Source organism: Eleutherodactylus coqui, chromosome 1 (assembly GCF_035609145.1).
Source record: "Eleutherodactylus coqui strain aEleCoq1 chromosome 1, aEleCoq1.hap1, whole genome shotgun sequence".
NCBI classification, from domain to species: domain Eukaryota; kingdom Metazoa; phylum Chordata; class Amphibia; order Anura; family Eleutherodactylidae; genus Eleutherodactylus; species Eleutherodactylus coqui.
The window spans coordinates 195,148,876-195,220,964 of record NC_089837.1 but is presented as its reverse complement, the minus strand read 5'-3'; positions in this window follow the sequence as shown (position 1 = coordinate 195,220,964).

The window sequence follows — 72,089 nt, the reverse complement described above, 5'->3', positions numbered from 1 at the left end:
GCATGCTGGTATAACCTGGGTATCTCCTGTATATAATTATACTAGTAATAATTTTTGAAGACAAATTCTAAAATAAAAGCCAAGAACAAATGTATTTAATAGGAAGCAGTGCTGAATATGACCTCGTGCCTATATACCATATTTTATATACTCTGTTAAACATTTCTATTGCAGCAATATCATTTGAGACTAATGGTGGGTAGGTTACTATAGTAACTAAGCATGCGGCAGATGATGTCACAATGCAGAATGGTGGCTACACACTAAAGCATATGTACACAACAGCATATGAATCACCTCACCAAAACAGTTAGGGCTCCTTCACGCCAGCGTATGTGCAGAAGCGCTTGCTGCAGCGCAACATATTTGCGCACGAATGAGGTTCTTGGGTTTGATTTGCGCAAATGTCTGCACATATTAATGTAATTTTTGCACACGAAGGGCCAATGCACACGCACATATAACACCCCCTTTCCTTGGATTAAAAGACCAGATGTGTTTTCTTGCCTGCATTTTGCGCAGTGTTTCACACATCTATACTTGCGCACCTCCCATAGACTTCTATGAGGCTTTTGCTGCGCAAAAAGCAGACAAATATAGCAGCTCCCTTTTTTTCTGCGCATTTCACGAAAATGGTTTGTATTTTCTGTGCTTTGCGTGCACGAATACCTACGCAAAACATTTGTGTGAAGAAGCCCTTAAAAAAGCCCTTAAGAAGCCCTCATTTCCTTTTTTCACACTCTATGTTGCGCGCATTTGCGTATCCAAGGGCCCCATAGAAGTCTATGGGGGGGTGCGCAAATGTGCAAACAATATGCAAGGGATGCGAAAAACGGCGCAAAACTGCGGGGAAAAGTACGTGTCCCACGGCCTAGTGAAGATGCTCTGCGTGCGCAAAAGAAATACGCCGAGGCATGCGCATTTGTGCATACGACTGTGCGAAAGAGCACTAAGGCTTGTTTTACACGGACGTTCGTGCATTTAAACATTGGGGGCTGCGTTTTTGCCTATGCATGTTTCACTGGCCTTTTTGCACATGCAAGTCATGCGCATGCACAAAAAATACACAAGCCTTCTCCTATTCATTGCAATGGGTAATCAAGTTAATTTGTTCAATATGTGCTTTTTTCATGTCCAAATAAACAGGGAAATAGAGCTTGCTGTGTATTGTGCAAAGGAAATGCGCATGCAAAATTGCTATGAATTAATTAAATCGTATGAAAATCCATGTTGTAGTGTATATGGCGTAGATTTCTCTGCATGCAGTTTTTTAAATCTCCTTTAAAAAAAGAATTAATGTGAACTCTAGGCAAAAAAAGTGCAGAAACTACAAACTTAATTCAGGATAAATCAATGCGTGGTTTCACATTAAAGTCTGCAGTAGAACTGAGTCTCAGTCCCAGAGACTGGACAATCAAAGATGGCCGCACCAGCTTCTCTGACCACCTGGTGCACACTGTACATTAGTAACCATCATTAGCCTAAGACACTACACCAGCTTTGATTAACCAGTGCTGCCCATGTGAGCATACTGACCCGTCAGAGCAGCATGTAGTGCCTTAGGGCTTAAACACATGGGTGCATGCGCTAATACTCTCGCCGCTATGGAATGTATTAGCGCATAAACTGAGTTTTTTTTTATACTATTCAAACTCCACCCTTTTGTGCGTGAGTTTAAAAAGAAAAAAGCTGGAAGATAGGTTCTGCCCTAACTCTCTTGCATGTAGAAAAGCTACATGCGAGAAAGATTGGGCAAGTCACTCGTACTATTAACACATGAGAATCCTGATAGGGAAAATGAAACTATTCATATAAATGGTTTTGCTTCATTTCGATATGCAGCCGTGAAAATCACGGCCACAAAATGCGACTAAAACACGAAACCTTCCAGGTCTGAACTACCACTATGTACTAATGCACAATGTGCATCAGGTAGTCAGAGAAGCTGTTAGGCCATTTTTTGGTTGTTCAGACCTGAAAGGTTGCTTTAGGCTGACTGTTCAATGGGTGAGGCAGAATATCGCTAGCGATATTCCGCCGCAAGGGATGAGGTAGGTAGGCTCACCGCGGAGAATCGCGGGAAATCGCAGCATGCTCGTGGACGTCGGGCTGCACTTTTCATAGTTAAGTCTATGGAAAGCGTTCACTGCATTACCCACAGTTGGATTATTGCCGCAGATAACACGGTGACATATCACCCGTGGACAGGAGGGCTTGAACTGTCAAATTCACATTAGAAAAATCCTACATGGATCTGACAATTTAAAAGCCTGTGTGAACGAGGCCTTACTGTTAATGAAGCGATATTTCAAAATGAGGAACGTAAAACAGAAATACTTGTATTAGAAGTTCATCTTTTGGCTAGAAAATACCACAAGGTCTAATAAAATGAGAAGTCCAGTAGAAAAGGAACTTTCAAAAAATGAAATTCACTTTCCAGTCTGCTTCTTATTTTAGGCTAATTTGTCTCAATAAATATGTGGTAATTGTATTGCAATCATTTGTTCAACATGTTGCGATTTTTTTTTTAACATAGACCATTAGTCCGTGAAAAAAAAGAAGACACAGAGAAAAAAATTACAAATATGAATGACTGCATTCAATTTAATGGGCCTGAGTTCTGTAACTTGCAAATTCAGATGGGATTCACCTGTGTTAATAGATCCTAAATGTAGGCACAGTAGTTTAAAGGGTATTCTTATTCTAACTGATGTCCTATCCCCAGCTGACTTTAAGGTCCGCTGCACTCTACGGCAGCTTCACTCCCATTGAAATCAATGACCTGAGCAGGACATTATAGGGGCAGCATGGTGCTCCCATTGATTTCAATGGGTGTGAAGCTGGCGCTCCCCTTGCTTCATCTGACCATTGAAGACGAGTGCAGCAGGCCAGGAGAACAGCTAATGGATGGGGGTAATAGATTTCTGACCATCAACTACTGTTGACCTATGCATGGGAAAGGTCATCATTTAAAATGGACCTGAATACTCCTTTAACCCCTTTAGTGGCACACCCGGAAAAGCTTTGGGGTTTGCTGCACTGACTATGCAGTTAAACCCCTGAAGATTTCCGTGGACAGCTCTAGTGCTGAAATGTGCAGAGCACTGAGCTGTCATCTGAAATCTTCCGGGGTTTAAAATTGCATTGTTCACTCACTTAAAAACCTGCCCTATGAGGCATGACGTGATAATAATAAACCAGCCACTGAAGGGATTAAGCTGTATTCACAGATCACAGCTCTCTTGTAATGGAGCCGAAAGATAAAATAGTCAAAGGCTAGCTGCATGGCCATATTATCAGGCCATGTGCTGTCTGTGTAATTCCACAACCAGCATGCACTGCCATTACAGCCCGTGAGGCTATACACATTTTCATGTATTTTCACGTGGACTCATGGTCCAAGTGGAAAACCTCATAGCATGTCCTATACCTGTCCATTTCACAAATGAGATTATTCGACATGCAATGCATTGTGCAAGTATATTGGACAGCAGAAGGACGGGTGTCCATCTGCCACCCTATCAGAGTTCTACCTGAGTCCCTCAAACACAACTCACAGTTATGTGCCCTCAGCCAAAGAGCAAGCAGTGGTGAAAATACACAGTAGGTAAGCATAACCTATAAGTCCTTACTTACATACCATTTTTAAGCTCACAATTGGACTATCACTTTAAATTACAAGTTTGCTATATTATTCAATGCTACACCCCATTAATTAAGCGCATGACTCAGATACAGAAGAAAAAAAAAGTTTAGCACCAAGTTAGCCCTAAAGTTATTACTCTCAAACAGACAAACTAATAGTCTTGCCTGGAAGTAAAACGTCTTTTCCGATACAGAACATGTACTTGTTGATGTCTTTCAGGTAATTATTATGTCCACTTGTAAAAAATAAGAATCACCTAATGTGATATTATTAACAGGTTTTCTCTCACAGAGGTGTCTAGCTTGTCCACCTAAAAGGGCTGTAATAGTTGAACTTGGCACAAGTCGTTCTACCTAGTAGGGTCTTTGGGACTGTGGTCTTCTTCACCCCTGCCCTCTGCTTATACAGTTTCACTGAGTAGCAGAGTTGCCAACCTGAATTTTTCTGGACAATTTGGCACCTGGGCATACGTGCAACTATGCTCGACCATTACAGAGCATAGTTGTGCATGAAGCATGTTTTGTTTGTGTTGAGCAAGTTTGAAAAAACTGTGGGAGGATAGTGCGAGAAAAATAGGGCAAGTCCTATTGTTTCTCATCCATACTATTAATGGTCGACAATACCGCTAGTGAAAATGAAACCATTGAAATCAATGGTTTCGTTTCGTTCCTTTATGCAGCCATGATTATCATAGCCGCATAACAAGACTAAATCATGCCCATGTGAAGAAGCCCCTATCTAAAAATCATGGATAGCCAACATTTGTAGGGACAGATTGGCAAACCGTGTTGATTGTTAATGATTATATTAATACACGTCTGTACATCAGATATTGATATGAACTCCTAACCAACATTTACGACGAGCTGTAGAAGGACAATAATTATAGACAAAATAACCTGTTGAAGTACTTGTAGCCTAAAAAAAATCACGAATGCATCTATTTTCTTTTTCAAAAACATTGGAAAAATTTTTTTATGGAAGCCCAGGAATGTCTGGATGGTTGGCATTCCAGCTGAACAGTATCAAGTAACTGGTAAAAGGTTGTCCATGACTGATGGTCTGTGGGGAAAAACAAAAAAAAAATCACTGCATATCCTATTCTCATTTGCTTTTATGAATGAGAATGGTGCATGCATGATGCAGGATCTGATAACATTGGACGACACATGGACAGGTGTTTGTGTGCTTTCCAATGTGTTTGCACCTGATCTTCACAATGCAGGGGCATACATAGAAATCATGGGGCCCTAAAGCAAAACTGAGAATGGGCTTACCACATAAAAAAAACATATATATAAATATGAGGTAGCATTTCTACTGTATAGCGTGGTGGGCTCGGATACAGCAGTTTAGCTCAATGACAACTCTACGCAATGCAGTCACCATATAGTAGTAAGATACCAGTCTACACAGTGACAGTCGTCGCAGCGGTAATCCTTCCTGTGATTTCACACAGGAGCAATCATTGCTCAGTGATTAGAAGAGGAATTGACTGGAAATCATTCCGGTCCACCCACCTCTATTTAAAGTAAACAGGCCGTTCTTCATAGAAGAATGAAAGTCTGTTCAGAAAGGCTGATTGTCAATTTTATACCTGTAGAAACTGAACGACGAACAAATTCTAGTTTGTTGTTCAGTTGCTGCTGGCATTCACAGTGAATGATTCGTTTAGATTCTAGTTGGATCGCAATCTGAGCAATGATTGACATATGGAAAAGGACCCTTACCTTCCTGCCACTACCCTAAAGAACTGCTCAGTAACCCCCCTTCCCTTAAAGTACTAGTCTTCCCTATGTGACCCTCCAAAGCAATGGTGTCTCCACTATGCCCCCCCCCAGGACTTATGTTCCCCCCAAGTTCTCCCATTACCCTGAACATCCTGTTTTAGAAGCTTTATTTCCATTCAATTGCTCTCCCAGTTCCTCACAGACTGCTCCTCTCCCCTCTCTCGCAGTACTACACTAAGAGCAGAACAGAGGGGGAGGGGCGCCCTGTGGTGGAACTGGGAAGGCAATTGAATGGAAGTGAAGCTTCTGATGCTGGATGTTCAAGGGAAGGACACAAATCAGCAGTAGGACAGGGAGCAAGGCCATTTGGCCCTGAGCCCCCCTGTCGCAATTCCCACAGCAGTTGAGGGGTCTGCCTGTATTGGTGAAACACCACTGCATACATGGCCATGTGAATATGGATTAGAGATGCTCCAAAGTTATAATCCAGTATAAATTGCTGTGGTAAATTAGGCACATTTTTCCATAGTAGGACATTGATTTCCAAAGTAGAGACCTTTCAAACAGGATGGAATATTACACAACAGCGTTGCAAAATATTCAGGATCAAAATCCACACTGCTAACATGCAGATTTTAATGTGAAATTAAAAATAGCAGAATTCTGCTAGCAATTCCAGAACAAAAAGTTAACTGTGTGGATTTTGGTGCAGAATTCTGGACGACTGTTGTAGAATATTCCATCCTGTGTGAAATGAGGAACCATAGTGTACTATAAAGTATCCAAGATCCTTTAATGTGCTGCTGGTATTTCTGCCACTTGAACTTTTCAAGAAGTGCTGTAAGGGGTTAATCTTGTTTCTAAGCTACCAAAATAGTAAGAAAAATAAATGTATGCCTTAGATAGTGAAAGCGGGAACCAGGTGGTCAGGAAATAGTTTGTCTCAGACATCCAAGGTCTGCTTATCTGTCCTTCTCCCCGGACTTAGTGTACCAAGGATATTTGTGGTAAAGTAACAAGATGCTCTGTTTCAAGTTTTTCTCTTTACAATAGCTCATTAAGAAGGAATGTATTCTTGCAATTATTTGCTGACCACAAGACAAGCCCTTCCTGACTGGGCAGTGGTCTATGATCTATATAATATGATGTTTTTGCTTCAATAAACTAGAAGCCATTTTGATCACACTCTGTCTGGTCAGCGTGTCTTCTCCAAGCGCTCGTTGATTGCTTATACCAATTTGGACCTAGGCAACATTAGCATCTGGTCCCCCTTGGAAGGACCCCCGACAGTGCCTACATCTTACACTACAAGTTTTAGATAAGTGATGACTAGTACCTAGTTATAACACCCTAAATGAAGAAGAGCATCATTGGAGACAGTGCTAATAAGCAGAGGAAATCATTGCTGATACATTTTTTTTAAAACAGCAAATAATAAAGATGGAGGAAAGTGGGTGAGGAGTTACATCTGCAGCTTCTTGCTCAGTGTTTCTCTAAAGCTCTCCACAGCACCGCACTGCCCTATATTGTCTCCCTCATCTCAGTCCACCACCCAACCCGCACTCTCCGTTCTGCTAATTAAATCAGATTAAGTGCCCCTTTAATTTGAAACTCTCTCTCCTACCTCCAAGACTTCTCCAGAGCAGCACCAGTCCTCTGGAACGCACAACCCAAAACTATTTGGGCAATCCCTGACACACAAAACTTCAGACGTGCTCTAAAAACGCACCTCTTCAGGGAGGCATACCATATCCTCTAAACCAAACCCCTCTGTACTCCGCCTGATAACATGCTCCCTGTCCTACTGACTGCAATCCCTGCTAGCCACAATCAACCACCCCCTGCAGTCATACTGATTCAGCCACTATACAGCCTGACCACTGTCTATGTGTATAGCTCACATCTCCAGCCCCTTTACCTTCTGTATCACCCCATTATTTGTAATATGTAAGCTTGTTGGAGCAGGACCCTCGCCCCTACTGTTTCAATCAAATGATTACTACATGTAACCGTGGTTTTTGTATCTTTTTTTTTTGTATCTATTCCCCCTGTTTTGTATTCGCTGCTGAATATGTTGTCGCTATATAAATAAAGATTATTATTATTATTAAAGCTGCATGCCCTGAAAGGGTGCAAAAATAGGGAAATACCTTTGGTCTGTGAGAGGGCACTGAAATAAGGAGACGTCTTTGGTGTGCTCAGCACTATGGGATGTAGGGGCAGCTGGAAACTACAGCAAAGTAATAATGGAAAATGTCACAATAAGAGCCTAGCTAGTCAGAGCATGTAAGGAAAAGTAACACATAGAATCAGTCATTGTCATTTCCCAGTATCAGGTGTTAGTAGAAGCAATTTTCTAAAAATGATACTTTTGCCTTAATTACTATATGTGCTACATAACACATCTATATGGATCCCAATGCATTACTTTCAAACAATTCATAGTCTATTTCGTGTTTCATATGGAAAAAATTGTTTCTAAGAATTAAACTTGAACTATAGCAAAGAGAAAATCTCAGGGGGACTGGTCACGTGGGTGTACTACATTACATCATTACACCCCAGACACAACAGCTATAGGATCAGCAGAATAATATATCTGTTGCTGGTCATCTGAAGCAAGTATTCCCTGTAAAGGACGCACTATACGTGTTAGACCTAAAACAGGTGAACGTGATTTCTTTCAGCACACCAATGGCCCAAATCAGCAAAAGAATGGCTTTGCCAGAAAAATATTTATGTTTTTCAACTTAGGGTGTAGCTTTACAGACATCAGCCACTATTAGTAAAAAACTTTACATAACATGGTCCTAACTAGAGATGAGCGAGCAGACTCATCCGAGCTTGCTACTCATTCGAGTATTAGGGTACTCGAGATGCTCGTTACTCGAGTCAATTGCATTTCCTTCCCTGCATGTTTAGCGACATTTTCTAGCCAATAAACATGCGGGCAAGGCATTACTACTTCCTGCTGTGACGTGCCAGCCCCCCCCCCCCCCCACACACACACAATAGTGAGTGGCTGGGACGATCAGGTGACCGCCAAGTACTTAAACTGGTCTCGCCCGCAGCTCACCTCAGACGCATGCTGGCAGTGGCTAGGAAAAGTGCTGATGCTTATACAGAGAAAGTGTTAGCATAGGATCCTCTCTACAAGCACCCCAACAGTCTTTCTTAGGGCTACTTCTCATTCTGTGCAGTACAGTTGTGGCTGGCTGGGAGCAGTAGTGCACCAATTTTTTTTTAAAGCATCTATCCCTCTGCAGAGCATTACAGCTATAGCATTCTCAGCCTGCAGTGCATTAGGCAGAGTTTAGGGACAGAGCTGCTGAGATAGGGTAAGTTTTACAGTCGGGATCCTCTCTACAAGAACCCCAACAGTCCTTCTTAGGGCTACTCCTCACCGTGTGCATTATAGTTGTGGCTGGGAGCAGTAGTGCACCCTTCTTTTTGTCTCACCACAAAACAGTACTGTAATATTTCATAGGCCACTGCAAAGCCTTTCAGTTATACCGTTCTATGTCTGCAGTGCATTAGAATGAGGTCTCACTGCAAAACATTACTGTTATATTTCCTAGGCCACTGCAAAGTATTTCAGTTATACCGTTCTGTGTCTGCAGTGCATTACGAAGAGTTTAAGGACAGAGCTGCTGAGATAGGGAAAGTTTTACAGTCGGGATCCTCTCTACAGGAACCCCAACGGTCCTTCTTAGGGCTACTCCTCACCGTGTGCATTATAGTTGTGGCTGGCTGGGAGCAGTAGTGCATCCTTTCTTTTTTAAAGCATCTAGACCTGTGCAGAGCATTACAGTTATACCTTTCTCAGTCTGCAGTGCATTAGACCGAGGTCTCACCGCGAAACAGTACTCTAATATTTCCTAGGCCACTGCAAAGCCTTTCAGTTATACCGTTCTCAGTCTGCAGTGCATTAGGCAGAGGTCTCACCATTAAACTGTACTCTAATATTTCCTAGGCCACTGCAAAGCCTTTCAGTTATACCGTTCTCAGTCTGCAGTGCATTAGACAGAGGTCTCACCGCGAAACAGTACTCTAATATTTCCTAGGCCACTGCAAAGCCTTTCAGTTATACCGTTCTCAGTCTGCAGTGCATTAGGCAGAGGTCTCACCATTAAACTGTACTCTAATATTTCATAGGCCACTGCAAAGCCTTTCACTTATACAGTTCTCAGTCTGCAGTGCATTAGACCGAGGTCTCATCGCTAAACAGTACTGTAATATTTCCTGGGCCACTGCAAAGTATTTCAGTTATACCGTTCTGTGTCTGCAGTGCATTACGAAGAGTTTAAGGACAGAGCTGCTGAGATAGGGAAAGTTTTACAGTCGGGATCCTCTCTACAGGAACCCCAACGGTCCTTCTTAGGGCTACTCCTCACCGTGTGCATTATAGTTGTGGCTGGCTGGGAGCAGTAGTGCATCCTTTCTTTTTTAAAGCATCTAGACCTGTGCAGAGCATTACAGTTATACCTTTCTCAGTCTGCAGTGCATTAGACCGAGGTCTCACCGCGAAACAGTACTCTAATATTTCCTAGGCCACTGCAAAGCCTTTCAGTTATACCGTTCTCAGTCTGCAGTGCATTAGGCAGAGGTCTCACCATTAAACTGTACTCTAATATTTCCTAGGCCACTGCAAAGCCTTTCAGTTATACCGTTCTCAGTCTGCAGTGCATTAGACAGAGGTCTCACCGCGAAACAGTACTCTAATATTTCCTAGGCCACTGCAAAGCCTTTCAGTTATACCGTTCTCAGTCTGCAGTGCATTAGGCAGAGGTCTCACCATTAAACTGTACTCTAATATTTCCTAGGCCACTGCAAAGCCTTTCAGTTATACCGTTCTCAGTCTGCAGTGCATTAGACAGAGGTCTCACCGCGAAACAGTACTCTAATATTTCCTAGGCCACTGTAAAGCCTTTCAGTTATACCGTTCTCAGTCTGCAGTGCATTAGATCGAGGTCTCACCGCGAAACAGTACTGTAATATTTCCTGGGGCACTGCAAACTATTTCAGTTATACTGTTCTATGTCTGCAGTGCATTAGACAGAGGTCTCCCTGCGAAACAGTACTATGATATTTCCTAGGCCACTGCAAAGTATTTCAGCTCTACCACTGTGCAAAGTGTCTCACAATACCCTTTCCTTGGAGGGGTTGAGATAGCCGCAGTTACCAGCACTATCCACTGGCTTTAGAGTCTTTTCACACTCCATACAGCCTCTCTTATCCACAAGTCTCTGTGAGCGGTAAGTTGCTCCTAGGTATCAGCGCAAGACAGCGGGTTAATTTTTTCAAGTCACAGTATAGAGCCTCCACTATCTACAAGTCTCTGTGTGTGGTGAATTAGCCACAGTTGTCTGCCAGGTCCTCGGAAACTTTGAGGAGTCTACCCAAATGGTGAGCGGCGATGCGGCCATCATTAGCATTACCATCCCACTGCTTTGCCTGCTGAGAAGTTCGCTGCTAAGCATGAAGGCCGACCCTTTGCGGTTGGAACAGAAGACGGGGGATGACAGTATGTCGCTTGATAGCCAGACCACCCTCATGTCTATATCTCAGCGCGGTTTGGAGGAGGAGGGGGGCAGGAGGAGGTGAGGAAAGAGACTGCTGGCCACACTGCAGAGGGTACCCATGCTGCTTGCCTCTCATCTGTTCAGCGTGTATGGGCTGAAGAGGAGGAGGATCCTGAAAGTCATCCTCCTAGTGAGGACAGCGATGTGTTGCGTACTGGGACCCTGGCACACATGGCAGACTTCATGTTAGGCTGCCTTTCCCATGTCCCTCACGTTGGACGCATTCTGGCCAACACGGATGACTGGGTGTACACCCTTCTTGACTCACGGTTTAGGGAGAACCTTTCCACTCTAATTCCCGAAGAGGATAGGGGTACGAGAGTGATGCCATACCAAAGGGCCCTGGTGGAAAAAGTGATGCTAAACTTCCCATCTGACAGAGCTAGTGGCAGAAAATGCACTTCCGAGGGCCAAGTAGCAGGGGAGGAGCAGGGATCAGGCAGGGGTTACGCTTATAATTGTTAGTGGTCCGGCATAGACTATTTTCCTGATGTGAACGACGTATACATCACTGAACCTGATTACTGGAGTCTAGGTCACGTCCTGTAACATCCAATTGTCGGACTTATGTCACTTTTTTCATCCTTTGATTAGGTTGACGTGTATGCAATAGATTCTGATAATATTGTCAGATTCTGCAAAGAGACCGAATACACTAAATGGCTGAGTCATAACGATACTCAGACTGATAGGTCCATTACTGTTTATGGACAGTGGTATCAATACATTTTTATCGGTTCCACGGGTTTTCCTGGTTCTAGATTTATGTGTGTTTGTTCTTCCTTTTAGTTATTTCTTTAATAAAAGTTATATTTTATTATATTTTTCGGTCAAGGGTCCACATAGTCAGTTCTTTCCAAACTAGTTGGACTTCACTGCCTCTGTTAAATTGCCCATTCTGGCCAACACGGATGACTGGGTGTACACCCTTCTCAACTCACGGTTTAGGGAGAACCTTTCCACTCTCATTCCCGAAGAGGATAGGGGTACGAGAGTGATGCCATACCAAAGGGCCCTCGTGGAAAAAGTGATGCTAAACTTCCCATCTGACAGAGCTAGTGGCAGAAAATGCACTTCCGAGGGCCAAGTAGCAGGGGAGGAGCAGGGATCAGGCAGCATGTCCAGTGCAGGCAAGGGAACACTCTCCAAGGCATTTGCCAGTTTTATGGCTCCCCAGCAAGACTGTGTCACCACTCCCCAGTCAAGGCTGAGTCAGAGGGAGCACTGTAAAAAGATGGTGAGGGAGTACGTAGCCGATCGTACCACCGTCCTCCATGATGCCTCTGCTCGATACAACTATTGGGTGTCAAAACTTGACACGTGGCACAAACTTGCGCTGTACGCCCTGGAGGTGCTGGCCTGTCCTGCTGCTAGCGTTTAATGAGAGAGGGTGTTTAGTGCAGCTGGGGGAATCATCACGGATAAGCTGAACAAAGATGACCAAAGGATGGATTTCCCCAGACTTCTCTTCTCCACCAGCAGAAAAGGTTTGAGGGGTTCACCTAAACTCTTGGTACAGAAATGTTACTGGGGTCCGCCTATACACTTGCTACTGAAAAGTTTGAGGGGTCCGCCTATACTCTTGCTACAGAAATGTTACTGGGGTCCGCCTATACTCTTGCTACAGAAATGTTACTGGGGTCCACCTATACTCTTGCTGCAGAAATGTTACAGGGGTACGCATAAACTCTTGCTACGAAAATGTTACAGGGGTCCGCGTATACACTTGCTACTGAAAAGTTTGAGGGGTCCACCTATACTCTTGCTACAGAAATGTTACTGGGGTCCGCCTATACTCTTGCTACAGAAATGTTACAGATGTTCGCCTATACTCTTGCTGCAGAAATGTTACTGGGGTCCGCCTATACTCTTGCTACAGAAATGTTACTGGGGTCCGCCTATACTCTTGCTACAGAAATGTTACTGGGGTCTGCCTATACTCTTGCTACAGAAATTTTTGAGGGCTTCGCCTATACACTTGCTACTGAAAGGTTTGACGTATTCACCTATACTCTTGCTACAGAAATGTTACTGGGGTCCGCCTATACACTTGCTACTGAAAGGTTTGAGGGGTCCGGGGAGAAACTCTGCCATGTTTGGGCACTCTCTTTTCTTCATGTTTAATACTGTTTTGAAGTTTCATGGGCTTGCCTATGCTGTGGGTGCACCAACGCTTTCCCATTCCATTGTTCAGCTATCTGACACATACAAAGAATGAATTGGGCAGAAATGTTGGCCTAGGCAGAGGTCCTTGCTGGGGTGAAACTCTGCCATGTTTGGGCACTCTCTTTTCTTCCTGCTTAATACTGTCCCTGGGTTCCAGGGGCCCTCCTATACTGTGGGTGCACAAAGGCCTCCCCTATTGCGTTGTTCAGCTATCTGACACATACAAAGAATGAATTGGGCAGAAATGTGGTCCGAGGCCGAGGTCCTAGGCGGAGTGAAACTGTGCCATGTTTGAACACTCTAATTTCTTCATGTGTAATACTGTCTTTGAGTTTAATGGTCTCACCTATGCTATGGGTGCACAAAGATTTCCCATTGTGGTGTTTTATCTGGCACAAATACACTGACTGACTTGGGTAGGGTGCAGAAGGCTTTCCCATTGCGGTGTTCAGCTATCTGACACCTACACAGAATGAATTGGATTTCCCATTGCTATGTAACTCGCGGCACCTTGAGTCACACAAGGTGGAGGCTGTGACAGAGCCTGACCCTGGGCCCACTCATGTGCTTCCCACACAGAATATTGCGGGTCCTACCTCGGTCATGTTTTCTCGGGCTTATTATGCCACCTCCTCCTCCTGCTTGGGGTCTGGGGATCAGCATAACCACAGTTATCCGAGATACTGGATTGAAGCATTCACAGGAAGCGTAAAGGATTTCATGAGACTTTCACAGGGTCACTGTATATCTGTGGTGGCTACTTTTGCGACACCTCCTGCTTTAAACCAATCTTTGGTGTTAGTATGTGCTGCTGCATTGTAGAGATGTGTAGAAGTCCCCTTAATGCCCACATTTGCGGTTCCTGACAATTTTTGACGGAGGTGGCTCTGGATTGGAATGGTGATCTACGTTAATTTATCATCAATTGTCATCAGCATTGTGGGCTATCGCCCACACTTTCAAAGAGGGTCACTGCCTGGCCCTGCCAACCCTCTTCATTGTGCGTCTCCAGCTCCTCCTCATCGCAGACACACCTATAAATCGACGCAGGGTCAGGTGGGGGTTGGACAGCAATGCCAGCATGTAACCTGGGAGAAGAGGCAGCGGTGTCACCCACAGGCGGTGATTGTCCTTGGTTGGAGCTAGTCTGGTGCTTAGCTAAGATGTGCCAGTGCGTGTGCCTTACTAATGAGTGTCTGTCCCAAGTAAATAGTTAGGGGGGGAGGGTGACCACCAGGCTCTTCCCCCCATTTTGACTGGGAGCCTCAGATGCAGCCATGCATGCTGCCCCTGCCATTCCCTATCTGTTTCTGTGGTGTTTCCATGACTTTCTGATGTTTTCAGGTGTTTCACAAATCATCCCCTATGCAGAGCATCGGTCCCATACAAAAATGCTCGAGTCGCCCATTGACTTCAATGGGGTTCGTTACTCGAAACGAGCTCTCGAGCATTACAAGAAATTTGACTCAAGTACTGAGCACCCGAGCATTTTGAGCACTCATCTCTAGTCCTACCTACTGAGTGGTGAGAAGAGAACGAACGGGGACTCAATGCCAGGACCAGCTCGAATTGGTGTAGAGCTGCTGACCGATGGCTACTCCACACCAATCAACAAAAGTAGGCTCTGCTCGAGAGCAGTATGCATACAGAAGGGAGGAGAAGAAGCCAGGAGGAGTGCTGTGGCTGTGTCTCCTGCAGAATGTCTCTTTTCTGAATGTGTGCAGGAGGCACTATAGCTATCAGTAGCGACAGCGGACAGGTGCCTACTGAGCACAGGCAGATCAGACACCCCCCTTCCCAACTGGCTGGAGACCGGGATGCTAGAGGAAGTCAGTGTACCAAAAGGAAAATTAAAAAAAAAATTCTAACTGCTCCCTCCCTTCTTGGATGCCCTAGGCACTGGACCTCCAGTACCTGCTGGCAAATATATTGCTCTGGATAGAGATTTAACTGAATGCAGAACCAAAAGTCCATTTGCCAGGCATGAACAACTCAGAAATGAAAGTAAATATTGCAATCACTCAGATTTTGTTTCATATTAGAAAGCTCATGTCCTTTCATTGGACAAACCTTCCCACTATCACAGAGCTCAAGACATAACCAACTAGTAGAATTAGACTAGAGAAAGGTATCTACAAAAAGGAAATAGCATGCACAAATTTGAAGCTATTTGGGGTCCGTGAATAGTATCTCCAGGCTTTCCATCCACTATGCTTCTTACAGACACTATGTTCATTGTAAGGGCTCTTGCCCAAGTCACACACATGTCGTCCTGCACACATTGGATTTTTACCGATAACTCACTAAACAAGACATCGGGATGTGGTTATACCATTGACCATGCAGAAAGATTGGCTGTTACTGAATGCAAAAGCTTCCCTCTTCCACTCAGGTTTGATTACTTCAACAATTAGTACAACTATATATACTATGTATGACCAGCGCAGAAGATCCACAAATCAAGCCACCCGTAGCGATATATGGGCCATCTGAAAATGTATTAAAGCATCCACATTTGATTTGCGGACCTTTGGTCCAGAAAAGAAATCGCAGCATGCTCCATTTCACTGCGGATCCCACACTTACGGCTTCCGTTGAAGTAATGTAGCACTCATAGTAACATATAATCAATTTAGTCCATTTTGCTCCATAGTGGCAGTCAAAATAATCCCTGGATCAATGTTTGAAAAGTTCCTACCTGACTCTAAGACCCAGATCGACAACCCCGCTGGTTATTTAATATCTATATCCTGTAATATCATAGTGCTCTAAAAAAGATGTTTAGTCCCCTCTTAAACTCCTCTACCAATTTTGCCATCACCACGTCCTCAGTAAAGAAACCCTTCTATGTTGGTGATGAAACCTATGTTTCTCTAGACATAGAGGATGCCCTCTTCTTACCAAGTTCTGGGAATAAACAGATGATGGGAGGGATCCTTGTATTGTCCCCTAATGTATTTATTCATAGTAATTTGGTCGCCCCTTAACCATGTTTTTTCTCGGGTGAATAACCTCTGGGTATTCCAGTTCTACCATCCAGTTTATTAATTTAGTTGCCCCTATACCTCTTTAATGCGCCCCAAGACTTTATTAGCTTTTGCAGAAGCTGACTGGCATTGATTGCTCCAGTTAAGTCTACAGTCAACTAGTACCCCCAGGTCTTTTTCCATATCACCTTTCCCTAGCAGTACCCCATTCTAGCTTTCTTTTTTGTTTCTGAGCATGTTTTTCAGTGTGTGACCCCAATGTTATAGGGTAGTGCCTGGCACTGCTACATAAAGTAGCGGTGGGGCCCCAATCAGAGTTCTCCACTCTGTGTAATAGCCTGACTCCTGCATAGTGACAATTTAGAAGGATAATTGTGCTTTCTTCTGCCATGCGGATTTTGTGGCAGATGTGTACACAGTAGAACCCACATCCCACCTATCATGGCTGTATCTGCTCGTGAAACTGCTTCTTTTTGATCTTTAAATGTATTTACTTTATACTGTAGCACTTTGTTAAACATGAAAGCGATTACTATAAACTAGAGTAAGAGAAAAGCGGAGGTGTTCCCATGACAACCAATCATGTTACAACCTGCAATCTAATATGTTGCTGTGGGCACCGCTGATGTTTACATGTGTATGCTTATTTTAAGAAATCTCTTGTTATTTCGAACAAACAGAAAAGTTTGCTCCATAAACCATTTTCCTGGGAATTACCTTACTGCAAAAGTAAGTGAAAACTTTAGAATTGCCTGGATTTCTATATAAATTACTAATAAAATGTGGTCTGAGGGTTATCTTATAGATATCCCAAATAAAGATAACCTCAATCTAATTAAGGCATCTTTCACATGAACGTGGTGATTTAATGCTCGGCAGTACACGTTGGAAAATCACATGAATCTACGATTTCCTTAGAGCATGTCCCGAGCTTCATTAACAATTTCTAGTTCATTCACGTGGCCAGGTCCAACATTTTGCCAGCGAAATGCGTTGCTGATCAGAATTCCCTCGGTCAGCAAAAATCCTCCGAATGACTTCCAAATGTCTAAATAAAGATACATGTGTTATTTTCCATGCTAAACTCCCTCCCCTACCTTTTTTTGAGCTCCCATAGGAATCTATGAAGCCTCCGGTGTTTTTCGGTCCAAAGATTGGGCAAGGCCTATGTTTTTCGGCAGCCGGAGATTTCGGTTGCTGATTTCATGCGTTTAAGTGCTGTTTTTTTTTGGTCAGACATTTTTGTGCGCCAAAAAATCTTTAGTCTGAATTATTACATTAGAAACCAATATGTCAGATGGTCGCGTTTTTTATGCGTGGCTAAATTAGCCGTGTGAATAAGACCTAAACAAGTAACACACAAACAATTGTAATGTACATGTTGTTTATTGAGCATGTAAACATCCACAGAGCATGGAGAGATAATTAGTAAACCTCTATGCTAATGACGTCCCCAAGAGCTTCACAGTGTGGGTTTCACAGGTGCTCTGATCGCTGAAACGCACGAGCGTTTTATTGTGACTATTTTGCTACAATAAATGGCCAGCCGAAAATTGCGACAATCTAAAGCAGTGGATTCCAATTATTTTGTGCAGATGGGCATTTTTTGGTGCGGAAAATTGGCCAGCCAGAAAAGATAGTGCATTCAGTGTGCATTCTGGACGTCCGATTTTACGCATGCCCCAAAACGATAGCTCCTATGGGAGCCTACGAGAGAACTTCGAGGGATTAGCTGTGCTAAGCTCCTGCCTTGTCCCACCCCCTCTCCTTGCCAGAAGCCATGATGAAGCGGAGAGGGGGAGGGAGGGGAGAAGGAGTTTGGCTCACTAGCTCTGCTAAGCTGCCATCCCCCTCCCTTTGCCCACAGCCAGCAAAGGGCAGAGAAGAGGAGGGAAAGTGGAGGGGGTTTAGCAGAGCTGAACTCTCTCCCCTCGTCCGACGGTATTCCGGGCTGCAGCTTATATATGCTGCAGCCCGGCTTTCTGAAAGGGCGTGAAAATGCAGCTGCCTCTCGTGCATGAGATTTTCGTCCGCAATGCATTGCGGTCAAAAATCGCAGCGCCTGTGTGAAAGAGCCTTTATACAAAGACTACTGCCAAAGTTAGTTATTGAAAAAACACATGTGCTTTTTCTAGCATTTTCTTTTCACATAAAAACATCAAGGAATATCCAAGGCCGAACTGACACTGATACTTATCATGTGAATGAAGCCTAAGGGCTCCCACACACTTGCATTTTTTTAACGCTGCAATATCGCTGCTTTTTTAAACACGATTGACAATGGGACTTTCTAATGTTAAGAACGCATCGCACAAAAAACGCAAACATTAGAAAGTCCCATGGACAATCGTATTTAAAAACGCAGAGATATCGCAGCGTTAAAAAAAACGCAAGTGGGTAGGAGCCCTTGGGGTGATTTTGCACATTTTTAATACATTCAGTTTCTATGGAAATTTGTGGTGATTTTTCCAAAATTCAGCATATTCTAGGTATGTTTTTTTCAGTCGTTTTTTCATATGTTTCTCTATAAGAAAAAAAAAACACTTTTAATAAAACTAATTTCATATAAAAAAAAAACTGTGTGAAGGAAGCCTTATAGCTGTTTTAGCACATGAAATGTAACAATCTGTGGTTTTGATCGTTCATTCCCAGCGTGATGACAGAAATCCTCCTCCTATTGTTAGACTATCACAGAATTCATTAGCATGTAATTGACAGATGTATCATTATTTTATATTCATCTATTGCAGATTTTTTTGATTCCATTCCTCAAGTATACCAAATCTTTTAAGGATTTACTTAATATGGCATATGTGATTTAATTAATGCCACTACATCAGTAACTGCCACGGGTGTTTCCGCTATACAAGATCTACAAAAAACATCAAGAGTTCTTTGAGGACTGTAAAGTATGAAAGAAACACTGATCTATTGTATGCTTCAAAAATAATAGGAAATGTAGATACAATTGCAGTGCTTTTTGAACATTTCCATGACCATTTATAATAAAAAATGTATAAATAACAATGGTATAGGTAATCTATATATATAAAGACAAAAGCCCTCACTGACTCACTCACTCACTCACTCACTCACTCACTCACAGACTCGCCAAAAGTTCTCCAACTTCCCGATGTCGTAGAAACATGAAATTTGGCACACGCAAAGATTATCTCCAAAATAGGAAAAGTAATTGGGTCCCAACTCGATTATTCAATTCTAGCGCAAAAGAATTGGCGTCGAAATTTTACGTACATAATCTAAATCTGTCACTTCCCAATGCCATAGAAACTTAAAATTTGGCACAGGCATTGATTATGTCATAAATAGGAAAAGTTAATGGGTCCCAACTCGATTATTCAATTCTATGCACAAAAGAATTAGCGTCCAAATTTTACGTACGGAATCTAATTCTCTCACTTCCCGGTGTTATAGAAACTCGAAATTTGGCACGAGCATTGACTATGTCATAAATAGGAAAAGCTAATGGGTCCCAACTCGATTATTTCATTCTATGCGCAAAAGAATTGGCGTCCAAATTTTACGTACGGAATCTAAATTTCTCACTTTCTGGTGTCATAGAAACAGGAAATTTGGCACGAGCATTGATTATGTCATAAATAGGAAAAGTTCATAGGTCCCAACTCGATTATTCAATTCTAGCACAAAAGAATTGGCGTCGAAATTTTACGTTCGGAATGTAATTTTTTCACTTTCCGGTGTCATAGAAACGGGAAATTTGGCACGAGCATTGATTATGTCATAAATAGGAAAAGCTAATGGGTCCCAACTTGATTATTCAATTTTATGCGCAAAAGAATTAGCGTCCAAATTTTACGTGCGGAATCTAATTTTCTCACTTTCCGGTGTCATAGAAACGTGAAATTTGGCACAAGCATTGATTATGTCATAAATAGGAAAAGTTCATAGGTCCCAACTCGATTATTAAATTCTATGCGCAAAAGAATTGGCGTCGAAATTTTACGTGCGGAATGTAATTTTTTCACTTTCCGGTGTCATAGAAACGGGGAATTTGGCACGAGCATTGATTATGTCATAAATAGGAAAAGCTAATGGGTCCCAACTCCATTATTCAATTCTATGCGCAAAAGAATTAGCGTCCAAATTTTACATACAGAATGTAATTTTTTCACTTTCCGGTGTCATAGATACGTGAAATTTGGCACGAGCATTGATTATGTCATAAATAGGAAACGCTAATGGGTCCCAACTCGATTATTTAATTCTAGCGCAAAAGAATTGGCGTCCAACTTTTACGTTCGGAATGTAATTTTTTCACTTTCCGGTGTCATAAAAAATGGGAAATTTGGCACGAGCATTGATTATGTCATAAATAGGAAAAGTTCATAGGTCCCAACTCGATTATTTAATTCTATGCGCAAAAGAATTAGCGTCCAAATTTTACGTGTGGAATGTAATTTTCTCACTTTCCGGTGTCATAGAAACAGGAAATTTGGCACGAGCATTGATTATGTCATAAATAGGAAAAGCTAATGGGTCCCAACTCCATTATTCAATTCCATGCGCAAAAGAATTAGCGTCCAAATTTTACGTGCGGAATGTAATTTTTTCACTTTCCGGTGTCATAGAAACGGGAAATTTGGCACGAGCATTGATTATGTCATAAATAGGAAACGCTAATAGGTCCCAACTCGATTATTTAATTCTATGCGCAAAAGAATTAGCGTCCAAATTTTACGTGTGGAATGTAATTTTCTCACTTTCCGGTGTCATAGAAACAGGAAATTTGGCACGAGCATGGATTATGTCATAAATAGGAAACGCTAATAGGTCCCAACTCGATTATTTAATTCTATGCGCAAAAGAATTAGCGTCCAAATTTTACGTGTGGAATGTAATTTTCTCACTTTCCGGTGTCATAGAAACAGGAAATTTGGCACGAGCATGGATTATGTCATAAATAGGAAAAGCTAATGGGTCCCAACTCCATTATTCAATTCCATGCGCAAAAGAATTAGCGTCCAAATTTTACGTGCGGAATGTAATTTTCTCACTTTCCGGTGTCATAGAAACGGGAAATTTGGCACGAGCATTGATTATGTCATAAATAGGAAAAGCTAATGGGTCCCAACTCCATTATTCAATTCTATGCGCAAAAGAATTAGCGTCCAAATTTTACGTACATAATCTAAATCTCTCAATTCCCAATGTGATAGAAACATGAAATTTGGCACGGGCATTGATTATGTCATAAATAGGAAAAGTTAATAGGTCCCAACTCGATTATTCAATTCTATGCACAAAAGAATTAGTGTCCAAATTTTACGTGCGGAATCTAATTTTCTCACTTTCCGGTGTCTTAGAAACGTGAAATTTGGCACGAGCATTGATTATGTCATAAATAGGAAAAGATCATAGGTCCCAACTCGATTATTCAATTCTAGCGCAAAAGAATTGGCGTCGAAATTTTACGTGCGGAATGTAATTTTCTCACTTTCCGGTGTCATAGAAACGGGAAATTTGGCACGAGCATTGATTATGTCATAAATAGGAAAAGCTAATGGGTCCTAACTCGATTATTCAATTCTAAGCGCAAAAGAATTAGTGTCCAAATTTTATGTACATAATCAAATTCTCTCACTTCCTGATGTCATTTTATATAAAGGAAACGTCGCATGGTTACCTCCCCGTGATGTTTCCTGGGTAACGCAGAGAACTATGCAAAATGGTGAACATATTTTTTCCCTCAGTATCTCTAAAGTAAGCACGACTTCATAAGATTTTCTGTGTGAACACCAGATAAACACCAGTACCAAATTAACTCAGGTGAAGCCTGGTATATCAGCTAGTCATTAATATAATACAAATATTTAACATAGAAAAGTTACATTTTCAATATTTTTATGCATATTTCTCTAAGTAACAATGTATTTATATCTGCTATGAAGTCTCCATTAGGAATTCCCATCGTAGTGCCCATCAAAGTAACAGAAAAAAGAGCACAACATGCTGCGCTAATTTCCACCACTAGAGGGACATTTCTCTTAAGAAGAGACTTGTAGAAAACCCTATGGATCTTCCATGAGTCCGACAGGGCCAGCTCATATGCCATGGGGTTAATAACTCTGGAGACTGAAAACGGTCCCACGAACCGAGGAGCTAGATTTAGTGAGGGTACCTTTAATTTCAAATTCCTAGAAGACAGATACACCAACTGACCCACAGCAAATGGTACTGAAACAGTACGTCAGCTCATCCTTCTTCCCGCGAATGCTCCAGGTTAGTACACACCTTGCCGCACACTTCCTTCAAGTTCTGCACGAGCGTGTCTGCTGACGGATTGCTGGTAGAGGAGGTGGCGCCCATAGTTGCAGAAGAAAGGAGAAACACCTGATGCAGAACTAGTGTGATTGTTTATGGCAAACTCTGCCAGCGCCAAATAGTCAACCCCTAAGATTCTGCTGGTCACTTACATACATTCTAAGATATTGCACAAGCTCCTGGTTCATACGTTCAGTCTGCCTGTTGGTTTCGGGGTGTAAGGCAGAGGAATAAGACAACCCGATTCCTAGGCACTTGCAGCAGGCCTGCCAGAACCAGGCTACGAATTGCACTCCTCGGTCAGAAACAAGGTCAATCGGAACACGATGAAGACGGACAATCTCCTTGATAAATATAACGGCTAACTCTGGTGCTGAGGGAAGCTTCTTCAATGGTATAAAATGGCCCATTTTGGAGAACCTATCAACCACCACCAGAATAACCGAACAGCCTTGAGACACTGGTAAATCCATAAGAAAGTCCATCGACAGATGGGACCACGGCCTATCTGGAACCGAAAGAGGGAGAAGTGGCCCCTCAGGTCGTCTACGTACACTCTTTCCCCAGGTGCAAGTAGAGCATGACCTAACAGAGACATCTGCGGCCAACAATACAACCGGGCACACAGTTCCAATGTACCTCGGACCCCTGGATGACCGGCCAGGACAGATGAATGAATCTCTTCCAGCACAAGGAGACGCAGTGAACTGGGAACGAACAACTTTACTTCCAGAAGGTCTTCGAGTACCGCCTGTTGGGCTGCCAGGGGTTGAGAGGAGAAGTTAGAAGTCAGAGCTGCAACCACAACACCTGGGGCCAAAATACTCCCAGGCTGGGAATCGTCCACTTCAGGGACCCAAAAACTGCGCGACAAGGCATCTGCCTTCACATTCTTAGATTCCGGGACATAATTAACCACAAAATTAAAACGTGTGAAAAACAGAGCCCAGTGTGCCTGCCGGGCGTTAAGGCGTTTAACAGACTCCAAATAAACCAAATTCTTATGGTCCGTAAGGACCGTAATAGGATGCTGGGCCCCCTACAGAAAGTGTCTCCATTCTTCGAAGGCCCATTTTATAGCTAACAAGCCCCTAATACCAATATCGTAATTGTGCTCTGCCGGGTTACATTTTTAGAGAAAAAGGCACAAGGTTAAAGACCGGACCGGCGTGAGGATTCCTGGGAGAGAACAACCTCTACTCCGTGTTCCGAGACATCAACCTCAAAGAAGAACGGGCAGTTAAGATCAGGCTGAACCAGAATCGGCGCGCCCTCTTAAGAAGTACAAAAGCCTCAACAGCCTCTGGAGATCAGGAGTCAACCTCCGCTCCCTTCTTAGTAAGGTTGGTCAAGGGTTTGGCCACAATCGAAAAATTCTTAATAAATCTTCGATAAAAATTAGCAAAGCCCAAAAAGCGTTGCAAGGCTTTTAAATTGGTGAGCTGCACCCATTTAGTAATGGACCTAACCTTATCCGAATCCATATGTATGGCCGAAGGAGAAATGACATAGCCTAAAAACAAAATCTCCTGAACCCCAGACAGGCATTTCTCCAACTTAGCAAACAGGTCATGTTCCCGGAGACGCAACAGGACAGTACGCAAATGCTCGACATGAAACTCCCAATCAGGAGAAAAGACCAAAATGTCGTCGAGATAAATGACTATGAACCTGCCCAACAAATTATGAAGAATGGTGTTTATAAAGCCCTGAAAAACTGCCGGAGCATTACATAACCTGAATGGCATGACTAAACATTCAAAATGCCCTAGCGATGTGCTAAAAGCAGTCTTCCACTCATCTCCCTCTCTGACACGAATCAGATTGTAGGCTCCCCTGAGGTCGAGTTTAGAGAACCACTTGGCCCCCACAACCTGATTTAGGAGATCCGGAATCAAGGGCAGCGAGTACTGGTTCTTGACAGTAATCTTATTCAAGGCTCTATAATCAACACATGGCCGGAGACCACCATCCTTCTTTTCCACGAAAAATAAGCCTGCCCCGCAGAATTACTCTGAAGGACGAATATGGTCCTTGGCCAGACTCTAAGTGATGTATTCCTTCATAGCCTCCCGTTCGGGAACAGTTACATTATATATTCCCCCCTTGGGAATCTTACTCCCGGGAATTAAGTCTATCTTGCAATCCCACTCCCGATGAGGGGGGTAACGCTTCAGACAGTTGTTTAGAAAACACATCCTCAAAACCCTCAATATATTTAGGTAACACGAATTCCTCACCACTAACAGAATGAACCGGAACCGAAACCAGGTGATCTTTGCAAGTTGAGCCCCACTGGACCAATTTGGGGAGAGCCCAGTCAATCTGCGGGTTATGGAGTCGTAGCCACGGCAAACCCAGAACCACATCTACAGAAAGATTCTCCATCACCAAAAAGGAACAGGTCTCAGAGTGTAACGCCCCTACCAAGAACTGAAGCTCCGGAGTTCTTCTCCTGACAATACCAGCATACAGGGGAGTGAAGTCAATTCCGGAAACACATACAGGGTGGCTCAGGAGTTGCAGACACTGAGACATGGGCTTAATAAACTCAAAATTCACAAAATTTGCGGCCGCACCAGAATCAATAAACACTCGACCGAAAAAATGGTAACTGCCGTAAATAATAGCACAAGGAAAAAACAATTTTGAGTAAACCGTAAGTACCTGAGCTCCTAGGTGATCCCTCTGGTCATCACCTAGGAGCGGAAGTTTTCCTGCAGTCTCTTGCGGCAGGTGGTGACCCGGTGTACTGGATCTCCACAGTAGAGGCATAACCGGTGCTTGAGCCGATAATCCTTACGTTCCTGTGGAGACATGGAGCCTAGTTCCATAGGTTCTGCATCTTTAGTAGGAGAGGCCTAGGCCTGGTTTCCCGGAGAGCAGGAGGTACTCTGTGCTGAGGGTTGCATCTGGCTCTAAGACGTCGGTCCACCCTAACTGCCAATCTAACGCCTCCGGTTCAGGATGTGACAACAACAAATTCTTCACCGCCTTCTTCTGCTGAGTGTCTATCCTGGCGAAGTTTTAAAAGCTTACTGACAGCATACCCTGCCCTATTGGGTTCATTATAAATTTGACCTAGGGCCAAAAAAACGCTTTGATGGGCTGACGGGGTGGTGAGTCGAGAGGCAACGAAAACGCCCAATTTTGAGGGCCGCCCCTCAACCGTGAGATAATTAAGCCCACCCTCTGCTGTTCAGAACTGGACGAGTGGGGTCGCAAGCTAAAGTATAACTTGCAACCCTCCCTGAAAATAAGCTGGGTCAAAACCTACCGAGAGCAAAACGACAGAGGGTAACACCGAGAGTAGTCAGGGAAAACAAAGTCAAACTGGGGAGGAATGTACGCAGTACAAAAGGACTAAGACAGGAGCAGAGTCAACAGCAAAAATAGGTGAAAGAACAAACAGTCGGGAGCAGTATAAGCGGGTGCTAGCAGAGCTAAGTCTAACCAAACACTCGCAACCTCTGTAGGCACTCAGCAGCCTGATATGTGAAATTCCCTGCCCAAACAGGGCGGGGAAAGATGACACGCCGATAGGGGAGATGATAAGACCGGCTCTTACCAGGGCCATGTACTATACAGGGAGCCATGCGGCCAGAGGAAGCGCGTCCCTGAGCGCGGCGGGGCACGCACCACTGGTGGGAGCAGGCATCCACCAACACAGGGGAACCCCGACCGGAGCCGCCCACACTGACACCTGCGGTGTTAGGAGGAGCAGTGCTGCCAGCGAACCCAGCGGAAACTCTATACCTAACAGTGGACTACCATTTCTATTACCATGATGGAGGAGAAAAACATAAATGCCAAAGTAGGTGTGAACCCAACTGTGGGTCACTTTCAAAATGTAGTATTTTGGTCAGTATTTTACATCTGTATTTGTAAGCCAAACCAGGAGTGGTCCATAACACAGAATACGTACAAATATTCTCATTTTAGTTTTCCTCTGTATTTTCCATACCTGGTTTTGATTTACAAATACTGATGCAACTGATACAGTGACTGATCAAGACTGAGCATGAGTGACCACCTCAGACCAATTACTGAGGTAGACATAATAGAAATAGCAGGTGGTGCTATTCTAACATTAGTCCTTGGATGTCCGCGGATACAGACATGTGTTTTAATAAGGCCTCCTGCCCACGGATGGATATTTGCTGCGGAATCCGCTTCGAGTGTCCACACCGCGGATTCACAGCAAATGCCGCCCATAGCATGCTACGGAAAATTGATCGATTTCCTGCACACTTGTGGAAAACATTGAATGTTTTCTATGTTTACTGCAATCACTTTTATGCAATGTAACTTTCTTTCTGTTACATATTAAACACCATCTACATTGCTAGATTGCTCCCTGCTTTCACTTCCTCAATGCTATGCTAGCAGTCACATGATTCATAAGTTGAGAATCACAAGACCAGCTAGAGACAGTACCATCACTGTCTGCTAGGAGGACACTGTAATTATTACACTTAAAAAAGTAAACATAATAAGCATACATTCAGGGAGCATGAAATCTCATCTGCTTCATTATAACTTTGTGACAGGGGCCTATAATCATCATCAATAACTGCGGTAAGTTTTTTTTATGACACCCTTTCCCTCCCTCCGTGAAGAGAATTTGTGGTACATTCCATGTAGTAAGGAATTCTGGTGCCGTGAACCAGGGTTATAATTTCTTTACCTCAATTATATATATTGAGGGACCAGTTACATAAGGAATAAAAAAAAAACATTTAATTGGAGTGGCCCTTTAAGAGTTTGTGCATATCCATAGAATCATAGCTCCCATAAACTTTAATGGAGAGAATTGTGTGCAATGGCTGGGAATCAGTGGATGAAGCTCCTCTGTTCTCTCAATTAATGGTTCCAGAAGTAAGACTTATCTCATGAATTTGCCGTAACCGCTTAAGATGGGAATACCCCTAAAGGTTATATTGCTATTCCAACTAGAATTATGAGTCAACCAGTGTCCGTTTCAAATGCAAGTTAAAAGTTACTAGACCAATTATAAGCAGACACCATAGCATTGCCCGCCACATGTCACACAAGCTGAACATATATAGATTTTTCACCTAAACCTAACCTTTAAATAGAAATATAATAGGTAGAATATCTTAAAGATTTAGGATAACATGATACAGTACATGATGACATATGTTATGGGTGATACATTCTGCAACAAATTGTTTCAATATGTAACAGGCATGACAAAAATAATGCACATAAACATGTGGTTACATAGTTATTGCGATAAAAAAAATTGTAATTTAGTTAATAAAAATTATACATATATATACTGTATATTCTTCCAGTTTAACCAAAGATTGGGAAACATGTGGTTGAAGGGAAGTGGTGTGTGGGCATGCTCTAGAGCCTCCATGTCTCCCATAATGCATGAGCTAATCTGCCCCACAGTGATGATCATGCTGGATAAACTTTTAGAGCAGATATCTATATATTTCCGTAGGATTGAATGTTATTTTGTTCTAAGGCATCATCTAAGTCTTTTTTGAAGCCATCAGCTGTTGCTGCAGTGACCATATGCTGTTCTACAGATTCACAGCACTTAGATTGCCTGTCACCTCTGGAGATAGAACCTTTTTTGCTCCAGATGGAGGAAGTTCCCCCTTGTCTTTTGAAAGACTTTTACATGAAACAGCTTTTCATCATATTTTTTTGCACGGACCATTTATATACTTATACAGGTTAATCATGTTCCGCCTTATATGTTTTGTTCTTAAGACTATATACATTTATTTTAATCTTTCCTCTTGCCTAAAATCTTGCATGTCCCTTATCCGTTCAGGTGCTCTTCTTTTTACATTTTCTAATTCCAGGGCATCCTTTCTATGAACGGCACTGAATATTCAAGATGAGGCCACACCAATGCTTTGTAATGTCATAACATGACACAATCCACAGTCCATTCCCCTTTTCATACTTGACAGTATCCTGCTGGCCTTAGAAGCAGCTAATTGACTTTGCATGCTGCTATTTAGTCTATAATATACAAGGATACCAAGATTGTTCTCTATAAGTGACTCCTAGCATATACTGTATGGTGCATGCTGATTAGTACCCAGATACATAACTTTACATTTATCCACACTGACCCTCATTTAAACACTCCAAGTCCAGGTGTGTCCAAGTCAGCTTTTAACTCATAAACATCTTCCATAGACTGAACTATACTACACAGCTTGATGCCACCTACAAAAATAGAAGCAGTACTATTAATACCATCTTCTATATCAATAATAAAAAGCTGAGCAGTAGCAGACCCAGTAGTGAACCTTGGGGCATACCACTACTAACTGGGTCACTAAGAGTAGGAATAATTTACTACGACTCTCTGGATACAGTACTTGAGCCAACGTTCCATCCAATTGCAAATGACTAGAGATGAGTGAGCATACTCGCTAAGGGCAATTACTCGAGCGAGTACCTGCCCGCTCGGAAGAAAAGATTCGGGTGCCGGCGGGGGACGGGGAGCGGCGGGGGAGAGCAGGGGGGAACGGAGGGGAGATCTCTCTCTCCCTCTCCCCCCCACCCCCGCTCTCCCCTGCCCACTCCCGCAACTCACCGCTCACCCGCTCTGGCACCCGAATCTTTTCTTCCGAGGGGGCAGGTACTCGCTAAGGACAATACTCACTCGAGTAATTGCCCTTAGCGAGTATGCTCGCTCTTCTCTACAAATGATACTTTCTAAATCAATGGTCCTTATTTTATACATTAGCCAGCAATGAAATACAGTATCATTCACTTTTGTAAAGTCCATAAATACTATAACCACAGCCCCCTCTCTGTCAATGCTATTCAACTCTAGTAATGAGTGATTAGTAAAATAAACAATTTGTGTTGGTATAGGGCCGATTTCATAAAGATCATCATGAATTGGGACGGTCATTTCCAACTCCCAATAAAGTAAATGGGAGTAGAAATCAGGTTCACAAATTTTCCCTCCAGAAGGTCCCCAATGCAGCCAAAGCCTCCCAAATTGCATGCGAATACAGCCACACATCTGGGGAACACTGTGTTCCTCCCACAAATTGGTCAAAATAGTGTACAGTAGTGTAGGGGTCAATCATAGCACAGGGGTGTAACTGAAAATAAAAGAAGGCCCACAAAGGGCCTTCTAGATCAAAAATTGTGCCAAGGAAGACAGTAGGTGTGCTGCTTATTTTAAAAGCAATGTCATAAATTTTACAAGGAGAAATTCTGCCAGGGGAACAGAACACTCAAGCATGGGCCTGCTCCAAAGAACAGCTGGAGAGCCTTACAAATATTTTGCTATGCAACACAGCAGGTGTCACGGCAAAATGCCACTAGAGGGAAAGCATGATGTAACCAGCAAATGACATCATATGACTGAAGAATAAAATAACAGAGCCCACACAAGTATGGCTTCAGCAAAATATTCCTACCTGACCAGAATCAGGCAGCTTTATTTACAGACCCCATACATTGGGGTGTCACAACATCATTGGGCGGTTTTCAATCTAACATCTGATTGGTTACTTTAGACATTAAATTGCATTCATTGGATACGTTCTGACTTTCTTGACAGAGTTCCAAGTGGCGCAGTAAATGTTCTTATCTTATCTCAACATATGTGTTTATCTAGTATATTCAATGGTTTTAGCTGTCTACTGAAAAACTTCTGCAACCTCTCACCTAGATTCTTACTTTGTGGTGTAGTTTAAAAATCAAACATCACTTAAATATATATTATTCAGTCCATGATTGTCCATAATCAAATGGCGTACTTCACACAGGTATGTTTTTTTAAAGCAATGTCATAAATTTTATAGGGAGAAATTCTGCAAACTGAGCACAACACTCAAGCATGGACTGACTCCAAGGAACAGCAGTACCTTGAGGGCTTAGTGCGCTCTTCGTGGAAACATGAGAGGGGGGAAGTAGTAGGAAGAAACATGGCAGGAGTAGAAGGAGAGCAGCACCACCACTGCTGACATGTACCCCTACCCCTTGCTTTCTTCATGTTTTTTTAAATTTTATTTAGTTTCATTTTGTTTACTTTTTAGTGTAGTTTTATGCTTACCAGCTAACTTTGCAGTTTGCAGAAAACCATTGCTAACTACATGTGTCCTGCAAATAATTTGTAGGGGCTAGACTGGCAACTTTGAACAACGCCTCAGGTCACAGAGAACTGCAATTTTCCAAAGCGTAGTTTGTCTGTCTGTTTTGCTGCTATATAAGGTGACAGCAGCAGAAATATACCCTCTCCCAATGTACAAACCACGTTTCATATAGGCATATAAACATGATGCAGCTTCATTCTCCTTGCTCTGTATGCTTATTGGCTGCACACTGACCTCTGCAGCTGGCATTATGGGAAATTTGATTTTCCTCAAATCGCTTTGGACTAATCCGATTTGATTTCTTCATAAAGACAAATTAGGTTGGTTGACAGTTTCTGTCTTTAGTAAAACCTTGCTGGCTATTACTTATAAAACTATTCCAGTATATAGTCCCTTAAAGGGGTTTTCTGAGTTATTACTTTTATATAATTTTTGGCCACCCATGCCTAAAACTATATAGAAGTAATATACTCACTGTGGCGCCATTTTGAAGCGGCATCTGTCTTGTACATCTGTTATGTACACGCGATTTTGTAGCATCAGTGATGCTTTTTTTTTTTTTTGCATCACACAAAAATCATGAAAAAATTCATAAGGAAGCATAGGGTTCACATACATGCAACTTGTTGCACTGTCGCATCGCGAGAAAATCGCACGACTTTGTTGCCCCTGTGTGCAACAGGCCTAAAGAGTATTTTTCTGGTGCATACCTCCCCTTGTATATTAACTCTCCCCCCACCCACCCCCAAGGTTTCAACTTCCTCACAATCTTCATCCAATATTGCCTCTTCCATTCTTGTTTTCCTACCACTCCTAACATGCAAACATACCTTTCCTTTTCTATTAGTCCTGTCTTTCGGAAAGAGTGCATAACAATTAATATTGCCAACCAAATCCTTTGAGGAGTCTAGTTGTTTCCCAACACCAACTACATTAATGGGTTCCTCTACTATGCAGGCCCCAAGCTCCCCCATTTTGCTTGTTAGACTTCTGCAATTTGTGTACATACACTTTTAGCTGCCATCCCATCCAATTTATCATATTTAGTTTCAGGAATGTAATTCATTGAAATTTAGTGAACACATTTGCCTTCAATCTGAGGGCTCTTTCACACGAGCGTATGCATTTTTGTGTTCTCTTATCCACGCCGTACATTTGCATGAATGGTCGATTTTCTGCGATCAAGTCTTGTGCTTAGTTAGCTTTTTCTCATGCATTCAAACGATCGGGTGCAACAATTATAGCGAAAAAATACACCGCACCCCGGAAAGCCCTCGCTCGGCATAAATCCTCGGAATGACTGCATAGAGGCACCTGTAAGCTTTTCGCAGCGTTGACCACTGCTAAAATGCCTCCCCCTCCCTTTTTCCCCCCAGCTCCCATAGGAGTCAATGGGAGCCACCGCCATATATCAGTCGAAAGATATAGAACTATCTTTTTGCCCACTGCATATTCGCACGTATTTCAGTTGCATATGTTCCATTTTTACGGTGCGACATTTTTACATGCCGTATATTCGCCTGTGTGAATGAATTGGAAGCCAATGCCTCAGATGGTCACATATATCACGTATATGCTTGTGTGAATAAAGTCTTAGCGTGAAAGACATCGATCTCCTTATCTACTACTCTAAACTTTCCACCCTCCAAAGTTGTCTGACTCCTCACGAATTTATATACCCCTTGATTTTCTGCTTTGTCCTCCTCCTTTATGCCCGGATGAAGATAGATTATGGAACTTTTAAAGTCTACAAAAAGTTACCTACACTTTTGTGTAGTTCTAGTAAAGTCCTATTAACCCTTTCCAATTCAATTTGTATCCTGGTTTTCCTAGGGGGCTTACTCTTTTTCTGCTTTGTATACAACTGCGCTATCTGCTGGCTAAAGCCTGTACTGCATGAGGTGACACATTGAATAGCCTCCGACAGCAGAGATGCTGGCAATATACAGTAAGAGAGCCCCGACGGACGTCTTCCAACATGGAAGCTGTACAGCCTTAAATCATAATGTCTTTAGACGTCAGACAGTGGATTGGAAAGTGTTAAGTATTGAATTTCTCTGGTTGGGATGACACCTGTATCAACAGCATGTTTTTACTAATGAGCTAACCTCATTACAAAACTGACAACATAAATTTTTATTGCTTTGCCTTAGCATTTTATCTTTTCCACCCGTAAGTTTTTGTCCTCAATAATAAGAAAACAAATGATGATGGATCCTATAACGAAGCTGATCAGGGATCTGGTGAAGACTGATGCACTTTGCTATCAGTTTGAGTCCCATAGAAATTATTAAAATTCGTTGACTGATTCATTATGCACTATATATTTTAATGCTGCAGAATACACTAAGGATATATGTTAATGACACAGTGGTAAATTTAGTGACTATACTGTATGTCATTTAACTTTTTGAGCTGCATTTCTGTACATTGTCATAACTCATCGAGTTCAGATAATACAGAAGTTTTAACTGCAGTTCTATCTACTCACAGATATAACACATCTTGAAATCACCATGAGTTATACAACCTGAACATATTCAGCTCTGCTACATAAGTGCTATATGATGTGGTTTTACAATATGTTATATATTGCACAGAAAATTGATAGTATACTAAACACAATGAAGAAATAACTTAGTAAAGCTGTTAATAGAGCTTCTGGAAATGAGACTGTTGCACAACTACAAACAAATTATCCCAGTGATACTAAGGATCGGGATTAAGAAACATGAGTGTCAGTCCCAGAAATAAATAATTGGCACAGGATTATCATTGTTGAGACATTCAGCCACACACATACACAGGTCTGTTACCTAGGGGTGAGCAGCACCTGCAGACAGCGCCCTCCTGCATGGTCATCATTGATCTCAGGACCCTGCTGAGTGATCCATTAGGTGAGATGTTTCACATCTTGAAGGACTATCTCTGGCTTCTAGGATAAATGATCTGCCACTGCTTGATTATTTGCTGACAATTAATAAGGTAATATATCCATCTTCTTACCAGTAATCCATAAATGAGAAGAGAAATGTATTAAGACTTGGTATATTTTCCATCCAAGAGAACAGATGATAATAGCAAATGTGACAGCAGCTATTAGTAGCTGCAGTAGCAGCGCAGGGTTCAGCGAACAAAAGCTGGAGCACAACTGAAGCAAGACCAAAGGCAGCTGAGTGATACATTAGCAAGAAATTAAGCTGAAATTGGCCACTAGGGGGCTAGGAAGCTGTAACTGTCACAGATAGAATCAGAGTGGAAAGGGCAAGGTGTCAGCAGGATTCCTGGCAGAAGCAAGGATGTATTTTGCCCTGTGCTATGTCTTTGCCCTTGATTGTTTCAAGGACAGGCGCAACAGCATAGTGCAAGACACAGCAAGTGGTGGTCAGCGTAAAATAGCCAACAGAGCATCTAGTGCAGTTTAGAGGTAAATGGAATTTACTGCCGAAATCTGCAAGCTTTTGACTTTTGAACACAGCCATAATGTAGAATAGCTCAGCTCAAGCAGGCTTAATCCACACTCTGTAAATAATTCAAGATCCAAATCTAAGAAAGGTGATTATGAATTATACCTTCAGTACTGAAAGAATTAATGGACAGTCCATAGACAGCTTAACATACTAAAAAGCATGGATCAGGAAGGGTATCGTTTCTCCTTAAGAAGAGCACTTAGAAGGTGAGTGAAGAGACTTATAAGGCCATCCATGCTCCTCTGGAAAATATGCAAATAAGTAAGATGGAACAATACCTCCTCCAGCACCACCTATTGGAAGGCAGCATTCCTGTAAGTCAATGTCAGACTCTTTATACAAGCCTTATAACGAGGACTGGGAAGTGAAAGACAATCAGAATACCATACACAGATAGCTATTTCGGGGTTTTTGTCCCTCATCAGTGTGCAGTAGGTTTCTGGCTTGGCTAGTGAGAGGCCTATAGACATGGGTTGGGAAGGGTATCGTGTTGCTGCAGAGGTATTGTTCTATTTTCCTTATTTGTATACTGAAGCAGGCATGACCTGGCCCACAGTGAACAGGTTGATCCCCTGGTGGACCCCGAGTCCAGCCTTCCACTCCCAGCATGAGTGGTACATGCCATAATACAGCACCTCAACCCACCTTTATGTCATACTTGCCAACTTTTCAAAATTGCTTTCAGGAAGAATTGAGAACAGCATGCATGAAATTCTTGGACACAAACCCCTTTCCTTTCCACAGGCCACCCACTCCTTTTAAAATATCATGTAATGATCTGTAAGTGGCCTGAATGCTTGCTGCAGTGATCAACTGTTTCTTTTGTCAGACGGAACACAAATGTAAGAAAACAGATGATCACTGCGAAAGACAACTGTCCCACTTATCACTGAGTGCGGACAGCTTCAGCCTTTTATTTAGCTTGGACTCAAGGATGTAACTAAAGGATCATGGACCTTGGTGCAAAAGTTTCAGTTGCCCCTCCCCGCATCCATCCTTGCTTCATGGTCATTGATCATGCGATCATGACTTGTCCATAGCTCCCAGCTGTATCAATAGGTCTCTTAAGTGATCCATTTATATGGCACTAGCACCTGTAGGTGTTGGTAGAGTTTTAAAGATTAGCACCCAATTAGTTGCATAGATATAGGAGTTACAGTGGTCACATTTGTAACTGGGCCCCTAACCTAGGGGTCCCATAGACTCCCATCATCATACTAATACAGACTGCACTGTTAATTTTTAATAATGAGCAGGTGCTATACATCCCCACGTGCCATGTGACAGCCTATTTTCACTCCTCCTCTATCTGCTATCTCTCTGGCTCCTCCTACTCATATGCTGGACTAAAACATCTAGAGGAGGATGAGCGAAGCTACTGGACTGCTGCACACTATGCAAGAGATGCCAATCACCTTCTCGTTATTAAAAAAAAATGCAGTCAGAGAGGGGCAAAGAGGAACTTGTAAAAAGCAAAAAGGTGACATTATTACCTCATGAGGGCATAAAAAAGGGAATGAAGGGGGTCCTTATTACTTTGCAAAGGGGACACAAAGAAGCCATTATTATTTTGTGGTGGACACATAGACGGCACTGATAACTCATTAGGACACAAAAGAGGCAATAAGGGGGTATTATGAATTTGTGGCGGCAGAAAGAGAGAACTGGTTCCTCATGTGGTATTAAGAGGGCACTATTACTTTGTAGTCAGCACAAAGGGGGCATTGTTAGTATGAAACACAAAGAAGGTACTATTACCTTGTGGGTGAACAAAGGGGGAACATGAGCACTGTTACCTTGTGAGGGTCTCAAAAAAGTGCATTATTAATTTGGAGAGGACTCAAAGGGCACACTAGGCATAAAGGGGGAATTGTTACATATTCAGGGCTTTAAAGAAGGCACTATTACCTTGTGAGACATGCAGGAGGCACCTGAATGATATTACCTTTTAAAGGGCATAAAGTGGGCATTATTGCTTTGTGAAGGATACCAAGAAGGCACTGTTACCCTGTAGGAGACACAATGGCTTACATCCTAGCCAACATGATGCCAGGAGTTCAGAACAGTGACCCTGCAATATCCAGGTGATGTCCTGTGATGACATCTTCCATAACAGTCACCGGGAGGACGCAGCAGAGGAGGGATAAATAGGGCTCTCTTTGTTATTTTATCAGAGTTATAGCTATCAGGGGAATGTTGTTCAGTAACTTAATAACCCCTGTAATCCATGAGTGCAAGAAGCACATACCTGAGAAAGGCTCGGAAAGACAAGACTTCAGAAAGAATGATGAGCAAGGCTGCAAGACATGAGCGAGGCGGACAAAATTCAAGTCCAATAACACAGTTACTGACAGGGGAATTATTACTGTGCAAGGGCATAATGATGGGCAATATAACTGTGGGACAATAAAGATGTGTTATTATGTTGTGGTGGACACAATAGGGAAAGTAATATTGTGTGGGAGCACCATCACTTGCTGAGGCACAAATGGGGGCACTAGTACAGTGTAGGGTACGCCAAGAAGAGGGGTAGCGGCAGGATAGTGAACTGCTGTGCAAGGCTGTGTTGTAGCTGAAAGAAATCCTCATGGCAGTCTGGACCAAGAAAAAAATGAAAATGGACAACACCACAATTATTGTACAGAAATAATATCTAACTACTTTTTGGTGACTGCATTTTTAGCCTGACATATTATAAAAGTTGTCTTATGCCGTCTTTGGCGTGTGTGTACACGGCCTTCCAGAGAAAATGTGTCATCATTAAGAAACTCTTAAAATGAGCTAAAACTCAACACACAGGTAAATAATTACATTCTGAATAATCTATTGTAATTTCAAACAATTACCCATTCTCATGTGGCCCGACACAGAGGTTTATGAGTAAGTAGCAGGGCCTCCATGTTGGGCATTAATGCAACACGGCATTGAAAAAAGGTTGAATATTGTCCTGGGCTAGTGTTAATCTTGTGGTACTGACCACAGTCCATAGCTCATCTTCATTATGAGGCTGTAGGAGAACATTCACTTGCCATCTAATCGTGTACCATAGATTCTTGACTACAGATATGGGGATCATGCTGGCAAAAGAATCAATTGGACATCTGTTGATGTTTGCTGTATGGGGCTGCTCAATATCCTTTGGGTACACCTTGAAGATATAGTTATGTGACAGGCTGTAGTAAGTCATCAACATAATGGTGTGCTGTCAATGTGTCCTTGATGCGTATTAGAGGCCATTGTTTGTTAAAGCTAATGGCACGCCAAACCACTATGATTCCACATTGATAAGCTGTGTGGCACTCCAGAATGGCAGAAAGATCAGCTTGATTGCCATGTCACTTCCAGACCCTTGCTTGGCAATCATTTTTCACTGAACACTACACTGTGCATTTGTCATGCCAGGTAGCCCAGGTGGGACAGACACCACTGCAAGTATTCATAATGATGGTGCAAGGTGAGGGGCAAATATATATTCCACAGAGTTGTACACAAATCATCATTACGTACATAAATGTGAATATATTTTTTCTTTTATGTTGGTGGGGGGAGGAGGGGGCAGAACATATGTTTATGAGGCTTCTGACACTGATCCCTCAATACTCTAGTGCTGTATTGTTAAGTTACTTAGGAGAATTCTAGCCAGAAGCCGCTGGTAACGATCATTAACCCCTTAACGCCACAGGGTGTAACTGTATGTCCTGGCTCCCTGGTACTTAATGCAACAGGACACATACTTACGCTTTGTGGATAGTGCGAGATCAGAAGAGATCCCGTGCCGTCCGGCAGCAGAAGCTGGCTGTCACTGATAGTTGGCATACCGCTGCAACAGCAGAGGTGCATCAAGGACAGCGACCCCCACTGTTAACGCCTTTATGCCGCTATCTATGTAGATCTATGGTGCTCACTCTGTGACGTCATCGGAACCGGCGATGTAATCGTGGAGGGCTGATGGGTTGCCATGGCAACAGGATGCCAGCTACAGGTGTCCTGCTTTGCCATTGTCTATGATCGCTATTACAAGTGATAAGGCATTGCAGGACAGAAGTCCTGCAATGCTTTATCGGAGCGATCATAGGTGTTATGGTATAAATCCCCTATAGGGACATAAAAAGTGTAAAAAAAGATAAAAAATAGTGTAAAAAAAAGAATTATGTAAAAAAAAATTTAAAACTGTGTAAAAAAACAAATATGTAAAAAAATCTTTAAAAAAAAACATTTTTTTGTGCTTTTAGGGGAACTAATAGGGGAACTATTAGTAAAAAAAAAGTACAAAAATTAAAATCTCACATATTTGGTATTGCTGTATCCGTAATAACTTGAACAATAAATTGAACACACCCTTTTTATCCTGCACAGCAAAAAGCGTAAAAACCCCCTAAACAACTGAGGTAAAATGCTTATTTTTTTCATTTTGCCTCCCCCAAAAAACACAATAAGGCCTTAGTTACCGAGCGTTTTTTCCCGCGATTTGCGGATCGCATGACGGATGCTCATCCGCAAATCGCGTGACCAGGGCCGAAAAATCACCCGAAAAAACTGCTCCTAGCCGCGTTTCAATAGAAACGGGCCGGAGCAGTGCAGCGCTGTCCAGCGCATTGAATTCAATGGAGCCGGCAATACAGCCGGCTCCATTGAAAGCAATGCGCTGCGGGCGATCTCACGATGAATTTTCGGGAAGGGCTTAAATATATAAGCCCTTCTCTGCAATTCATCCAGAAATGTGTAAAAATAAAAAATATATATATACTCACCTAGTCCCGGCAGACGGACTTCAGCCGCGGCCGGCGGCAGTTCTCCTGAACTGCTCTCTGTAGTATTCAGCAGCCGGGGATTTAAAATCCCCACCTGCTGAATGAGCTGCCTCTGATTGGTCACAGCCTGACCAATCAGAGGCAGCTCTCACTCACACCCATTCATGAATTCATGAATGGGTGTGAGTGAGAGCTGCCTCTAATTGGTCACAGCCTGAATTCATGAATAGGTGGGAGTGAGAGCTGCCTCTGATTGGTCAGGCTGTGACCAATCAGAGGCAGCTCATTCAGCAGGCGGGGATTTTAAATCCCCGGCTGCTCTGCTGAATACTACAGAGAGCAGTTCAGGAGAACTGCCGCCGGCCACGGCTGAACTCCGTCTGCCGGGACCAGGAGAGTATATATATATTTTTTGTTTTTACACATTTCTGGATGAATTGCAGGGAAGGGCTTATATTTTTAAGCCCTTCCCGAAAATTCATCCCGCGCTCGCAGGCAGCCCATTTCTTTCAATGGAGCCGGCTGTATTGCCGGCTCCATTGAATTCAATGGGCAAATATCATTCTTCTCTGCCACAGCTGTTACAGCTGTGGCAGAGGAGAATGATTTGTCTACTATATGCGCCGGCCCCATTGAGCGCATATAGAGAAGAGAACAGGAATCGCAGATTGCAGATAGGTGCGATCTGCGATTTCTGTTCTATAATTTATCGGACGAGCGCCTAAAAAGCGCTCATGTGTCCGATACCATTGCAAAGCAATGGTTTTATAAAATCGCCGGACGCATGCGCATGCGCAAATCGCGCGAAAAAACGCCTGTCTGACTAAGCCCTAAAAGTGATCAAAAAAGTCATATGTACCCTAAAATGGTACTCATAAACACTACATCTCGTCATGCAAAAAAACAAGCCCTCACAGAGCTCTATGAAAATAAAAAAGTTATAGGACTTTGAATGCAGCAATTTATAAAAAATATATAATTAAAAAAGAGGGTTTTTATTGCGGAAGAGTGGGAAAACCTAAAAAAAAAAAGAATTTTGGTATCGTAATCGTACCGAAGTGCAGAAAAAGTGTATCGTGTCATTTATGGTGGATGATTAATGCTGTAAAAAAAAAAAGATAGATTTGATGTGTTTTCTCTCCCTGCTATCATTAAAAAGTGTATACAATTTCTACAATATAGTCTATGCACCAGTAAAAACTACAGTTCGCCACGCAAAAAACAAGCCCTCACACGGCCATGTCCACTGAAAAATAAAAAAGTTATGGCTTTTGAAAAGTGAAGATGAAAATGCCCCAAAAATCGTTGCATCCTTATGCCCAAAATAGGCCATGTCCTTAAGGGGTTAAGCACCTGTGAAGGGCCACTGCACTGTTCACTGTGGGTAGTACCACCTTTGATAACATGTTAAATGTGTGCACAAATTTGGAAATGTAATGCCCCTTCTGTTTAGCACCCACTATCATTCCTTGTTCGAACTCCCATAATTCATTGTCATGGACATGCTGGCCAGTGTTCAGCCTCACTCACAAGATACCTCACAACTTATACCAATATGAGGCCAAGGTCAGAGACAGCTGGTGACAAGTCATAACTATGGAGGAGTAAAATCACTCCTTTGTTTGCAGCTGCATCTGCCCTGGAGACTTGCCAACTCTTCTAGGAGTGCAGGAGATGTCCTCTTTTTCCAGGAGTGTCCCAAGAGAATTGGCAAGTGTGCTATACATCCATATTATAATTTGGCTAGTTTATTTATATAGACGTGCTGGCTGGCTGAAACAACATCTAGGCACGTTGACAGGCCAGCCAGTATCCTCCTTCCCAGGGCCCCACTTTCTGGTCCGCATTATAGGGTCCCCATTACCAATCATTTTATAAGTTCGTGCTGCTGTCTGCGGGCTGCTGCCTACAGCCTGGCACTGCATAAACACATATGCCCAGCTCATAATGCTGACATGGTATAATAAATTGACATTAACAAAAACAACAACAACAGGATGAGTTGGAGAGTAAATCCCTAATTACTCCCTAGATTTGACTAAATAAAGATTTACTAACCAAGCTCATTCAATAGATTTTTTTATGTCAATGAATTATACTATTTCTTATTGTGAACCATTAAAAGGAATCATATCTTTAAGATATGTCCTAGGCCTCTGACACACTAACATTTTTTAAATTCTTGTGTCGGGCAAAAGTCACAACCATCTGAAGAATTGGACTCCAATTTATTCATTAAGGTTAACGTTTTTTGGCCACGTAAAGATAATTGCTCCAGCAAAAATAGCACATCAGCGACCATTTCTGGTCACCGGCTTTATACGCTGCGTCCAAAGATAGGTCTTCTCCTATCTTTTACCAAGTCCATAGACTCCTATTGGAGCTGGAAAAAAGGGAGGAGGGAGTTTACTTGCGTCCAATGCTGGGAAAAGAAGACAGCTGGCTCTATTTAAGCATTAGTAGTCTTTCCAAGGATTTCTGTCAATCAAGGGATTTCCACGCTGCAGTATATTTTTTTGCCGATACGCAGCAGCCGGCCATGTGAACGGCAGAAAATACCTGGCTAAAGTTCAGGACTTGATTGTTGCAATTCTTTATTCATGCGATTTTATGAGGCATATGGGTGACCCTAAAAAACATACAGTCATGTGAAAGAGCGCTAAGAAAGACTATACAATCACACTTTGACAAAAGGCAAAACTTACAGCAATTAGGCTTCTTCTAGAGTAAGGGCTTAGTCACATGGGTGCATCTGGATGCCGATGCGCCCGTCTTCCTGCAGGATAAGATGGCCGCACTGCAGGTGCGGAGAAAGAACACATGACCAGCTCCATTGCCGGTCATGTGTTCTTTCTTTCGGCGCTGCGGAGAGTCGTGCGCACCTGCAGTACGGCCGTGTGACTAAGCCCTAAAGGCGCATTTACAATGCAAAGATGATTGTTCAAAAGATGGCTTTTGAACAATCATTTTATATAAACTACTATTTGGTACTAATGGCTATTAGTACCAATTAGTAGCATGCGAGCCACTGGGAGCTGCATTCAGGGAACAGACCACCCGCTGTTTCCTGATTACATTCCCTTTGTTCTGTGGAGGGGCTGACAGCTAAGAGAATGCAATCAGCTGTAATCAGCACTCCCCGGGCAGAACACAGCGTGCGGTCCTGCTTATCAGCTGTTCTGTGGAAGGATGGTTTTCAATCAGAACTGAAATTCATTGTTTGGCAGAAAACTGAAAAATGGGCACATTTACACCCAAAGATGATCGCTCAAAAGATGGCTTTTGAGCAAATTTTGAGCAATAATCATTGTGTCTAAATGGGCCTTAAACTATTGTTCTCTTATCTTAACACAACAAAACTCATTGTAAAGTAATTCAAAGTGTAAATAAACCACTGATAGCACAGAACACCATGATATCATGTAGCATTAAGAGTCAAGCTAAAGAGTATAACTTCTACTGATGTGATTGATGGCATCCAGAGTAAATTGAAGGCGAAAACTGATGGCTTGGTATGGCAGCAAATTGGATTTCAAAAGCTGAGCAGAGATATTATCAGATCATCCCAATATCTAATTATTTTGTGAATTTGTAATTCTATGTAATTTCAGTGTGCAACTTCAAGTGGCCCCAAGTACTTTAAGTCGAATTGCACTTAATACTGAAGCAAGCAATCCTGGTCCTGGCTGCTGAAACTGTGAGGAAGCTGCAGCAGAGAAAATGTGGTACTACATGGTGCCCATTGAAATCAATGACTAATGACATGCTCCTATAGGTCATATATACAACTGCTATACTTTACTTTTTATAGTCTATAAACATGCTATGGATCAAAGAAATACCAGTAGTATACTAGCAGACAGCAAAGATTCCTGAGAAGTTGTTTTACATTATATTTTACCTTAAATAATGATTTCTATTTACAGTATTTGATGTTTAATTAGAGCATGTGTTAGAATGATCTTTAAGGCTCTCTTCTTCCTTTTGTTCATCTGTTTGTTGGACCCTATCCAGATTCTGGGTGCAGCTGTCACTGGGATTATCTTCCACATCATTCTCTATTCATCAATTCTGCTGGTTTGTCACATATGTCCAAATAAGTTACAATCGTAGTTAAGAGACACGTTGAAAACACTCATCAATTAATATATACAGATAGATAATAAATAAATCTTGTTATTTGCATAGCGCCAACTTATTCTGCAGCACTTTCAGGTAAATTATTTATTACCCCCCACCAAGCTAGGTACTCATCTTACTGATGGAAGGCTGAGTCAACCTTGAGCCGGCTACCTGAACCATTCAGGGATTGAACTTACAACCTTCAGGTCGTAAGCGAGAGTTTAGGATTGCCTATTCGCTGCCTTAACACTCTGCACCACATGAAAGTGAGATTTGAAGAGAAAATGTCAGGGAGACAGTAAGTACTCTACTGCCCACACCCCAACAGCTCCTCCCAACTCCAAAATCATACAAAAGTTTGGAGACCCTGATCTAACAGCTGTCCATATTTTAAATGTTTGAGAAAAGCACATTAACCAATGAATTGATAGGACATAGAAGATTAATCAATGTAGGCTTCTTTCTGGAACTGTCACTGTCCATTGATACAAAGGCTTAGAGACCCTCATCTATCAGAAGTTCATATTTCTATAGTCCAGCTGTTGAAAAAGGCTGCAGGAGTAGCCGAAACGCATCCACTCCATGATATTTGTTTTTATGATGTCTCTTCCCTGAAATAAAGAAGATTTTATATGTAGAGGCCGGCCCCTTCTTTCTACATTTGTACCCTTTAAGTAAATCTGTCAGCCATCAGACCCAAAACTCGGTCATTACATCTTGCATTGTCTGTAAAACAGTGCAGTCTCATGGTGAAGCAAGCCTTTTGGTTTCTTAGGGTGACCTCAATGTTCCATCCATCAGTGCAACATGCTGTACTATTGCTGCGACAGCCTGTTAGCGCTACACACAAACCACAACTTCCTCCTCTCCTATTTCCAGCCCAGTGCTTCAGAGCGCAAAGTGAAGGAAATGAGGGGAGGTGGAAGTCATGGTTTGTTCACAGCACTAATGGTCTCTCTCAACGATAGTGCAGGTTGTACTGATGGACTGAACAAACTTTACCCAGCGGCCCCAGGCAGCCTCCAGGGGATTGGCCTGGGGGGCACATGAACATATATGCACCTATGCCCCCTACACCCAGCCCAATCCGCACCTGTCAGTGCAGCATCTCACATACTACCGTCCTGACAATAACAGTAGGTCATTTCTATCACTGTCTATACACAGAACAGTACACACTAATTGACTTAAGGACCTGCACAGAATGATCATGTGTCCACACAACTTGCAGACATGCAACACAATGCGATAAGCATACCTTTACCAGCTTATTTAGCACTACTGAGATAACTTTTCTAAATCATATTATCACAAACAATGTCTCTTGTTGCTGCTTCTTAATAGATAAAACTGCTAATGGATAATCAAAGATTTTGATACAGTAAAATGTACTCATTTATTTCTAATTAGGGGATATTTTGTACAAGAGCTATAATAATGCATCATTTATTATGGTAAACTGAGTAATTTAAATTGATGTCATTATTGTGTAATGGATAATTCACTATAACAAGAGCATAGCGTGGATTCATTTTCTCAGTACCCATACTAACATGATTACATTAATGAAAATTTCAGAACACTAAGTTGGAAAGAATTAAGAAATGATATAGTAATATCTTCGGGTACTGGCCTCTTCTAGCGCTATTCAGCAGCTATCCATATTGGTTAAGGCTAAGCATATCCTTCCATTGCAGACTTCTATTTCTACATGATATTAACATATTATTAATGGTGATACTTATCTGCACATTTGCAGGCAGATTGTTGTTTTCAGTGATTTTTTTTATTGTTGTGGAACTATTCTGAATTAATTCAAAATAATAAAAAATAGAGTAAATTTTTGTGAAGATTTTACTCATGTGAATTAGTATAGGATAGTAAAAACAAAATTAAAATTTGTTCACATGATTTTTGTATAGAAAACACTTTTATTGTCAAAAGTAGTGTTGAGCGATCCGAAACAGTCAAACCCTGTTTCAAGTCGAACTTTGCTAAAAGTTTGGCTTGGCAAAGACCCAAGCCTCGGGCAGTCTGTCTAAGGGTGGCTTCACACGAGTGTGTTTTTGTGCGTATATAGGTGCGCACCTATGTATGCGCAAAAACATGCGTGTCTGAAGGTCCGTGCATTGCCTTCAATGGAGCTGCGGCTACTGCTGGTGGCTCCATTGAAGGCAATGGTTTGCCAGCACTCCTGAAATGTTTTTCAGGGAAGGGCTTTACATATAAGCCCTTCCCTGAAAAACAAGAATTTTAGTGTAAAATGTTTCTTCATCCCCGCGGGGAAAAAGAATTCCCTGCTGCACCTTGCACATCTGTGACAGATGCAGCAAAGGAATTCTTCATCTCTGTGGAGAATAAAGAATTCCCTACCACAGCTATCACAGATGACAGCTGCAGTAGGGGATCCAGCTGCTGGCATCCTGTAATTGTTTTTCAGACAAAGGCTTTAAATATAAGCCCTTAACTGAAAAACAAGAAAAAATGGTGATAAAAAAAATGCTTACCTTTCTTCAGCTGCCAAGGCTTAGTTGCGCCCAGCCGACTCTTCTCCTGCACTGCTCTGAGGAGTATTCAACAGGCGGTGATTTAAAATCCCCGCCTGCTGAATGGGCTGCCTCTGATTGGCTAAGCACTGTGACCAATCAGAGGCAGCTCTCAGCTATTGAATGACAGCTGAGAGCTGCCTCTGATTGGTCCCTGCGCTCAGCCAATCAGAGGTAGCACTCACCCATTGAAGACAATGCGTGGATTCCCTATGGTGCACGCATTTCCTATATTTACAAGCATGCATCTGTAAATCACGGATAGGTGAGCACACCATAGGGAATGCATTGGTTCTAATAGAAGCGTGTTTTTGTGCGCGCGTATGCACGCACAAGAACACTCGTATAAAGCCACCCTAAACCTGATAAAAAAAGATGAAAAAAGAAGGAGATAGACTAAGAATGCAAAAGAAGAAGGAAGGAGTATTTAAAAGGAGAAAAATTGTCTTTTTCCTTCTTCCTTCTTTTTCTAATAAAACTTTAGAAGAAGTGAAAATATTTTTTGACCAGGGGGTCACGTGACATAGATAGAAAATGAAGAAAGCAGCTAGATCAGGTACAGTGAACCTGTTAAAAAATATTTATTGTAATGATGTACATCAGATTTTAAACTATTAGTCTATGTCCGGAATATCCATTCAAGCCCTATCTAATGTGTATCTGTAACCAGAACTTGTCTGGGGTTTCTTAAAGTCACATAACTACTAAGAGTTTGTGCAATGTATTTGCAGTTGTGTTGAGTAAAGTTGAATTGCTTGTTTTCTTTAAAGAGGAACCACTCGTAGAACACTACAGTACAAATTGATAAGTTGAGCCTCAACATCATGTCCCTTAGGGTCAAATAAAAACTTTTTAATGCCTGCTAAACAATTCCTAGACTAGCTGGAGAACTGAATCTTCATTCTCTCCCCCAAAAAACTGCAATTAAGTGATGCAACAAGGCAAAAGTTGCTGCACATCAAAGTCTATCCACTATGTACTTCTCTATCAGGACCGTGTCAAACATATTGCTGAATATTGTTATTTGTCTCACAATGTCCTATGATGCCACTTCTTCCAGCCAAAATATTTTAGTGCTCCTGAGAAGAATAGTGCCAGATAGATATTACCCAAACAGTAATAGTGACCCAAATGGCAATAGTGGACCATAGATATTAACAGTGCCCCTTTTGTCCCTACAGTGCCTCCTTCCATTTTCACATTTTTTTTATTTCTTGACATGGTGCCACATGGCTATGTTCAACAGGATCATCTTTTGATGCATATGGTTTACTATGTGTGTATAACTTTGGTTTCATTAAATTTATATGGCATGACCCAATGAGCTCCCCGTTTGCAATAGTACAAAATTTTTAAAAAAATTTAAATGCATTTTGCCTTTGGTTATTATTAGGGATAATTTGTCCCAATTGCTTTCAACTATTATCTGGTAAGTAGGGATTACCAGATAATATGGAATTTTTGTTATAACAATCTTTATCATGGATGTTTTAAAATTAGTTGGCATCAGAACACGATTAGCACATCAGGCATTCTTTTCATGCCCATTTTTTACAACTAAGCATTGTTTTAGTGACCTTTTCTAATGTGATTATGAACTTTGAATTGCAAGATCTTTAATTGGATTTCTGTACAGTGAATATATTTAATAGTTTTTATTTTCTGTCTAAATCATTTTAGGAGAATCACCAGAAAATGATTCAGCTAAGCTACTGCTGCATGATTTAATTCATCGAGTGAAGGAAACATGTACAATATTTATCAGCTTAAGGACAGATGGTACAGATTGGCAGTTAAGTCTATGGAATATGGTTGTACTAGATCGTGAAGTTCTTGCTGCATCCCACCTCCTTTGATAATTCTACATCAATGGAAATAATTGGTAATCCTACTAGACATCCAAAGATTGAATAAACTAAAGCTGTATAATGTATACAGGCTATGCTCACACCACGTTCATTGTGTACATTTAACCTGTACACCGGAAAATGCTCTCAAGGTATACACAAAAAAGTCCCATAGATTCTTATGGGTCCAACATATGCAAAAAGAGTGTAATGTCGTTTGGCATCCCTGGGTAGGTATACATCTGTACAACGTTTTATCTCAGTATTTAGGAAAGAACACTCTGCGACTTTTTCCTATACAGTTGCCCATTTCAGAAGCCATTGAATGCTCTGACAATGGAAGATCAGTATTTATCGCTGACTGGATTGAGGAGATTGGGATTACCAGCGACTATTCTGCTTTTGGAAATATTATGATTTGGTGTGTGTCATGGTCCCTAGTGCAGCAGCAGTGTTGTGTAAACGGACTGGCCGCATTGTTCCTATTAATTGGACTATTTAAGGTTTATGTTTGTGAGGCTTGTCCCTACTTTTTGTGTCTCCTGGTCATTTGTTTTTTTTTCCCTTTGTATTCCCCCTATCACTAATTTGCATATGGGTGTTGCCCTGATGTTTGTGGAGTCTTGTCTGACCAATGACATCACACTGGTCAGCTCCTGGATTTAGGTGTTGCTGATTATTGTCTGTGTTCCGGTGGAGTGAGGTTGTGCCTTCTGGAGCTCTGCTGCTACAAGCTAAGTAGTTTTCTTTATTTATGTTTGTGTTAATGTGAAGTGGATGTGCTAACTGGACGTTGTGTATTTAGCGTCCAGCACGAACATGACAGTATGTGAACTTTTCTATGTACTTTGGTGACGGTATGCATGATCTTCATATTTTAATTGCAAAAAAGGCTGTGAAGTTTTGGAATAAATTTCAAAAGTATTTTCAAAAGGAATTGGTTCCTAGCAAAAAAAAAACAGTGGATTGCTTCAGATAACTTTTAGTATTTTTTTTCTTAGAAAACATAATATAAAAAACTATCTTTGTTTAACTCTTGCAGAGCTATATTGATTACATTTTATTTCATTTTTTTTTTCCAGAAGCAAGCTGATCTAAAAAACGCAATTCTACTATTATGCATTTTTACAGTATTCACAATGCAGGATAAAAAAGTGTGATATTTTATTAGTTTACAATTTCATGAACATGACAATACCACATTTTTTTATTGTTTAGATTTTTAATGGGAAAATGGAAAAGAATTTTATTGAATTCTAAATATTTTTTACAGTTTTAAAAATGTTATCAAACCTTTTTTTTTACATTTTTTTAGTCCCACTACAATACTCAAACTTGTGATCACTTGATTTCTTGTACCATATGCTGAAATACTTATGCATTGCAGTATATAATATTCTTAATTGTTGCCTATCCATACATGGCAGCCATGGGAGCCTTCTCTAGGTCCTGGGCTGCCATGGCTGCCCGTCTGCACTCCATGATTGTGTCACAGGGGAGGGAAATATATGGTGATGGAAAGGGCCACTTCTGCTAGCTGTCAACTGGTGAAAATAAATGAGATTGTCTGTAAATATAACTGTTAGTTCTATCCATCTATTTATCTATAGAATATTACATTAAAACACAGTATACAATAAACGTCTGTTTTGAGATATGAGCACAGTAAAATCAAGTACACTTACAAAACACTATGTCACAACTGTACATACAAAACCACCTTAAAGCACCTTTCGTGGCTTGTACTGTGCAACAGTCCACTGAATACTAGTAAAACAACACACATCAACCATATAGATTGCATTATGATCAATTTTGCCAACAGTAGAGTCACTATACTGTCAACTTTTAATGTGCAGTATATTGTGATCTAAGTGTATGAAATAGCATATATTTCCGTGTAAAAGAAAATCAATATATCGTCTTCGTACATAGTTTTTTACATTCCTGAAGGCCATAGTATTTTGAGAATAAGACTTTGTCTAACCGACAATATGACAAGATGATTGCTGGTCTTAAAGTATCCATTTTACCCTCTAGGCAACATGGATGGAAAAAAAGAGAAAAGCCTATATTTATTATATCAAACTCTAAAGAAAATAGAATAAAAGTAGAAGCATGTATTTATCAATATTGGTTTTGAATACAACATGACATCAATGCCATTTGTATGTGTAAATATACAGAACCGTGCAAAGGTTTTTGGCAGTTGTGGGAAAAATGCTGCAAAGTAAGAATACTTTCAAGTATAGAAGTGCTATTAGTTTGTTTTTTGTCAATTAACAAATTGTCAAGCAAATGAACAAAAGAAAAATCTAAATCAAATCAATATTTAGTGTGACCACCCTTTGCCTTCAAAACAGCATAAACTCTTCCAGGTACACTTGCATGCAGTTTTTGAGGGAACCCCGCAGGGAAGTTGTTCCAAACATTTTGGAGAACTAACCATAAATCTTCTGTGGATGTAGGCATGCTGAAATCCCTCTGTCTCTTCATGTAATCCTAAAGATATTGAGATCAGGGCTCTGTGGAGACCATACCATCACTTTCAGGACTCCTTGTTCTTCTGAAGACCATTCTTAATGACATTGGCTGTAGCATTCGGGTCATTATCCTGCTACAGAATAAATTTGGAGCCTCTCTGATTGTATAGCATGATTATTGAGGACACCATTAATTTGACCAAATCCCCAACTCCATTTGCTGAAATTTAGCCCCATACTCACAAAGAATCATCCCCAAGAAATCACCCACTTGAATCTTTCCTCAAGGCTTCATTGTCGTCGGCAAACATTCATTATTGTATTGTACTCCAGCCCTTCGGTGAACAAACTGCCTTCTGTTACAGCAAAGTATTTCAAATTTTGACTAATCAGTCCAGAGGACCTGCTGCCATTTTTCTGGACCCTAGTTCCTATGTTTTTGTGCACAGTTGAGACACTTGGCCTTGTTTCTACTTTGAAAGTATGGCTTTTTACCTCCAATTCTACCATTAAGACGACTTCTGGCAAGACTTCTTTAAGACCCAGTCTGCTTGTAAATCTTTGCCTAGGAGTGACCTTGCTGATGTAGTATAATTACCTTGTGTCTTGTTGCTGGGCTCAGTCTCGTCATGCTTTATGAATGGTGACATGAAATTGTCTCCCACAACCTCACCTTTGTAGCAGAGTTTGGCTGTTCCTCACCCAGTTTTAAGCTTCCTTCACACCTGTTTCTGTTTCAGTTAATGACTGTGTTTCAACCTACAAATATAAAATGATGATTATTATCACCTGTTTGGTATGATTGCTTAATCATACAGCTGACTTATCCTACAAAATCCCTGATTTTGTGCAAGTATACCTAAAATTGATGCTGATTTGATTTAGATTTCTCTTTTGTTCGTTAAGTTTGCATTTTGTTGAATGACAAAAATACACTATTATTGCTTCTATTTTTTAAAACATTCTTACTTTGTAGCATTTTTCCACATCTGCCTAAAACATTTGCACAGTACCGTAAAAAATAAAGAGAGAAGCCCAAGGTGAAAGTTTATTGATAATAAACAAAAATGACAATTTTGATAACATATTAGGTATAATAGCTTTCAGTATATCAAACTCAGTTATTAAAAGCAACATTAAAATGTGAACTTTTTAGCAGGAGCATGGAGTGATAGGATACATCAAGTTGCTCTCTGTAAAACCTCACACCATACCACAGGAGGTGATGGTAATCCATTTAGGAGAACCATGTCTCAGATCTGCACACAGCTCTAGACTGGCCGCTTGATTAAGAAAACTGTCTTCCTATCACCTAACTTAGACATCAAACTTGTCATTTTTCTTAAGGATTGCTTAGCTTCTAGTAGTTTAACCGTACAGCCGCTTGCCCCTATGGTCTACTCACACTCCAGCCATCCAGCTCCTTTCCACCCATATGGACTAATGGACCACCGAGATGCATTGATGTCGGAGCTCTAAGGAACATACAGCATTTCATTGTATGCTCTGGATTATACGAGAAGTTGTGTACACAAATCACTGACACATGACACAGCCAGTATTATCTGACAATGATGCTCTTCTGAGTTTATTACAAGGCAGACAGACAATGTATATATACGTTCACTTATGTAAGCAAGAGTTAAGGGTGGTCACGATCTACACAATTGGCTTAGCTTATAATGACTCTAATGATTAACATATCTTAATTCCTTAAGGTGTGCTACTACTAAATACGTGATTTCTAGGAAACCGAAACATAAGAAGGAGAATAGGCTCATTCTTTATTTGTTGTTCTAACAGCTCCTCTCTAAAGGGAGGGGGTCAGAACCCGCTATCTCAGAACATTCCTAAGCCAGGAAAGGATATGGGGGAGTATGAGCCTGCATACTAATACATGCCAGTACATAACCGAAACATGTTAACCATTTATATGCTAGCTATTCACTAAGAAGGTAGATAAACGAATTCTATATGTATGTATAGACAAGTGTTTGCCTAGGCTGATGTAAGAAACATATATACACAATAGAATGCATATATTATTACTATAACAGTATGCATGGGTGACACTCAGCAGATGATTGCAACCTAGCTTGGTGCAGCTGGATTGACTCTCTATTAGAATTCCTGGCTAAATATGGAGGTGTAAAGGATGAGTATGAATTTAGTTGCTTGGAATATTAGGGGCAGAAGTGACAAAATTAAAATGGTAGCAGTTTTTTACTTAATTCAAAATGATTTACCAAATATTGTGCTTCTTACTGAAATTTACTTAAATAAAGGCAAACAACACTTAAAGAGAACCTGTTACATTCATGCTGCCTGAACTTTGGATACCTTAGGCCAAGATAGGTGTGTATGTCTTAATCTGAAGCACTGCAGTTATTTAGAATAAACATGCTTTAAAGTTTGATTCATAACAGTGCTCCGGGGGCGGGTTGCTGCGCCCGCCTCTCCCCTAATGCTTCATTGCAAGTGACAGCATTTGCTCTGTTACTCTAGATGTCATAGGTAGGAAAAAGCCAAACAGCATCACCCCCATGATTCTGAGCACCATTCTGAATGAAACTTCAAAATATGAGTTATTCTGAAATGCTACAGCACTTCAGAATAACACATACCTAGGCACATTGCCCGTGGTTTGGGCAGCATAAACATGGTGACAGGTTCCCTTTAAGTCATAGCAGATGAGCTCAACATGATTATCACTCTATAGTCTCAACTAACTCTAGGTGTACTAGTGTGCTAATTCCTAAGAATTTTCTGTTTTACTTTACACTAACTAAATAGACTGTAATTGAATTATTTTTTTAACCAGCAAATTGGTTAATTTAGAGCAATATTAGAATTTGTATAATTACCATTGGTGCACTACTTCTTTATTAATTTCAGTTGAACTGCCAAATATAGCCAGGTACATGAGTTTGGCTAGCTCCTGCAGTCATATAGAGCTGAATGGAGCAACAGCACATGTGCAAGATATTCCTTGCTGCAGGGGGTACAATGAGGAAGAAAGGGGAACATGACCCCTGTTCCTGTGATCAGTGGAGGTCCTAGAGGTGAAGATCTCACCAATCGGACATTTATCACCTATCATGTGCCTATATGATAAACGTTGATTCTGAGAATAGCTCTTTAATAACTTTCAACTAATTGCGACTCTGTTTTACCTCAAGTAGTGTAGGCCAATTTAGAACCACTTTTGCAGGGTACAGTGTTTAAGGAGATTCATATTCATTATGTGACCTACAGTTTCCAAGAAGGAGAAGAAATGTAAGCAGGGGGTTAATACTGCCAAAGCTAACCTTCCCTCTCACGTGAGGCATGAAAAAATGGGTTGAAACCAAGGATGCTTCTAAAGGTTTTTTGATACTTAAAGCTCAGAATAGTGTCTTCTTCTCCTGTCAGAAATATTTAGCTGAAACAGGAAAGTCAAGAAACTTGGTGTCTAAAATAATTGCCAACTAAGATGAACCAAGATACGAGCTAGAATATAATTAGTAAACAATTTTATTCAGATTTATGCTGTTCAAGAGTCAATTTTCATGAAAACTAATTATCTAAATATTTGGATGAAATTCTGTTTGCTAATTTATGTAAAGAACAAAAGGAATATCTGTATTCCCTGGTCATCTTTGAGGAACTGTTTACCGCTCTAAAAGCCACTCAAGGCTTTTCAGCTCCTGGATCTGAAAGTCTACCATTTGAGACTTATAGACGATATTGAGGCATAAATTATCCAAATTATTTTTTGATTTACATAATTGACTTTATATATACTCTCTCCCCCCTTCCCTGACTAAAGTATAGTTTTGATACTCTAACCTGGGTAGTACCCTGTGGAGAAAAGGCCTATTGGACAATTCCTATTGTTAATACTGATATAAAAATATTTGCAATCGATTTTGCCAGTATACTTTCCAAAGTTATTAGATCTCTGATTCATGAAGATTAGAATAGTTTTATTGCACAGTTGCAAATGTCTGGGTAAGGCCGCCTGCAGACGGGCGGGTCGGATCCGGCGGCGAGAATTCTCGCTGCGGGACCCGACCCCAGCGCCTGCACGGACGAGCGCGTACTCACCTGCGCCTGGCGGCCCCGGCTCTTTCATGTGCCGGCTGCCGGGCAGCCGGCGCATGCGCAGACCGGAGCCAGCGGGCGGGTGAGTGATGTTTCTGTGCGAAGCTCTGCGAGCCCCGCACAGAAATAGGATATGCCGCGGTTTGTTTGCCGCGCGACATTTCGCGCGGCCAAACCGTGGCCGTCTGCATAGGAGTGCGTAGTGTAATGCACTCCTATGCAGGCTTTTAGTGGCGGAAATCCCGCGGATAATCCCGCCGTGGGATTTCCGCCCGTGTGCAGGCGGCCTAATGGAAGTGCAACAGATAATTCAGAAACTTTTATGGTATCCTGGTGTGCAAACCTAAGTCTCCAGTTTTTTCTCGCTGTTTATTGAAACTTTTGCTGTTTTTAAATAGAAATGATAATGAACTGCAAGGATTAGGGGCAGAGGACCGGCTTTTACTATACACAAATGATATCTTAGTACTAATAAAAAACAGGCTTATTGTATTATACACCATTGATTCATTCCAAATTAATGGGTATTTCTTAGATTGCAGATTTATTGGTGAAAATCCAATATATATTTAGCAGGTCCCATTAAAAGATTTACTCCCTCTTGGTAATTAGAATTGCTTCTTCAACAGGCAGCTTTAAATATTTAGGGATACATGTTTCTAGTGAGCTTGGGGAATATGTGTCCTTTAAATAGATATTTCTAGAACCTTAAAGCCTTTACATCTTTTAACATAACCTGTAAATACGAACTGTTTTTCAATATACTTTCTTTACCTGCTACCTATGAACTAGTGTCTCCTGACTTCGATCATGTAATTCTACCTGCATGCAATTTCAGAACTTTCACCTAGGTCATGTCCATGTTTCAGTCCTGCTTGTGTGAGCTATTCCAGTCTAGTGCTGGCAAGCAGAGAAGCCAATGCAAGTTATTATGGTTGCTGAGCTGCCACAAACCAGAAGTAGGCACTGCCAGAAAATGTGGCAGCAAACACTGTGTGTGGCACAGAATTCAGCAGGATGAGCAAAGGAACAGATAAGGTACTTAAGGGAGCTTTTGTGGGCAATTAATAAAGCTAGTGAACCCTTGAATAATGATTGTCTGGCCAGAAAACCCATTAAGTATCCTTAGTTTATTAAATAAACTCAAAAATAAAGTTAGTAAATGGTTTATTTTACCACTTTCCAAAGCTGACCAAATAATGTTGGTAAAAATTATTATTGTGCCTCAATTATGCTTTTTTGGACATTCCGCATTTTGGATTGATGATAAAACCCTTTAGAAATATATCAAGTCCATTATTAACAAATAGAGATGAGCGAACGTACTCGTCCGAGCTTGATACTCGTTCGAGTATTAGCGTGTTCGAGATGCTCGTTACTCGAGGCGAGCACCACGCAATGTTCGAGTTACTTTCACTTTCATCTCTGAGACGTTAGCGCGCTTTCCTGGCCAATAGAAAGACAGGGAAGGCATTACAACTTCCCCCTGCGACGTTCAAGCCCTATACCACCCCCCTGCAGTGAGTGGCTGGCGAGATCAGGTGTCACCCGAGTATTTAAATCGGCCCCTCCAGTGGCTCGCCACAGATGCATTCTGACATAGATCAGGGAAAGTGCTGCTGATGCTGGAGATGCTATAGGGAGAGTGTTAGGAGTTATTTTAGGCTTCAAGAACCCCAACGGTCCTTCTTAGGGCCACATCTGACCGTGTGCAGTACTGTTGAGGCTGCTGTGAGCAGTGTTGCACTTTTTTTGTTTTTTTTGTATATCGGCCATGCAGAGCATTGCGTCCTCAGTCTGCAGTAATTTTACATAGTATAGGGCCAGTAGTGGTGAGGCAGGGACAGTGGGAAAGGTGAAAGAGATATACTGTCTATATAGGCAGTGGGCTTTTTCAAAAAAATTTGGGAAAAAAAAATCTATTTGGGCTGCCTGTGACCGTCCTCAGTGTACTGCGTCTCTGCTGGGGGTAGTAGTCCTAATTAATACGCACCTAAGTGTTACAGCAGGCTTGCGCAAAAGTGTTTCCTGGCTCTGCGTTGCCCCTTACATCACCGCTGTCATCCTGTCCAGAGGGAAACAGTCTGCAGTAATTTTACATAGTATAGGGCCAGTAGTGGTGAGGCAGGGACAGTGAAAAAGGTGAAAGAGATATACTGTCTATATAGACAATGGGCTTTTTCCAAAAAATTTGGGAAAAAAAAATCTATTTGGGCCCAAGTCAGGGTGTGGGCACAGGCCGAGCTCCTGATCCAGGTGTATCGCAGCCGACTGCTGCGGGATTAGGAGAGAGGCACGTTTCTGGCGTCCCCACATTCATCTCACAATTAATGGGTCCACGTGGTAGACCTTTATTAGAAAATGAGCAGCGTAAGCAGGTCCTGTCGTGGATGGCAGAAAGTGCATCCAGCAATCTATCAACCACCCAGAGTTCTGCGCTGTCCACTGCTGCAACTCTGAATCCTCTGGCTGCTGCTCCTCCTTCCTCCCAGCCTCTTCACTCCATTACAATGACACATTCTGAGGAGCAGGCAGACTCCCAGGAACTGTTCTCGGGCCCCTGCCCAGAATGGGCAGCAATGTTTGTCGTGACCGATGCCCAACCTTTGGAAAGTTCCCGGGGTCCAGGGGATGAGGCTGGGGACTTCCGGCAACTGTCTCAAGAGCTTTCAGTGGGTGAGGAGGACGACGACGATGAGACACAGTTATCTATCAGTCAGGTAGTAGTAATTGCAGTAAGTCCGAGGGAGGAGCGCACAGAGAATTCGGAGGAAGAGCAGCAGGACGATGAGGTGACTGACCCCACCTGGTTTGCTAAGCCTACTAAGGACAGGTCTTCAGAGGCCCAGACCGAATAATCCACCAACTGTTTCCCAAAGCGCCCCCTCGCACCATGCCACCCTGCAGAGGCCGAGGTGCTCAAGGGTCTGGCAGTTTTTCACTGAGAGTGCAGACAACCGACGAACAGTGGTGTGCAACCTTTGTCGTGCCAAGATCAGCCGGGGAGCCACCACCACCAGCCTCACCACCACCAGCATGCGCAGACATATGATGGCCAAGCACCCCACAAGGTGGGACGAAGGCCGTTCAGCGCCTCCGGTTTGCACCACTGCCTCTCCCCCTGTGCCCCAACCTGCCACTGAGATCCAACACCCCTCTCAGGACACAGGCACTACCGTCTCCTGGCCTGCACCCACACCCTCACCTCCGCTGTCCTCGCCCCATCCACCAATGTCTCTCAGCGCACCGTCCAGCCGTTGCTAGCGCAAGTGTTTGAGCGCAAGCGCAAGTACGCCGCCACGCACCCGCACGCTCAAGCGTTAAACGTGCACATAGCCAAATTGATCAGCCTGGAGATGCTGCCGTATAGGCTTGTGGAAACGGAGGCTTTCAAAAGCATGATGGCGGTGGCCCCACGCTACTCGGTTCCCAGTCGCCACTACTTTTCTCGATGTGCCGTTCCAGCCCTGCACGACCACGTTTCCCGCAACATTTTACGCGCCCTCACCAATGCGGTTACTGCCAAGGTCCACTTAACAACAGACACGTGGACAAGCACAGGCGGGCAGGGCCACTATATCTCCCTGACAGCACATTGGGTGAATTTAGTGGAGGCTGGGACAGAGTCAGAGCCTGGGAACGCTCACGTCCTACCCACCCCCAGAATTGCGGGCCCCAGCTCGGTGGTGGTATCTGCGGCGGTGTATGCTTCCTCCACTAAACCACCCTCCTCCTCCTCCTCCAATGCAACCTCTGTCTCGCAATCAAGATGTGTCAGCAGCAGCACGTCGCCAGCAGTCGGTGTCGCGCGGCGTGGCAGCACAGCGGTGGGCAAGCGTCAGCAGGCCGTGCTGAAACTACTCAGCTTAGGAGAGAAGAGGCACATGGCCCACGAACTGCTGCAGGGTCTGACAGAGCAGACCGACCGCTGGCTTGTGCCGCTGAACCTCCAATCGGGCATGGTCGTGTGTGACAACGGCCGTAACCTGGTGGCGGCTCTGCAGCTCGTCAGCCTCACGCACGTGCCATGCCTGGCCCACGTCTTTAATTTGGTGGTTCAGCGCTTTCTGAAAAGCTACCCACGCTTGTCAGACCTGCTCGGAAAGGTGCGCCGGCTCAGCGCACATTTCCGCAAGTCCAACACGGACGCTGCCACCCTGCGCACCCTGCAACATCGGTTTAATCTGCCAGTGCACCGACTGCTGTGCGACGTGCCCACACGGTGGAACTCTACGCTCCACATGTTGGCCAGGCTCTATGAGCAGCGTAGAGCTATAGTGGAATATCAACTCCAACATGGGCGGCGTAGTGGGAGTCAGCCTCCTCAATTCTTTACAGAAGAGTGGGCCTGGTTGGCAGACATCTGCCAGGTCCTTGGAAACTTTGAGGAGTCTACCCAGATGGTGAGCGGCGATGCTGCAATCATTAGCGTCACCATTCCTCTGCTATGCCTCTTGAGAAGTTCCCTGCAAAGCATAAAGGCAGACGCTTTGCGCTCGGAAACGGAGGCGGGGGAAGACAATATGTCGCTGGATAGTCAGAGCACCCTCCTGTCTATATCTCAGCGCGTTGAGGAGGAGGAGGTGGAGGAGCATGAGGAGGAGGGGGAAGAGACAGCTTAGCCCACAGCTGAGGGTACCCATGCTGTTTGTCTGTCATCCTTTCAGCGTGTATGGCCTGAGGAGGAGGAGGAGGAGGAGGATCCTGAAAGTGATCTTCCTAGTGAGGACAGCCATGTGTTGCGTACAGGTACCCTGGCACACATGGCAGACTTCATGTTAGGATGCCTTTCTCATGACCCTCGCGTTACACGCATTCTGGCCACTACGGATTACTGGGTGTACACACTGCTCGACCCACGGTATAAGGAGAACCTTTCCACTCTCATACCCGAAGAGGAAAGGGGTTCGAGAGTGATGCTATACCACAGGACCCTGGCGGACAAGTTGATGGTAAAATTCCCATCCGACAGCGCTAGTGGCAGAAGGCGCAGTTCTGAGGGCCAGGTAGCAGGGGAGGCACGGAGATCAGGCAGCATGTACAGCACAGGCAGGGGAACACTCTCTAAGGCCTTTGACAGCTTTCTGGCTCCCCAGCAAGACTGTGTCACCGCTCCCCAGTCAAGGCTGAGTCGGCGGGAGCACTGTAAAAGGATGGTGAGGGTGTACGTAGCCGATCGCACGACCGTCCTCCGTGACGCCTCTGCCCCCTACAACTACTGGGTGTCGAAGCTGGATACGTGGCCTGAACTCGCGCTGTATGCCCTGGAGGTGCTTGCTTGTCCTGCGGCTAGCGTCTTGTCAGAGAGGGTGTTTAGTGCGGCTGGGGGAATCAAGATGGATAAGCATACTCGCCTGTCAACCGACAGTGCCGACAGGCTTACACTCATAAAGATGAACAAAGCCTGGATTTCCCCAGACTTCTCTTCTCCACCAGCGGACAGCAGCGGTACCTAAACAATATGTAGGCTGCACCCGCGGATGGAAGCATCGTTCTCTATCACCATAAAAAACGGGGACCTTTTAGCTTCATCAATCTGTGTATTATATTCATCCTCCTCCTCCTGCTCCTCCTCCTGAAACCTGACGTAATCACGCCGAACGGGCAATTTTTCTTAGGCCCACAAGGCTCAGTCATATAATTTTTGTAAACAATTTTTATACGTTTCAATGCTCATTAAAGCGTTGAAACTTGCACCTGAACCAATTTTTATTTCAACTGGGCTGCCTCTAGGCCTAGTTACAAATTAAGCCACATTAACCAAAGCGATTAATGGGTTTCACCTGCCCTCTTGGTTGGGCATGGGCAATTTTTCTGAGGTACATTAGTACTGTTGGTACAGCAATTTTTGGGGCCCTCGCCTACAGTGTAATCCAATTAATTTTTTGCCCACCTGCATTAAAGCTGACGTTACATCAGCTGTGCTGGGCACTGCAATGGGATATATTTATGTACCGCCGGTGGGTTCCAGGGAGCCACCCATGCTGTCGGTCAACACGGAGTTGTAACTGCATGTGTCCACTTCTAAGGAACCCCAGTCTGACTGGGGCATGCAGTGTGGGCCGAAGCCCACCTGCATTAAACATGACATTACCTCAGCTGTGATGGGCAATGCAATGAGATATATTTATGTACCGCCGGTGGCTTCCTGGCACCCACCCATGCTGTCGGTCCACACGGAGTTGTAACTGCATGTGTCCACTTCTAAAGAACCCCAGTCTGACTGGGGCATGCAGTGAGGGCCGAAGCCCACCTGTATTAAACATGACATTACCTCAGCTGTGCTGGGCACTGCAATGGGATATATTTATGTACCGCCGGTGGCTTCCTGGCACCCACCCATGCTGTCGGTCCACACGGAGTTGTAACTGCATGTGTCCACTTCTAAAGAACCCCAGTCTGACTGGGGCATGCAGTGTGGGCCGAAGCCCACCTGCATTAAACATGACATTACCTCAGCTGTGATGGGCACTGCAATGGGATATATTTATGTACCGCCGGTGGGTTCCAGGGAGCCACCCATGCTGTGGGTGCACAGGGACTTCACAATAGGGAGTTGTACCTGCCTGTGTCTATGAATTAAAAACCCCGGTCAGGTTGGGGCATGCAGTGTGGGCCGAAGCCCACCTGCATTTAATCTGACGTTAGCTCTGCTGTCCAGGGCACTGCAATGGGATAAATTTATGTACAGCCAGTGGGTTTCAGGGAACCACCCATGCTGTGGGTGCACATGGAATTCCCATTGCGGAGTTGAACCTGCCTGTGACTATTTATAAAAAAATGCGGGCAGCATGTAACCCAGGAGAAGTGGCAGCAGAGTGTCATGCAGGCAGTGATTGTGCTTTGTTGGAGGTAGTGTAGTGCTTAGCTAAGGTATGCATTGCTAATGAGGGCTTTTTAGAAGTCAAAATTGTTGGGAGGGGGGGGGCCCACTCTTGCCGCTATTGTGGCTTAATAGTGGGACCTGGGAACTTGAAATGCAGCCCAACATGTAGCCCCTCGCCTGCCCTATCCGCTGCTGTGTCGTTCCCATCACTTTCTTGAATTGCCCAGATTTTCACAAATGGAAACCTTAGCGAGCATCGGCGAAATACAAAAATGCTCGGGTCGCCCATTGACTTCAATGGGGTTCGTTACTCGAAACGAACCCTCGAGCATCGCGAAATTTTCGTCCCGAGTAACGAGCACCCGAGCATTTTGGTGCTCGCTCATCTCTAGTTATATAGCATTAGAAAAACATGGCTGTTTTCTTGTAGAAACAGTACTGCAAGTGTCTATGCATTGTGCCTCACATTACAGCTGTATTAGCAATCACACATGTGGACAAAAAACACTGCTGTGTTTTTTTTTATCCTTAACAACCTCTTTAACATACATTTTTTGACACCATTTTGTAATGGAGGTTAACCTTATATTATGTCTACAAAGTATTAACACTACAAGTCTTCAGAATTACTTGTTACTGTGATAGGACAGATAATAGTTATATGTAGTGATGAGCGAGCATACTCGCTAAGGGCAAATGTTTGAGCGAGCATTGCCGTTAGCGAGTACCTGCCCGCTGGAGACAAAAGGTTTGGGTGCCGGCGGCGGGCAGGGAGCGGCGGGGGAGAGCGGGGAGGAACGGAGGGGAGATCTCTCTCGCCCTCTATCCCCCCCCCCCCCGCTGCCCCCTGCTACTCACTGCTACTATATGTGTAGAAAGTGGGACAAACTTGCCATTGCTATTATCAGCTAGACGGTGAAAAATGTGTTTATATTTTAAGTACTAAATTCAGAAATATCTTAACTAATGATTAGGTAACCAATAACTTTCTGGGTACTTCCTCCATTAAGTAAGCAATAGATAGTTTCTCTCAGAAGATTTAAACCAAAAGCTTGTCGATGATTTATTTAAAGTGACCCTCTCATTTTGGGACAAAATTCTGTCTAGGTGCTGGAAAGTGAGATATTACACTTGTTCTTCTCTGATATCCCTCTGATCTGCTGGTTCCAGGTCCTGTTTTTGCCAATCCAAGATGGCCAACACAATCATCAGACTACGCAACAGTGCATTGATGATGTTAGACTACCAATGCACTATACCTGCTCTCTGATTGGCCAGTCAAAGAGCAGTGAACAACATGATTTAGGTTTTTAGAAACTTTCTGCAGCCATCTTGGACAGCTGAAAACAGAGCCCTTAAACTGGCGGATCAGAGGATGGCAGGGAAGAATTGCAGGTAATATTACTACCTCACTCTCCCGTTCCATGACAGAATTTTGTCCTGAAACAATAAGGTAACTTTAAGATTACAACTGTCAACAGGTGTCCTACAAACTTGCCTATAAATATCCCTTAGAAGAGTTCAGCCATCCGCCTAATACCATTTTGAATATTATTCTTTTTTATTAGCCTAATTGAAGATCATGGTTCAACAAGGGATTTTGTGTCCTCTAAAAAATGCACTAACACCTTCAGACAAACTGAGACGCTTTATGCATCCCTCAGCATGAAATCAATAAAATCAAAAGGATTTAATGCATACAAAAGGTTAGCATCAGTCAAAAACATCAGTTTATTTTGATTAAAATTGAAGGTCAGAGAAGTTTTTGACTATAGCTTCACAATCATCACAAGCAGTAACATATCTATTCACCAATATTCATGTAGGTCAGACACATTATTTCAACATATGGCATAATGGGAAATATAATGTGGACAATCACCATTTATAGAGCCATTAAAATCAAATTTACCAGGAAATACATATGACAGTGAATAAAAAGTACCTGCACTTTCACCTTTGGAGCCCTTATACAATGCTCTATGGGGCTGTCATCAGCTGCCGGAAAGAGACGAAAACAGACGATGGAGCAGAGGGGCTCCGAAAGCGAAAGTGCAGGTATTCTTTAAACAGAAAAATCCCTAAAATAATTTTATATTCAGAATGATTTTCTAAAAAATTGAAAAACTGGAATTTCCATCAAGATGACCATTGTTATCCATGTAAGGGAATTTCCTACCATTCTCATAATGGCCATTTGTTAGGCAGCAATATCTTAAGTATTGTAAATGTAAAAGTTGTTACTGTGCTGATAATAAGAATGACTTTTAAAATAAAGGTCAAAGGAAAAAATTAGTTTTATCATTAGTCAATGATCTTTTTCTGCATTCATACTAGATAAATGTTGTTACAATTAATCAGAGTTTCAATAATAAAATCTGTGGAATAATTTGGCATGGTTTACCATCAAATAAAACACCAGTTTAGAATGTGAGTAGTTTTGCTTTACATAAACTTACCGTACTTAAATTTTGTTTAACTTACATTATCTAGTTTTGCAAAAGTCTATCCATTTGGAAATGGCTACAAAACTTTGAAAAATACTTTAGTAGACCATCATTAGTGAGTCGTCATCATGACTCTAAGTAGACATACACGTTTAGAAATATAGATCCATCTCTCACTAGTATTTGGCAAATATTTACCTATCCGGCAGTGAGTGACATATTGTGTGACACTGACAATAATTTCATCACCTATGCAATGATAAGGAAATGGGGATCCAACAATTATTAAGTACAAGGATTTACTATATTGTGAATGCTTACTAAATGTGCTTAAAGACACACAAACATACAACTCTTATACATTATTAGTTCAATTAGATTGTGTTTGTCTATAATTGTGGCTTACAAAATAATTAGTCCCTATTTTATTAGTAATTCATGTGAAAATTCAGGAAGTTTTAAAGAGTTCACTTTTTCTTGAAACTGTTGGTACGTTTCAGCTTTGTTGCGTGAGTAAAGGAAATTAGGCTAAATATTAGAGCTGAGCGAGCACCAAAATGCTCGGGTGCTCGTTACTCGGGACGAAATTATCGCTATGCTCGAGGGTTCGTTTCGAGTAACGAACCCCATTGAAGTCAATGGGCGACCCGAGCATTTTTGTATTTCGCCGATGCTCGCTAAGGTTTTCATGTGTGAAAATCTGGGCAATTCAAGAAAGTGATGGGAACGACACAGCAACGGATAGGGCAGGCGAGGGGCTACATGTTGGGCTGCATCTCAAGTTCACAGGTCCCACTATTAAGCCACAATAGCGGCAAGAGTGGGCCCCCCCCTCCCAAAAACTTTTACTTCTGAAAAGCCCTCATTAGCAATGCATACCTTAGCTAAGCACCACACTACCTCCAACAAAGCACAATCACTGCCTGCATGACACTCCACTGCCACTTCTCCTGGCTTACATGCTGCCCAACCGCCCCCCCTCCCCCCCACAGCGCATAACCAAAGTGTCCCTGCGCAGCCTTCAGCTGCCCTCATGCCACGCCACACTCATGTCTATTTAGAAGTGCGTCTGCCATGAGGAGGAACCGCAGGCACACACTGCAGAGGGTTGGCACGGCTAGGCAGCGACCCTCTTTAAAAGGGGCGGGGCGATAGCCCACAATGCTGTACAGAAGCAATGAGAAATATAATCCTGTGCCACCGCCATCAGGAGCTGCACACGTGGGCATAGCAATGGCGAACCTATGTGCCACACACTATTCATTCTGTCAAGGTGTCTGCATGCCCCAGTCAGACCGCGGTTTTTAATTCATAGACACAGGCAGGTACAACTCCCTATTGTGAAGTCCCTGTGGACCGACAGCATGGGTGGCTCCCTGGAACCCACCGGCGGTACATAAAAATATCCCATTGCAGTGCCCATCACAGCTGAGGTAGTAATGTCATGTTTAATGCAGGTGGGCTTCGGCCCACACTGCATGCCCCAGTCAGACTGGGGTTCTTTACAAGTGGAAACAGATGCATTTATAATTCCCTGTGGACCCACAGCATGGGTGGGTGCCAGGAAGCCACCGGCGGTACATAAATATATCCCATTGCATTGCTCAACACAGCTGAGGTAGTAATGTCGTGCTTAATACAGGTGGGCTTCGGCCCACACTGCATGCCCCAGTCAGACTGGGGTTCTTTACAAGTGGACAGATGTAGGTTAAACTCCGTGTGCACCTACAGCATGGGTGGCTCCCTGGAACCCACCGGCGATACACAAAAATATCCCATTGCATTGCCCATCACAGCTGATGTAACGTCAGCTGTAATGCAGGTGGGCTAAAAATTCATTTGATTACACTGTAGGCGAGGGCTCACAAAAATTGCTGTATCAACAGTACTAATGTACATCAAAAAAATTGGCCATGGCCAACCAAGAGGGCAGGTGAAACCCATTAATCGCTTTGGTTAATGTGGCTTAAGTGGTAACTAGGCCTGGAGGCAGCCCAGTTTAATGAAAAATTGGTTCAAGTTAAAGTTTCAACGCTTTTAAGAGCATTGAAACGTATAAAAATTGTTTAGAAAAATTGTATGAGTGAGCCTTGTGGCCCTAAGAAAAATTGCCCGTTCAGCGTGATTACGTGAGGTTTCAGGAGGAGGAGCAGGAGGAGGAGGAGGAATATTAGACACAGATTGATGAAGCAGAAATGTCCCCGTTTTGGATGGTGAGAGAGAACGTAGCTTCCATCCGCGGGTGCAGCCTACGTATTGCTTACGTATCGCTGCTGTCCGCTGGTGGAGAAGAGAAGTCTGGGGAAATCCAGGCTTTGTTCATCTTGATGAGTGTAAGCCTGTCGGCACTATCGGTTGACAGGTGGGTACGCTTATCCGTGATGATTCCCCCAGCCACACTAAACACACTCTCTGACAAGACGCTAGCCGCAGGACAAGCAAGCACCTCCAGGGCATACAGCGCGAGTTCAGGCCACGTGTCCAGCTTCGACACCCCGTCAGCAGTGGGCCAAGATGTCTCTTCCCCCTCCTCCTCATCTTCTTCCTCCTCATGCTCCTCCTCCTCCTCCTCACCGCGCTGAGATATAGACAGGCGGGTGCTCTGACTATCCAGCGACATACTGTCTTCCCCCGGCTCTGTTTCCGAGCGCAAAGCGTCTGCCTTTATGCTTTGCAGGGAACTTCTCAAGATGCATAGCAGAGGAATGGTGACGCTAATGATTGCAGCATCGCCGCTCACCACCTGGGTAGACTCCTCAAATTTTCCAAGGACCTGGCAGATGGCTGCCAACCAGGGCCACTCTTCTGTAAATAATTGAGGAGGCTGACTCCCACTGCGCCGCGCAAGTTGGAGTTGGTATTCCACTATAGCGTGACACCGACTGCTGGCGACGTGCTGCTGACACATCTTGATTGCGAGACAGAGGTTGCGTTGGAGGAGGAGGAGGAGGAAGGTGCTTTAGTGGAGGAAGCATACACCGCCGCAGATACCACCACCGAGCTGTGGCCCGCAATTCTGGGGGTGGGTAGGACGTGAGCGGTCCCAGGCTCTGACTCTGTCCCAGCCTCCACTAAATTCACCCAATGTGCCGTCAGGGAGATATAGTGGCCCTGCCCGCCTGTGCTTGTCCACGTGTCCGTTGTTAAGTGGACCTTGGCAGTAACCGCGTTGGTGAGGGCGCGTACAATGTTGCGGGAGACGTGGTCGTGCAGGGCTGGGACGGCACATCGGGAAAAGTAGTGGCGACTGGGAACCAAGTAGCGCGGGGCAGCCGCCTCCATCATGCTTTTGAAAGCCTCCATTTCCACAAGCCTATACGGCAGCATCTGTAGGCTGATCAATTTTGCAATGTGCACGTTTAACGCTTGAGCGTGCGGGTGCGTGGCGTCGTACTTGCGCTTGCGCTCAAACTGTGGCACTAGCGACGTCTGGACGCTGCGCTGAGAGACATTGCTGGATGGGGCCGAGGACAGCGGAGGTGATGGTGTGGGTGCAGGCCAGGAGACGGTAGTGCCTGTGTCCTCAGAGGGGGGTTGGATCTCAGTGGCAGGTTGGGGCACAGGGGGAGAGGCAGTGGTGCAAACCGGAGGCGGTGAACGGGCATCGTCCCACCTTGTGGGGTGCTTGGCCATCATATGCCTGCGCATGCTGTTGGTGGTGCCTCCCCAGCTGATCTTGGCGCGACAAAGGTTGCACACCACTGTTCGTCGGTCGTCAGGCGTCTCTGTGAAAAACTGCCACACCGTAGAGCACCTTGACCTGTGCAGGGTGGCATGGCGCGAGGGGGCGCTTTGGGAAACAGTTGGTGGATTATTCGGTCTGGCCCTGCCTCTACCCCTGGCCACCGCACTGGCTCGGCCTGTGCCCACACCCTCACTTGGCCCTCCGCGTCCTCGGCCGCGTCCACATCCTCTAGGCCTACCCCTACCCCTTAGCCTGCTGTATTACCAGTGATTTGATTTCCCAGGCAGGAAAGAAATTGGCGCAAGGCTGCACTCAACCGTAGCTGGTTGCGTCTGATTTTTTTATGTTCTCCACGCAGCACACACGTACCCAGAGCCCTTAGGACTGACACAGGCAGGGCAAATATACTTTCTTCCCTTTTGTTTAAAAGGATAGGCCCACTGCGTCTATTCACTGAATAATAAGTTTAATAACTGTGTTGCGGCCCTGCAAAACTGTCACAGAACTTTACTGTTGCAGAGTTACTAACTGTGGCAGAGCAGGTATTTCCCAGGCAGGAAAGAAATTGGCGCAAGGCTGCACTCAACCGTAGCTGGTTGCGTCTGATTTTTTTAAGTTCTCCACGCAGCACACACGTACCCAGAGCCCTTAGGACTGACACAGGCAGGCCAAATATAATTTTTTCGCAAATTTGCAAAGGGAGGGCCCCACTGCGGATATTCAATGAACAATACGTTTAATAACTGTGGTGTGGCCCTGAAAAAGTGTCACACAACTTTAGTGTAGCAGAGTTATTAACTCTGGCAGAGCAGGTATTTGCCAGTCAGGAAAGACAATGGCGCAAGCCTGCAGTAAACCGTAGCTGGTTGCGTTTGATTTTTGTACGTTCTCCACGCAGCACACACGTACACGGAGACCTTAGGACTGACACAGGCAGGCCAAATATAATTTTTTCGCAAATTTGCAAAGGGAGGGCCCCACTGCGGATATTCAATGAACAATAACTGTGTTGTGGCCCTGCCTACACAATTCTGTCCCTGTAGTATCAATGGAGGGTGCAATGCTCTGCACAGACGATTTTTTGAAAAAAAAAAATATGCAACACTGCTAACAGCAGCCAGCACAGTACTGCACACGGTTAAATTTGGCCCTAGAAAGGACCGTTGAGGTTCTTGAAGGCTACACTCACTCCTAACACTCTCCCTGCCTAAGCACCACTTCTGTCCCTAATACCGGGTGCAATGCTCTGCACTGCCGATTTTGAGAAAAAAAAATAAAAAATTTCCACTGCTAACAGCAGCCTGCACACACGTAGATGTGGCCCTAAGAAGGACCGTTGGGGTTCTTGAAGCCTACACTCACTACAAACACTCTCCCTACAGCAACTCCAATAGAACAGCACTTTCCCTCACTAACTCACACGGCATCTGAGCCGAGCCGCGGGAGGGGCCGACTTTTATACTCGGGTGACATCTGATCGCCCCAGCCACTCACAGCAGGGGGGTGGTATAGGGCTTGAACGTCACAGGGGGAAGTTGTAATGCCTTCCATGTCTTTCAATTGGCCAGAAAAGCGCGCTAACGTCTCAGAGAGGAAACTGAAAGTAACCAGAACACCGCGTGGTACTCGTTACGAGTAACGAGCATCCCGAACACCCTAATATTCGCACGAATATCAAGCTCGGACGAGTACGTTCGCTCATCTCTACTAAATATGTTTTCTTGTACAATCTTGATTATTTACTTCAATGAATACAACTGTTTTGTAGCAAATATTAAAATAATTTATAATAAAACTGGTATTAAAGGGATTTTCCAAGTTATATAATCTTTTAACAATTAAGCCTCCAACCCAAACTGTTATTTATTAATATACAAAGTGGCCCCAAACGCTATTTATGTGTTTTGACAGCATGTCATTTGATAAGTGCAATCACAGAAAATGGCCATATACTTACTGACTAAGGCCTCTGTCAGACGGGCGATTTTTTGCGCGATTTGCGCATGCGATCTACGATCTTTTAGAACCATTGCTTTACAATGGTATCGGACACATGGGCGCTTTTTATGCGCTTGTCCGATAAATTATAGGACACAAGAAATCTGCGATCTGCGATTCCTTGTGTTCTATTATATGCGCTCAATGGGCCGGTGGCAGCAGCGCCGACCCCATTGAGAACATATACTACAGAAATTATTCTCCTCTGCCACAGCTGTAACAGCTGTGGCAGAGAAGAAAGAGGTTCGCCCATTGAATTCAATGGAGCCGGCAATACAGCCGGCTCCATTGAAAGCAATGGGCTGCGGGCGAGTGCGGGATGAATTGGACAGTGCTCCTGTGATCGGGGCCTTTTCCCTGAAAACGCTGCTAGCAGCAGATTTTTTGGGCGATTTTTTGGCCCCGGTCACGCGATTTGCGGATGCGCATCCGACATGCGATCCGCAAATCGCGGCAAAAAACGGTCGTCTGACCGAGGCCTTAGGAGTGCATATAGCTGCATCCTCTCACCATGCAGGTAGCAGACTACCAAATGAGGGAGCTAATTGCACCTGTAAGGGACACCAATGAGACAGCCACTCATACAGCCTCTTAATATAGAGGGGGGTAGCTGCTTGGTGTATACTCCCACACAGGGTAGATACAAAGTGTCAAACCTTCTGATACATGTAGTCCACCATGCAGACCAGCAACCTATTAATGACGCCATAATAGTGTGGCGGGTTGCCCTGCACTTCAAACAGTGAACCACATTGGTACATTGGTACTGGCATCCTGGGCTCCCCCTGGAGTTTTAAATCCACACTGCATGTGAATAATAGATAATAAATGCAAGGCATTACTTGGATTTTGGCCAAGATACATCAGCTTACTAACTGCGTCAAGGTTCCTTGCTTGTAGTGAGTCCCTATACTACTATAAAAACATCACAGAAGGAGAAATATAAAAACATAAAGACAATCACAGAAAACGGCCATATACTTACTGACTCAGGGTGGGTTCACGCGAGCGTGTTTTTGTGCGCACTGAGGCCTTAGTCAGACGGGCATTTTTAGCCGCGATTTGCACATGCGCATGCGTCCAGCGATTTTATAAAACCATTGCTTTGCAATGGTATCGGACACATGAGCGCTTTTTATGCGCTCGTCCAATAAATTATAGAACAGAAATCGCAGATTGCACCTATGTTCTCTTCTCTATTTGCGCTCAATGGGGCCGGTGGCAGCAGCGCCGACCCCATTGAGAACATATAGTAGACAAATCATTCTTCTCTGCCACAGCTGTAACAGCTGTGGCAGAGAAGAACGATGTTTGCCCATTGAATTCAATGGAGACGGCAATACAACCGTCTCCATTGAAAGCAATGGGCTGCCGGCGAGCGCTGGATGAATTGTCGGGAAGGGCTTAAATATATAAGCCCTTCCCTGCAATTCATCCTAAAATGTGTTAAAATTAAAAAAAATTGTATACTCACCTGTCCGCTGCAGCCGGAGTTCTGCCGCGGCCACTGTCAGTTCTCCTGAACTGCTGCTTCTCGGCACTATTCAGCCGGCGGGGCTTTAAAATCCCCGCCTGCTGAATGATCTGCCTCTGATTGGTCACAGCCTGACCAATCAGAGGCAGGTTTCACTCACACACCCATTCATGAATGGGTGAGTGACTGCTGCCTCTCATTGGCTCAGCGGGAGCTGCCCCTGATTGGTCCCGCTGAGCCAATGAGAGGCAGCAGTCACTCACCCATTCATGAATTCATGAATGGGTGTGTGAGTGAAACCTGCCTCTGATTGGTCAGGCTGTGACCAATCAGAGGCAACTCATTCAGCAGGCGGGGATTTTAAAGCCCCGCCGGCTGAATAGTGCCGAAAAGCAGTTCAGGAGAACTGACAGCGGCCGCGGCAGAACTCCGGCTGCAGCGGAAAGGTGAGTATACAATTTTTTTTTATTTTAACACATTTTAGGATGAATTGCAGAGAAGGGCTTATATATTTAAGTCCTTCCCGACAATTCATCCCGGGCTCGCCCGCAGCGCATTGCTTTCAATGGAGCCGGCTGTATTGCCGGCTCCATTGAATGCAATGCGCTGGACAGCTCCGGCCCGTTTCTAATGAAACGCGGCTAGGAGCAGATTTTCGGCCGATTTTTCTGCGCCGGTCACGCGATTTGCGCATGCGCAGCCGTCATGCGATGCGCAAATCACGTGAAAAAACGCCCGTGTGACTAAGGCCTGAGGGTGCGTTCAGACAAGCGTGTTTTTATGTACATACGCACGCACAAAAACACGCTTCTATTTGCAACAATGGTGTGTGCACATGTCCATACTTTGCAGGTGCCAACGGCTCCATTGAAAACAATGGTCTGATGGCACCCCTGCATTCTTTTTCAGGGAAGGGCTTTACATATAAGCTTTTCTCTGAAAAAGAAAAATTTTAGTGTTACAAAAAAAAACGCAGGCATTCTCTTCAATGGAGCCGCTGCTTCAGCCAATCCCAACCAGAGCTACCAGCAGGTGGGGATTTTAAATCCCTGGCTGCTGATAGCTCAGAACTACAGAGTGGCAGAAGTCGCGGCTGAGCCCCGGCAGATGAGTATTTATTTTTTTAATTTTAAAATCCCCCCTGCTGATAGCTGAGATCTACAGGGTCAGGGATAGCCAGGAGAAGACGCAGCCTAGCCCGGCAGCCGAAGGGAGGTGAGTATGTATTTCTTTGTTTTTCGGGGAAGGGCTTATATTTAAAGCCCTTCCCTGAAAAACATTTCACAGGTGTCGGCGGTAGGATCCTCCCCCGCAGCTGTCATGTGTGACAGCTGCGGTAGGGAATCCTTTATCCAGAATTCCTCTGCTGCATCTGTCAGAGATGTGTTCTGCATCCCCGCGTGACATGGCTGCGGCAGAGAGGTAAGTTTTTTTTTTACACCAAAATTTTTCTTTTTTAGGGAAGAGCTTATATGTAAAGCCCTTCCCTGAAAAACAATTCAGGTGTGCCAGCAGACCGTTGTCTTCAATGGAGCCGCCGGCAGCAGCAGCGGCTCCATTAAAGAGAATGCATGCATTTTTTTTTTTTACACCAAAATATATCTTCTTCAGGGAAGAGCTTATATGTAAAGCCCTTCCCTGAAAAGAATGCAGGGGTGCCGGCAGACCATTGTTTTCAATCCAGGCACCTGCAAAGTACGAACATGTGCACACACCATAGGGAATGCATTGTTGTAAATACAAGCGTGTTTTTGTGCGTGCGTATGCATGCACAAAAGCACGCTCGTGTGACCCCACCCTAAGGAGTGCATATAGCTGTATCCTCTCACCATGCA